The 60,948-nt window shown below is 32.2% G+C and overlaps 1 protein-coding gene across 1 annotated transcript; it reads right to left on the bottom strand.

The window, feature by feature from the left end:
- Window positions 1-3,536: 3,536 nt before the first annotated feature.
- On the bottom strand, window positions 3,537-45,204 carry LOC139089230 (zinc finger protein 37 homolog). Its single transcript, XM_070638702.1, has 3 exons — window positions 45,188-45,204; window positions 35,872-36,839; window positions 3,537-5,354 (listed from the first exon to the last, which is right to left on the bottom strand). Exons 2-3 carry the CDS (start codon window positions 36,074-36,076, stop codon window positions 3,949-3,951), a joined length of 1,611 nt encoding a protein of 536 aa, XP_070494803.1. The 5' UTR covers window positions 36,077-36,839; window positions 45,188-45,204; the 3' UTR covers window positions 3,537-3,948.
- Window positions 45,205-60,948: the final 15,744 nt, after the last annotated feature.

Genomic DNA, 60,948 nt, shown 5'->3' with positions numbered 1-60,948 from the left:
ATCATTCTCATGTAGCTATTATCGAGTGAATGAGAATGGCTTAAAAAGGTTTATGTTAAAAAAAAATTTTTTTGTTCATCTCATTCCTGTTCGAATAATTTGCGGAGCTAATTTTTATGTCATATAGCTATGGATTAAAATTTTAATTAATTTTGGATGTATGAGTATGTGTATCTTTATTTAAATACATTAAAAAAAGAAATCACATTAAAGCTCATCATTCCCGGATTGAAAATTAAGCTTCAGCACTAAATTGTTTTATAGATGACAATTTTGTGGTATTTAAGACAATCTTGAGGGGATTTGGATGTGAATTCTTGAAATTTGCATCTTTTGGTGCTGAGTTGTAAATTCAAGATTGATGTCATTTGCATTAGATTTGGGTAGTTTTTGGTGGAATCTGATTAATACCCAAGACGGACGTCGAGGACAGAAGGTAGCGATGGACAGCCGTTTTTCAACGCTGTCTCAATTTAAAGCCTAAAAAGCCTTATCTAATTCAACTTTAAGCTGTCCAGCCGCAAATGACAACTTAGAGCTACCATTCACTTCCATCCAAGTGCTGAAGTTCAAATCCCAATTTTACAAGCTGTCCATCCCCGACTGACAACTTAGAGCTACCATTCACTTCCATCCAAGTGCTGAAGTTCAAATCTACAGCCCCTTAATTCCAAAAATCCTTCCCAATATCCTATTTCACATTCAGCTAATGGTTATTGCCGTTATTATTAAATATTGGTAAAAGTCATTCGTTTAAAAATGTTTGGATGTTGCATTATCATTGCCTTTTAATCTCTTAGGACAATTATTTATTTAAAGAGTTTTTTGTTAAAAAAAATTGCATTGTAGTGAGTAGTTTTATAAAATTATCGATTCAATTAAAAATCCTCTAATAGCACAGGAATTTTATGATGTTAAAAATGGTCTTGTTGCAACTTTTTAGATATCAAATTGGATTTTAATAAGGTTATTTATTATGATGCTCTGGGTCATTAGCTTTAAAAATTATAATTTTTGGTAGTTTTGATTAAAAATTAATATTGCGTTTATTTGGTCTTCAGGATAGTGCTTAGCATTAAGAACTTTATGGTTGTTGCAAACTATTATCTTGATTAGAACAACAAGTGTTGCTTCTTTTCTAATCATTTTTGAGCACTTTGTAGGGCTAAAAGTTGACTCTAAAATTTATTGATTTCTATTGGAATCGAACTAAATAGAGTTTTATAGATGTTAGGTCTATTGCTAAACAACTTGGCCACATAGACCTTAATTTCGAATTGACAAAATCACCTATGAATTGCTCGAAATCCCGGTTTTAACTCTGCCCAGACACTACACGTATCTAAGTCCTAAATTGACTAAAAAAGCTGTTTAGTCGACTGAAATACGTTCAGTAAAACTACCGGCGTAGAAATAGGCGTAAATCCATTTAAACCTACTTAACTCTGGGCAGATGACGCTAAAATAGGCAGACTTGGCTCAGAGCTGATGTTGAATTTCAAAGAATCTTGCATGAGACCAGAGTCACGCTGGCCAGGTCCTAGAATTTCGGACATTTATACACCGTGTGCTGTCCGAGTCAAATTTAAGAATCAAACCAAATTGTCAATCCTCTTCAATATAAAGTTTTAACATCATAACCCTACTGTGCTATTTCAAGACTATATATTAAGTTAAAATCATTTGTAAAATTCCTATTCCTTTGTCATATCATAGAAGGAGATCTAATTTTTTTTCATATTAGTAAAAAACTATTTTTATTCATTTTTAAACTTTGATTCTCAATTTTTGAAACCGAGTGCTTAATTTAATTAAATTTATTAGCTTTTTTTGTATTCAATAAATTTCATCTACTTAATAATAATATTCATATAAAGTGTAAAGCCAATTAAATTTTCATTTTTCATTGCATTAAAAGCTACAAATCACTTTCTGGATAATTTCTACAAATTTATCATATATCCTCAAATAAAATATCCGTCAAAATCTTGTGTTTTTTTATTTCTGTTTTTCTATAAAAATATTCTTTTTTTGACATTATTATTCGTTGCAAATATAAATATATATATCATGTACTACGTGAATTAAAATTAATTCTCTAAGTCATTTCTAAAAATGTTTTGCGAATTAAATTAAAAAATTTGAATTTTTTTTACAATTTTTATTGATTTTTTTTTTAATTTTTTTACTTCCTTTAAATTTTTTTGTTCTTTATATATTGCTTAAAATGGTCAATTTTAATATAAAATTCTACTTACTACTTTTTCATAATTTTTTTTATAACTTCCATAATTACTAAATTTCAAATGGAAGTACTTTGAATTCTTTTCTGAAATACTTTCGTGTATTAATTTTTTTTTTTTGTTTTCTAGGAAATGGAACTAATTAGAATAATTTTTCATTGTTTTTGAAATAAGTAAATAGTCACAGGGTGCGAATATATCTATGCACACACTGGATTTTTAATTTGGAATCACAAGTTGGGAATGTGGATTGAAATATTGATTTTCTTAATGATTTTCTAGTGTGCGGCTTGCAATTCATGCAATTTAGATGCACAGGCCCGTAGTTTTGGGGTGAGTTTAGGCTGTATCTTAAAGTTCATCCAAGACTTCAAGCCAGCAATTTTGGATGAATCCTTTGATTTTATCTTAATTTTAAATTGTTAATTTTTAATCAAATCGACAATAAAAATTTGATTTTAGGCTCTATGCTATATCAAAGCTCAAATTGACTTGAATTGTGTATGGAGCCGAGTTTAGTCGAGTTGAGCCGAGCTAAGTCGAGTCGGTTCGAGTTGAGTCAAATTGTGTTGAATCGAAATTTCCATACAAAATACGAGTCGAATTTGAGCTCTGTTTTAAGGACCATCCCTTGCACTATTTTCAATATCCTAATTTTTCAAATTCAAATAATTCAATTCCAGTATATTGGTCACTAAACACCCTTATAAATGCATTCCTTTATCAGAAAATCAATCATTTCAATCCCAAATCCCCTTTGCAAAAATCTCAAATAATTTTCCGAAATTTTTAATTAATTTTGATTAAATTTTTTTGTTAATAAAGGTTTACTTTTATTGCTTTCTGTTTTCAAACGAATCATAATTCTTAAAATATTCAAAACTTATTAAATTTCAACCATTGTTTTCAAATCAATTAATTGTTTATGGTAGTGGAATTTACATTTCTTTATCCTGTGGGAACCAAGCTCAATCATCAATTGAATAGTTAACATTAGCCCGAGTAGCACAAGTCGGTTAATCAGTCCAAAATCTAGCACTAGGCTAGCGTGACTATGGTATCGGATTTAAGTCGAATCTGGCACCAAATTACTGTCAGCTCAGCCTGGGGCCAAATTTTTGATCGATTAACAGATTTGTTCCATCCGGGATAGTGGCATCTAAGTTCTTCAACTAGTACGTATAGCTATAGTGACTAGCATATGGAGTCAAATCGACTAGAGTCGAATTTTCCATACAAAATACTAGTCGAATTCAAGCTCTAAGTACCATAACTCTGCTGATTATAGCTTGTCATAAATATTCATACCACTTCCAACAATACCTTGGTTCCACAGGATTATCACGATGAATTTTAAATATATTACTTTTTTTTACATAAAACCTTCAAAATAAATCTCCGTAAGATGGATTTTAACTAAGATTATTGCTCAAATTACATCAAATGAGCGCATATGTAGGAACAAAAAAGAAAACTTTTTCCTGTTTCTGTTCTTTTTAAAAAATTGCTTTTGAATATTTTGTTGTTTCTTTGCTATTTCGTGAATATACAGTTCCGTATATTTTAGCATCATAATTTGTAAAAAAGAAGGTTTGAAGATTTACTTCTACAGGTTGACATACATAGAGACTCACATGTGTGATTAGATTCTCATCATTATCCGTTTTGGTGTTGTCATCTCATCCATCCACAAGTCAACATTTAATTACGTCACGATAATATCCTCATCCTCATCGTCACTACGATATTCAATATTTGCATCGTCCTTAAAGCATGCAGACTCTAAATGTTTATTTAAATACGATTTTAATGCGAATGTCTTGTGACATCTGCTACATTCATAGCTTTTATCAAGTGAGTGGGTTTGAATATGTGCTCGTAAATTACTTCGATCGGCAAATGCCTTTCCGCAATGACCACAACCGTAGGGCTTTTCGCCAGTATGTGATCTCAAATGACCCTGCAGTAGCCACGGTCTCGAAAACTTTTTACCACAAACACCACAAGAATGTGTGAGTTTATGTGTTAATAAATGCATCGCAAGTGCTGGCATTGAGACGTATGCCTTACCACATGTGTGACATTTTTTAGCTGACTGTGAATCGAGACTTCGATGTGTTTGCTTATGACGCGATAAATTGCTTGATGTTGCATATTGCTTACCACATTCTGTACATTTATATTTTGACTTTCCATTGCTCGTGACTATATGACTACTATGAATTGATTTTTTGTCACTTTCATCACTGTCTTCACATTCTGATTTTGAGGAACTTTTTCGTTTATTCTTTGATCTACCATCAGTTGATAGTAGATCATCATAAGTATATAATTCAGCAGCAGATGTGCTACTATTTGACGATACTCTGTGTATTACTGACGTTTTCTTACTACTCAATGCATTCATAAGTAGCGATGATGATGATGTTGAATGTTTGCGATTTTTTGTAGCATTTTTATCACCTTTTAATGATCCATCAATTGATGATGACGAAGAGGAGGAGGATGAAGAGGAGGATGAGGATGATAGGCCAATTGTCTCAGCATCGGAAGAATGTTCCGAGGTAGGAGGTGTTAGAGGTGATATATTTTGTGTCGTAACATCATAACCATTATTAATTGAGACATCAAATCTCGATGATGGTGACATTGTACGATGAATTCCATTTGATTTACCGATCAATTGATGCGATGCTGGTTTAATTTCTTGAACATTCGATTGATAATTCGATTCAGAATGAACGATTGTTACGGCTGTTATTTGATAGGCGGACAATGGTGGTAAACTTTGCGATAATGATAATAAATCGTGTGCTGCCTCTGTCTCCTCAGCACTACGGTCTCTAAATAATGGATGGTTACCATCACACGTGTTCTCTTTACGATTTTCATTCGTTTCACCATATTCCTTACACAATTGATCTGGCGCTAAATGCTGAGTATAAAATACCACCTGTTCAGTTTTTTTGCTATTCATGTTATTACTGTTTCTTAATGATTTATTAGTTTGATGCTGAGTTAATACAAATTGCTCTTTGAAATAGCTACTGGTGTTTTTGATACTGTTCGTATTATTATTATTATTATTATTAATATAGGATGAAGAAAAGTCTGTAAAGAGAAACGAGAAACGAGAGAAAAATTAATAAGGATAAAAATGGCAAGAGCAGCATAAGAGGAGAGTCAAGTTCGTATGAGAGAAATATGAAATATTGATTTAATTAATTTTTACTCGCATATTTAACGTGAGTGTAATTTTCAAGTATGTTAGCTCCTGTGGAGATTTTCTTTTTTTTTCTACTGATAGACTAAAAGGTCAGGATAGTCACGGGGAGTGCATCATAGTGAAATAACATGAACATATATAACTTTATTTACAATCTGAAATTCTCATTTTGAACATTAATTTCATGATTCACTTTTATCTTCATCTATAAATGATGAGATCCTGTTGCTCTAACATTATCTGGATGCATGAGTTTTTGGGATGTATGTTGTTTCGCTTTTGAAGGTTTACTATTAGTTTGTGCAGAGTTGGATCTTCTTAGAGGTTATTGACTAAGTGTTCTCTTGCAATGCGATGCTTTTGAGCAGTAAAGTGTCTGAGAAGGTGTCAGGGACATATTCAGAGCCAAATCCTCAATTTTGCTAAGGTTCAAAGTCAATCATCCATCTTCTTCCTCTAAAAGTCCTTTCAACTGTTCATTGGAATGTAGTGTCTAATTAGTTGAGGTATCAACAAGTGATTAAGTGCCTCTGTAGAGTAATTGGCAAAGCGCTCGGTTCACATTTGGAATGATAATTTGAAAGTCGTGGGTTCGAATCTTGCCATTTCCAACTTTGCACTTTTTCGATCGGTTTAGATGTTTTAAACATGCTTAATGCGTGAGATTAAGATGAACTTGAAAATTTGAAGGTAGCCTAAATTAAGGAACGGATTTAAGAACATGAGGTGTTAACGAGTAGATTAGGCACAAGTGCTCCTATTTCATATTGATCAATAGTAGCAAAGTGGATTAGTATCTAGAGTTTAGCTTCTGTAATGCGAATTTATGCAAGATGCAAGTTTGAATCCAAATTAAATTGTATAACAGAATCAGAATATACCCCCAAAATATGCTGGAGATACCTCACTTCCAGAAGAATCCTGAAAAATACTCCATCCTTATTTCCGGCTTATTACTAATATATCATTCCACCTCTGCCTTCAACACATGACAGACATGTACATATTATTCAACAAAACCAAAATATAGTTGAATTTTAATTAAGTGTTATAATAATATTGCGATAAACTTAAACTCAACAAATTCCTCTACCCTCAATTCCTTCCACAATACTTTTCCTTATTCCTAACATCGAACAAAACTTTTTTTTTCTCTGTCTATGTTGTTTGCACAGCTAAAAAAAAAGCTATTTGGAATATAAACGGAAATTAAATATTTTATTGCTAAAAGCATTTTGACTTTCAATTTTGGGAATTTCATTCATCCCCGCCACACATGAATAGAGCAAAAAAAAAAAAATTTTCACAAAAGTGCATATGAAGTGTTCAATATTTCATAAGTAGCATGGCAAAGTACACTCCATATAAAAAGTGCATTTTATCATATAACAAACTCGCGACTTTGCTTTTATTTGCTCGGTGTCGTTTGTGATGATGTTGTGTTATTGTGGCGAGGTGCAAAACTATATATTTTTTAGAGATGAAATCTTTTCAACAATGCATAATGCAATCATGAACCTTTTGCGATTTAACAGTTGCAGAATGAGAGCAAAAATTACACATTGAAATATCTGAATGACGGATTTAGATGAAAGATGCATGAATCGTGGATATGAAGAAAAATATATATATATATGCAGGATTCTGATGTGCGATATATCGATTTGAGGAATAAAATTCCAATGAAAAAACATAAATCGAATAAAAAATTTATTTATTTCAATTGCAAGCAAATCGTTTTATGATGTTTTTCAATATTTTACATATGTATGTGCAGACACACGCTTATAAAACTTTGACTTGTTGTGATTTTGTGAAGTTTGATATTTTAGGGATTTTTTTTAACTATTTGGCGTGGTGTCGAAGTAGCGTTGAATTTAAGGTATTGAGTCTTATGAGCCTTATGTTGGGAAATCTGTCAGTATTTGCCGTAGTGTTGAAGAAGAGTGGAATTCGGGATATCAAACATTATATAGACGAATCTGTAAGTACGAAGGTAAGGCTCTGTGACCGAGTGACAGTTTAGCACATCCTCCTTTTGTGAGAATGTGGGTTTGATTCCCACCACAAACAATTGTGAGATGAATGCTCTTTGGCCGAGAGATTAGGCTGTCTTTATCCCTTTTTTAAGGATATGGGTTCGATTACCATCACAGGCCAGTAAGGATTGGTTTAAAGGAGGGTTTAGTTAAGAAACACAGGCCTGCATTTCCTGCGTTTAAGATGTGTGAGCAGTTTTCGACTGTTCCTTATCTGTCCTAGTACTGTCCTAGGCAGCAGGCTTGCAGTTTTGGACGAACTCTAATTTATTGTTAGGAAAATACGATTTAATTTTAGGGTTCTTAGTAGTTTCTTAAACAATTCAGACAACATTAAGGAACAACTTAGTAAGAAACATGCTACTACCTTAGCTTTGCTTAAGATATTATTCCCCAACATTCCAGTGAGTATGCTTATTGGTATCGTAAGAAGCTAATTGAGCATATCCCTAACTGATAAAGGGCCGCTTTTAGGTACCGTAGTGGTCTTTCTGCACCATGAAAGCATGCTCTTCGACTATCAGAAATGATTATGTGTCAACGATTAATAAGCCCTGAAAAGCTTAATAAACTTCACCTTTTATTTGCCATGCCTTGACATTCTCACATAATTGTATTGACACAAATCAAATATTTACATTTCATGCAATTGCTTTATGCTACATAGGTACAAAAACTTTTTTATATTTTATATTCACTGGGAAAAAAGAAATAAATTTAAAATTTAAGCAATTTCCATGTTGCAGAACAAAAAAAAATATTTTTTGTATATCGCATTGAAATTAAATTTTTTATTGACACCAAAGAATTAAAAGCTGTATTTTCTGCATTTGTGAGTAGGAACGAAAATTGTATGCTCTCGATTTTCCATAATTGAAATGTTTTCTCAGAATGGCAGCGATTCACACTCAATAATTCGTAAAATACATGACTGTATTGTACATTCACTTATGTATTTTTCATGACTGCAATGAGTTGCAGCAGTAAGGCAACGACATTCTTAATTTATTTTGTTTCGTAGAGTGCAAAAAAAAAGAAAGTCCTTTTTTAACCATTCCAACACAGCACGCCATAAATGCCAAAAAAAAGTTGTTACTTTTAAGTAGTCTCTGCAGGTTTTATGTACACCACATAAATATATGAATGTATCGAAGTTGCTGCAGGCGACGACAAAATAAAAATAATTTGTAAAAAGAAACAACAACAGCTTTTTATTGCTGCTATGAATAGAATTAAGGTAATTTTGGAGGCATTTTTTGGCGGTGTGGCTGGTTGTTGAGGGGGGTTTTGGATGTAAATTAGTAAATTAAATGAAGGAACTATGTAGATTGTTTAAATAAGGCAATTTAGACTAGTAGGAGCAGGTTAAGATTAGTCTAAAGCCTGTCTAGTAGTTAGGAATTTGACTTTTGGGTAACTAGTTTAGCTATAAACTTGAAATTTTCTTAATAATGGCCAAATCGGACATAATAGAAGCAAAATTGTTGGTTTCCGTCATTTTTCTAATATTAGTCTAATTTGGCAAGAATTGTAAAGCTTCCCGAACAGAACAGCTTGCTTGCTAAGGATCCGGTTCCACGTCGTATCAACTGGAAGTTGCTAATTTGCCTTTGAGGAAATTTGATAGCTAATATCAACCTATTTCTATGACGAAAAATGAGTTTCTTGGTACTGTGCTGCTCGGGCTTAGGAATGAATGTCACAGACATCGAGCTACTGGCCCTTGCATGCTATGTGAGAGACAATGCTCAATATTCATTACAAAATGCAGTTCCAGCTGCACTCAACCTGAACTGCGCTTTCTAACCCTCAATACACTATGGGCCAGAAATGAATTTTTTTTCTAAAAATTATTTTCTTGGCTTTTTTGATAGTTCCTATTCGGCTCTATATAACTGTTGTCAAAAAACTTTTCAAGTCGATACCTTGTGGGAGATATGGCATTTTGAAGTTAGTAAGCCGACCATTTTCATGTATCATTAAAATTGATCTTACCGATTACTGTATTAATGAATCTTTTTGAAACTTTTTTTGTTTATTAGCTTAATATAGGTCCTTAATTTTGAGATATAAAAAATTTCCCAGGCATCGGAAAATTATGCGAAAAACTTGATTTTCCTTGAAAACCACGTGGTCACAATACTTCCGTTTGTCTAGCTCATTCCTGGTGGAATTTTATATTCTTAATTGTTTTTTATATTAAAGATATTATAATAATCTACAACTTTTGTGAACATATTGTATAGTTTTGTCCAAGTTCTGATAGTTAAAAATTAGCTTTTTCCCAAAAAAACTTCAATTTTTCGACAAAAATTGCTCTAGCGCTTCAGGAGTATAGATGGTAGTGGAATTTTATTTCAGATTTTAAAAGCTTCTGTTACTACTATCAAATAAAGCAATAAAATAAGAGTGCGTTCTCTTGGAAAAAGGCACTTTTTTGGCTCTGAAAGTCACATGTTGCGCACTCCTCATATAGAAAAAAATTCATAACAATTTTAGATCTTAATAAAATTTAATAATTTTAGTTTAGATTTATAGATCTATTCAATACGCATATTTTGAGTATAAATATGTCATGGTTTGGTCCAGTTTTGTGGGCAAAATTTTAAAATTTCGATTTTCACAAAAATTTTGAGAAAAAAATAACTTTTTTTCTCGAACTCAATGAAACTTGTTCAAATTTTTTTTAAAAGTTGTATTTTTATGTGTGTAATAACTTTTGTTCAGCAACTTCTCATAAATATTTGACTTTTGGCCTGAAATTTTGAAAAAACTTTAAAAAATCCCAATTTTTGGGTATTTTTTCAACAAATGTTACGATATATTATCAAATATCATATTTTAACATAAGTTTATTAATTAGCTTTATATTTTCGAGGATGATCTTTCATTTTCCGATGAGAAATTTATAGGTTTTCATATGAAAATATTCTAAAAAATGACTTTAAGTAGTTCAAGCATGGAGATCAAAAATTTCAAATTCACTTTTTCACACCTAAAACTATTCAGATGACTTTAAATCTTTCTGAATTCATTTATTATTGTAATATTGACTAATTTATTGCTAGTTTTGGTAGTAATAACAGCTATATGACATGATTTTAGTGACTGAACAAACGAAAATTTCCAAAAAATTTAGGAAAATGTAAATCACAACTAAATTTAGTTTCAATTATTATTTTGCTTATATTTAGTTACTATTATCTGTCTGGTCGGGCGGAGATTGTTGAAAAAGTTTAAATATTTGAACAAAGTCAAGATTTAGTAGTCATACAAAGCACAAGATGAACTAACAGTTAACCATGCTTTTTAATGTTTTTTGAAGCATTTTTGTGGCAACAATTTTATGCAACTGGGTCAAAATTTAGTCAGATATGATCTTTCAGTCAGAAAATCGAGAAATTCAGTGATCTTGAGTACATCTAAGATTGCAATATTTAAAATATTATTTGTTAAATTTTAATTGCGAAAATCACTAAAATCTGCTCGAATAGCTGTTATTACTACCAAAACTAGCAATAAATTAGTCAATATTACAATAATAAATGAATTCAGAAAGATTTAAAGTCATCTGAATAGTTTTAGGTGTGAAAAAGTGAATTTGAAATTTTTGATCTCCATGCTTGAACTACTTAAAGTCATTTTTTAGAATATTTTCATATGAAAACCTATAAATTTCTCATCGGAAAATGAAAGATCATCCTCGAAAATATAAAGCTAATTAATAAACTTATGTTAAAATATGATATTTGATAATATATCGTAACATTTGTTGAAAAAATACCCAAAAATTGGGATTTTTTAAAGTTTTTTCAAAATTTCAGGCCAAAAATCAAATATTTATGAGAAGTTGCTGAACAAAAGTTGTTACACACATAAAAATACAACTTTTAAAAAAAATTTGAACAAGTTTCATTGAGTTCGAGAAAAAAAGTTATTTTTTTCTCAAAATTTTAGTGAAAATCGAAATTTTAAAATTTTGCCCACAAAACTTGACCAAACCATGACATATTTATACTCAAAATATGCGTATTGAATAGATCTATAAATCTAAACTAAAATTATTAAATTTTATTAAGATCTAAAATTGTTATGAATTTTTTTCTATATGAGGAGTGCGCAACATGTGACTTTCAGAGCCAAAAAAGTGCCTTTTTCCAAGAGAACGCACTCTTATTTTATTGCTTTATTTGATAGTAGTAACAGAGAGCTTTTAAAATCTGAAATAAAATTCCACTACCATCTATACTCCTGAAGCGCTAGAGCAATTTTTGTCGAAAAATTGAAGTTTTTTTGGGAAAAAGCTAATTTTTAACTATCAGAACTTGGACAAAACTATACAATATGTTCACAAAAGTTGTAGATTATTATAATATCTTTAATATAAAAAACAATTAAGAATATAAAATTCCACCAGGAATGAGCTAGACAAACGGAAGTATTGTGACCACGTGGTTTTCAAGGAAAATCAAGTTTTTCGCATAATTTTCCGATGCCTGGGAAAATTTTTTATATCTCAAAATTAAGGACCTATATTAAGCTAATAAACAAAAAAAGTTTCAAAAAGATTCATCAATACAGTAATCGGTAAGATCAATTTTAATGATACATGAAAATGGTCGGCTTACTAACTTCAAAATGCCATATCTCCCACAAGGTATCGACTTGAAAAGTTTTTTGACAACAGTTATATAGAGCCGAATAGGAACTATCAAAAAAGCCAAGAAAATAATTTTTAGAAAAAAAATTCATTTCTGGCCCATAGTGCAATACCCATCCAACAATCAACAAACTTCATTTGTTTTCTACAAAATAAGAGCGGAAAAGGCTGTTCGGGTTGGGGGAAAACAAAAATTTTCACCATAAAAAATTAATTTATTGCAAAGTGCCACTTTTTTTTAGTGGATTGTGCACACATTTTTGGTGGTATTTAACTTTTTAGAAATGAAATTTATTTGTTCACGAAACTTGTTTTACTTAATTTATGTCACTTGACGTCTCTTAAATCTTAGAATAACTTAAAGTCAAAAAGGAAACACAAGAAACTTTTTGTTCCTTCTTCTTATTCTTGGTCGGTGGAGGGAAGCCCATCCAAAATGATCTATCAAAAAAGTTTTCGACTAAATAAAATCAATTTTATAATCCTGAGGAGGCCATAAGTGGCTATGCTGTTTCGATAATTTAATGGACATATTTTTTAAGGGTGCACTTCTCACACCACAGCAACAAATAAAGTGCCTTAAACTAGCAAAGTTTTTGGGAGACATATAAACATTTCGGGTAACAGCATAGATCATATTGAATTGAGTTAAAATTTTTATATTTTAAAATATATCTGTTGTGATTCTTTTATGTCGAAAATATTTAATGGACTATGGTTTGATATATTGTTATTTTTATGGATTGCTCAATTTTTGAGAGACATAAAAATAAAGTTTCTTTTTAGCTATTTAGAACTTTTTTTTTGTATGATATAAAAATATTCAAACAATTTCATGGGATTTAAATGGGGAAAAAGGGTGAAAAATTAAAGGAAATGGGATTTTATGCTTGATTTTTGGTGCAATTTTTAGTTGAGAATATTTTGGATTGAATGAGGATTTGATGGAATTTTGTGAATTCTTTAAATTGCTGTCAATTTGTGATAATTTATGTGGTATGGTTTGTGAATTTAAATGGAGCTATGAGGCTGGAATTTAGGGAATTGCAAATTCAATTTGAATTTTATAGAATTTTGTATCAGTTTTATCGAAACTCAAATTTGAATTTTAATTAGTTTTGAATTTTTTGAGCTTTTTGAACAAACTTTTTGAAATTTTGGAATTTTTCGATCATTTTTTGAACTTTTTGCCAAATTTTTAATAGGCATTTTGAGCTTTTTGACAGAATTTTTAGAAATAATTTGAAATTTATGATAATTTTTTGAGCTTTTTGACAAATTTGTTGAGATTTTTAAAGTTTTTGATTGAATTTTTTTGACATTTTGCAGCTTTTTGATACATTTATTGAAATTTTTAATAGTATATTGAAATTTTTGACAGAAATAGCAAGCTTTTTGACAGATATTTTAGGTTTTTTTGATAGAACTTTATGAGCATTTCTTTAGTGCTCAGTCAACATTTTGACTGTAACTGTTACTTTTCTACCATCTGATGTAAATTTTCGACCTTTTTAATAAAAAATCCGGGAAAAAATATTAAACCAAGTGAGTTTAAAAGTCACACGTGTGACTTGATCCTTTCTTCTCACTCCATAGTTTAAAGCCAAAAACATATTTATTCACAAAATTTTTATTGCACGTTTAAAAGCCATAAACTTTAAATTCTTTCTCCTCTCATACCCAAAAATAAAAACTCTCAAAAAAATCATTCGAATTATTTAAAAAATAAAAAGTTTAGCTGCTTTTAAGTACACAAAAAAATTGTTTAAAGTACACCAATAAATAAATTTACACACAGTACCATCAATATAATCAATATACGACAGTGCAATTTGGTAGAAGAATAACAGCAAGGAAGTAAACTTTATGCCATAAAAAAAGTTATTGTCAAATGAAAAAAAGAAAAAATGTTAAAGTAAAGTAAGGAAGTTAATAATTTATTACTGCGAAACTTACGTGAGCTGTTATGCATCACGTGTTGCTGTCACAATTTACCATCATCTCTCATAGTACACAGAGATATGTATAGTTCATGAGTATGAGTATGAGTGAGACACTTTCATTGTAACGTGCAAAAAGGAGGATGATGTAGGCGATGGAAGAAATAGTAGAGAAGTAAGTGTTCATGTTAATGCTTAACATCACATCACACATCGCACATATATATAAGGTAAAAGTGTATAAATTCATAATATGGCAAGAGGTGGTTGTTACTTTATATAAAATGTATTTTTATTTTCCATGATACCAACATTACATGTTCAGCTTAATTATGCAACCTGTTGTACAGCATTTTACTCAACTTTATGTATAAGGATATAAAGAGAAACTTTTGTATGTATGTTTGATGTTATGCTCTGAGTATACCTGATGTTGTGACACTTTTCTTTTATGTGAAATGTTTAAGAAGAATGCTCGGCAACAAAAAAAAACTAGGAAGTTCAAGTTGTTAGAAATTTATTAAAATATATTTTTTTTGTACTCACTCTCTCCATCTCACTCACTAGTAAGTGTGTGTAATATTTTTTTATTAACAAACTTTTTGATACTTAATGAAAAATTTTTCACATTTCTTTGCAAATAGTTTTCTTTTTACTTTGTTTACTTTTAAATATCTGCAGAGCATAGACAAGCATTTCGTTGGTTTAACATTGTAATTGAAGAAGAATGATGGAATTTTCTTGTTTAAATTAAGTTGATTTTTGTAGAGCAAAGCTGGGTTTTGTAAGATAATATTGAATTTTTGGAAAAGATCAAGGATTAAAATAGTTTGTTTTGTTGGAATCTAAGCAGTCTTGTCAATATAATTCCTCAAATTGTTCTAAATTTAAAGATTTTAGTAATTTTGTTTGAAATTTCCGCATCAAAAATTGTAACGTATTTTTAAAATTCAAATCTTTTTTGAAATTGAATTGAAATTCATAGTTTAAAGCCCTTTTTGTTGTTGCTGTGAATTTCATTTAAAATCCTCAAAATTATACTTTAATTTAATTATTAGACACAAATATCGCTCATAAACAGCTTTAAAGCATTCATAACAGACATTATCACAGCATCAAGTTCAATTTTCATCAAAAATTAAGTTTTCCAACCAAACCAAACAAAATTTTCATTAATTTCTCAGGATTATCGAAAACAAATTAATTCCAGGTATAATTCTCGAATTATTTCAAGTCCCAATAATGATTGTTCATGTATAAATGAATTAAAATATTCACAATTACAAATCAATCATTCATACATGAAATTGGCATTTTACTGGATGCAACTGTTCATGTATGTGTGTGTGTGAACAAAACAATAAGCATTAAAATTTTTAATTAAAAAAATCATAAAATTAAAATTAAATTTCATGTTTATATCGACATAATACAAATTTTATGAATCAAACATGTATGTAGCTACATGCAGTTTTTGGGTATATTGGAAAATTTTTAAATTGAGAAAATAACATCAAAATGCAATTGCCAATTGATTTCAATTGATTGAGTCTATATGTTCAATTTAAATAGATGTGGAATATACAGGTATGAGAGAATGAGAGATATAAAAGGTTTTGAGTAGAAGGATAATCAATAATGTATATTCTAATTTGAATTGCATCCATATTTAATGTTTTTTCAGTTGTTGAAAAAAAATCAGGTGCTGGAAAAAATGTTGAGATGATTTTTTTACCCAAAATTCATCTAAGCTTTAATTTCCATGAAAAACTAAAGCCTTTGAACTATAAAAGCGAAGAAAATCGACAAAAAAACTTGTTGTGACTTTCACGAGACGAATCAATTATTCATTCATGGCTGTCAAAAAAAGAGAGCTTCGTATTTAAATCAATCTCGGTCGATATTTATGATGTTTTCATTACATGTCTTTTGAGCTTTCATTTCCAATTCTATTCAAACTACTGTGAGCAAATGTGTCTTGTGAACACACACAGAAGTTACTTTTTATCGGATTATTTATGAAGTAATGTGGATTTACTTGCTTCATTTACTCTTTGGAAGTGTAGGTTGATGTAATTTTGGACAAGAGTTGAGTATTTGAGGAGATTTTGAATGTTCAACTAGTTGTTTTGCAATTTTAAAATTTGAATCTCAATTGGCTTTGAAAAATTTCAATTGACCGTTGAATTTGCTTTAACATATCAAATTCAAATCTCATTTGACCGTTAAAACTGACATTGTCCATTTATAACCGCAAACTCTTAAAATTCAAATTTAATGTGACCGTTAAATATTCAAATCAACAATAAATTCATATCATAACCATAAAATCCCAATTCCATTCATAAAGATTGCGCTCTAATCCACCACTTCATCATACATTAATCTGACCCTTTCAAACCATTTCCATTTCCATTCCTATCCACAAATTTATTGATATCAAAAAAAAGTAACAACAAACCATGAAGTGTATTAAATTCTCTTTTTTTTTTTACATTTTCATGATATGAAATGAAGCAAGCAAACAGGCACATGCAACTCACAGTGAATAATGGAAAAAATGGTAATAAAAGGTAGATATAGACTGTTTTGTTGTGTGTAGACTGTTGATTGAGCTGAGGTATAGAATGAAAATATGGTTTAGTCATGTCATGGATAGATGAAGAGGAGAGAAAGAATCATTTAACATGAAATATTGTGATTTTGGTAGTTTTTTTTGTTGCTGTTTGATGTGGTGAATATCGAGTAATGGAAATAGTTTCTTTTGTTTGTTTTTGAATTGTGAAGATATGGGTTTTGGTAGGATTGCGGGGAGATTATGTGGTGAAGTGGTATTATTAGTTTGAAGGTTGAGCTTTTGGTTTTGGCATTATTATGATCTGGGTTTGATTTTTGGGATTATTAGGATTGGGTTGAGATTTAGGTCTGAGAATTAAATTTTGAATTACTAAATTAAAAACCAGCTGATCATATACTTGATGTACAATTTACTGGCTTAATCCAAAAATTAGTCATATCCAAACTGAACATAAATCATATCTTAAACTGAACCATAACCCTACACTTGAACATATCCTTTAAATATCATAACCCTGAAACTGATCCATCCTTAAACTGATTATATCCTTTATTTTCATACTGAACATATCCCTTGACTGATCATATCCTTAAACTAATCATATCCCAAAATTGATCATATTTCTGAACAGAACATATTAGTGTTTAAATAAACATTAATTGATCATATCCCTAAACAGAACATATCCTTAAACTGAGATATCCTTGAATCATATCCTCTTATCCCTTTAACTGATCATATCCTTAAATTGATTATATCATTGTTCTAGTGTTTAAATACCTCATACTAGTCACATGCCTAAATAAATCACATCCCGAAACTAGCCGTGTCTATGAACTAATCATATCCTTAGCAGAATAATCAGCAAAATCCCGAATCAGCTATTAATTTATCAACCAATCAAACTTTCAAAAACTTAAATTTCTGCAAAGTTTACATCAAAGGAGCTTAATAACGAATCCACTTCAAAGTTCTGAGCAACAAAACTTTTTAAATGCTAATTCCCCATGGTGGAGTTCTCAATTTAATATCCTGATATAATGCCATTATTTATAGCATATTTAGTATGTTTGCATTATGATCTCAAATACATAAATTAATGTTTATGAGGCATTACATTCATGCACATATCACGACTATGATGATGATGTATAGAACATATATCTAGTGTTTAAATAAACATTATGCATTTGATTGATGAAGTATTGAGGTGAAATTAAATTGCCTTCAAAAAAAAGTTCAAAGCAGCACAAAAATAAAAACTTTTTCTTCATATTTTGATTACATGACATGGTAAATGTTTGATCAATATAGCAGCCAGTCAGTCAACAGCGAGAATGTGTAGGCGAGTGTAGAAAGGAAAAAGTTTCACATGATTTCCATCTCTCTTCCTACCACTCATTTCAATTTGTTTATTTATTATGAAAATGTTGTTTTTATTCGATTTTATTCGATTTATGTAACACAAATCGAGCATTTTCTTGCTATGTGGCATGAAGGAAGGATGAAAAAGTTTTTATTTTTCATAACAACTCATTTGTTATGAGCAGGTGAGAGGTTGGGTAGAATTTGATGCATTTTACATGCAATGATTTAGTTGAAAAGTTGTTGCTTGGGATTGTGGATTGAAGGCGCTTTTGGATATAGTTGGAATGACTCCAATCGGATTTCAAAGCCCGGCTCAAATCAAATTCAAAGTCCGCACATCAAGAAACTCGGAAACTTGAATTTTGAATCGCGATTAAAGTCCATTGTAGTCTTTTCATCAAAGTAGGCTTTGATATCAAATAACCAAAAAAATTGAAAATTCTTTAAAATTCACCATTTTATTTACTTCCAAAATTCTGACTTTTATACAAACTTCCAGCCTGTTTATTCATAAAGTTACACAATTCCTCCCATGTTGGATCACTGCCACGATAAACATGAAGATCCCAAGCACGATTTGTCTGCTCATTCAAACGATCTCTCACAAATTGTTCAAAAAGTAAGTCTGCCAATTCTTCACTTGATACATTTAATTCATCAAATTTACGTCTGATTACATTATAGTGGACCATAATTCGTTGGATCTCCATAGCGCTGTCGTTTTCAACTTTTTGGATTTGAAATAGTAGAGATGCATATCGCAAGAGAAGCAATCGTCTTTCGCCGCGAGATAGTCTTGTTATTCTGGATTCAGCTTGTTCAGCTAGCTTGCTGTCCATGTTTTTTGATCAAATTTAATTATTTTAAGTTTTAATGATTTTTGATCAATTTTTGGATTAAAAGTGATTGGAAAAATTTGGAACAAAATTCAAAGGTTGCTGTGATTTGAATTTTGATAGTAATTTGCTAATTTTTATCACAGATCTGAGGGGTTGTTCACTTATTAGGCTAGGTGAGGTTCTGTATTGAAATGATGAATTAGCTAATTCAAAGGCAAAGGCAAGTTATACCTCGATATGCCAAGATGCAAGACACTATTCTAACTATTCAGCACTAGGTCTACATACAGCAACTATCAACCCCACCTTCATTAAAACCTCATCAAACATAAATTAAATTATAGCACTCCAATTTAAACATCTTCCAATTAATTACACTAAATGGCAACAAGTAACAGACATCCGTCCAAACTGTTCAATCCATTCCATCACATCAGGATATAAAATGTACAAGAAAAGCACGTGAGGAAGAGAGACGGAAAAACAATTTAAAAGTTGTAATGAAAAGGAATTAAAAAAGCACACGTAAAATAATAATCCACACTCATGCAGCCACACATATCGATGAATGGAATGCATGAATGAAATAAATGAAGGTAAAAAAGTAAAGTTAATTACAATGTATGTAACCTAACGTACACTGATATCCTGATATTATTTTCGTGTTATTATTATACATATTTTTTTTTATTATATTTATACATGTGGAGTTGACGCCTGTTGCTGTAACCTGATTGTATATGTACATATATGAGTGATATGGAGGGAAAAAAATATATAAAGAGGAACTGAGTTGATATGGTAAAGTCAAGAGAAAGTGAGTATTGTGCGGTTATATGATTTTATGCGAAAAACAAATAAACATGAACAGCGGATGACATGCCATGAATTATGACTTTATTATATGTCATGATACGCAAAAATTTTATTACACATTCTTCTTTCCGTGTGTGTCATTGACTGTATGGAGCATTTTGTGTTAAAAATAATATCATAACGGATATAAATGTTGATAATGTTACTGTGAGCCACTTGAATCCCTTTTTTTCCATTTCCATTTGTTTAAGGGTCTCCTTTTTTATTATATTTAACCTTTAAAGCTTCGTTTGCACACACTATGTACACATGTTAGCTAGCTGTTGCTGCTCACACCCCCACACCCACTTTTTACACATTGAAATAATAAAAATATTATTATCAATTCGCGCCATTGTGTGCCATTAATAGAAGGAAAAGTGAGGCATAATCATGAAAATGTCTCTTTGGGGTTGTTAATTAATTGATATGGGGTTCATTGATAGGATTTTGGGGAGTTTGGGAAGTCGAAAAGCTGACGAAAGTTCAAGAGTACATCTTCTTCCTGTAACCACTATATTCAGCTCCAATATTGCCGAAATATGTTGCTAAAAGAATATATTTAAATCTTATCCAGACCCTTCCTGGACGAGATAGCAGTAGCTATAAACGCCCTTTAAAAACAATATGGCGCCTGTTCTAGATCTCAGCAGTTCCACAATCAGGTTAGGAATGATAAGGTTTACAACCTATCATCTTCGAACCCAAAATGAACAAAGAAAGCAACAGAATGGTTGGTTAGGACTTGAAGACAAGCCTCCATAAATCATTTGAACTTTTACGAAATGTCACTTAGTGTTTAAAATATTAAAACCATAGTTTTGCAGGATTTTAGGAATCCGGTCAAAATAAAAAACACCTCTACTGGAGTCTGCATACTGAAATGTATGTAGAGGAATACTTTTGAATCGCGAACTTAAATATTAAATACGTCCTTGCAAAGTTCAGCAAAAAATGTAGAGATTTATATTTTGTAGATCACCATATTTTTCCTAACTTTGGTGGGAATCGAACCCTCTTTATGATTTTGAATGTTTTCTTCTGCTATTTATTCTCTGAATTATTTAAAGGGTCATAGGAAAATGCTCAATTTAAAACAATCAACTCATTAGCTCAATTATTCAAGAGTCGTTCATTTATGTTATCCAGTTCCAGTGACTCTCGCAGTTCACAAACTGTATCTACTTCAAACTCAAACAGCAATAACTCCCTTTGACTAGTCGATATATGCTACATTCCCCACAAATTCCTCACTGGTTCTCAGCAATCTCTCCTAGCTCATGTGACTATACTCAAAAAATGCCAACCCTCATCCACATTCTCACACTCATTTCCATCTCCTCCAAAAATACTTTTTAACCAACAAAAAAAGAATTTCTTAAAATAATCTTGATGCTTAAAATACTCAGACAGGTTTCTATTACCTTTTGTGTGTGATGAAAATGCAAAGCACCTTTTTCGGTTCTATTTTTGCCTCAAAGCTCATTCTCCTTCTCCCAAAAAGTTGTATGGATGTCTCGACAAAAATAATCAGAAGTGAGCATTCAAAAAAATTATTCCATCAAATTTTCTCCTTATCATTTAATTACCCTTTGGCAATATTTTATCAGAAGGTATAAAGAAAGTGAGAATAATAGAGTAAGGTGGATAAGGATGAAGAAAGCTCCTTACTTACATTGTCACTTGACGCTTTTGTTTGACTTTATAAGCTTTTGTTTGCACTAAGAAATCACAAAAATTTTTCTTGTATTTGAATAAGATTTGGTTCGAGTGATATCCCTTTTTATTATATTAATAAGGATTACTTTTTTTTTGGGGGGGATATTTAATGGTATAAGAAGATAATGTGATGGTTTTTGAAATGTGATTAAAGGGAGCGTGGATGAGATTTTTATGCTTATTTGTTTTTAATTTTTTGTTGGAATATTGAGATGAATTTTGGTGCTATAGCTGTCTTTTTTGACATTATTCTTACTAGCTGTGCTAATTGAATGCCTATATGGCAGTCTTCTATGCGATCTAAGTAGTCTTGAAGGAGACAGGCTGTTGATAGACAGCAGAGTATTGTGAACAAAAGGTAGTCAACTATAGAGCCAGTTTTAGTCGCCAATTGAGAGGTGCCATTTGATCACAGATGTACTGTACTTCCAGCGAAGTAAGTCACGACAACTTATAAAACCCCTAGTAAGTTGAAGAACATTGACCATAAAGTTGGAAAGTGGGAATTGTCTTCAAATTGAAGGAATTGACTCCAAAATGTATAAAACGGAAAATGACACAGTAATAGCCAAATATTTGGCTCCAGGCCAGCGAGATTCAAATTTTAGGACAGTTTAGATGCAAAGTGAGACCGGACTTCAGAATCAAGCAGGTCTTGTGTGGGATTTTCGATCATTTCCTTACCGTGTGACCTCCGAGACAGTTCAGAGTACAATAATCTCATTCCATTTATACGAATTTTAGTCAAATGTGTAAAAGTAAAATTCATTCACATTTGGTCTAATTGTTAGCATCATAGTACAAAGTTAAGATTTATTTGGTGGGTATATGTTCGAATCCCTTATCCAGAATTTTTAATTATGTAATTCAAACACATATTTTTTTGCACATTGCTCACGACGATTACATCAATCATAAGAACTATTGGAATTCATGCTCATACTCATACATATAAGCATCAACAGAACTCCTTTTAACCCTTTCTCCACAATCATGAAAATCACTGCATTTTCATTATCATAAAAATCACAAAACCCGTACTTTTTCCTTCAATTTTCTTTTTGACACAATTATGCCCCATTTAGTCAGCCCTTAAGTATTACAGAATACTTAAAGGAACTGGATTACACAATGAAAAAAGTTTGTACAAAACTACTTTAATTTTTAAAATAAACTTAATACTTAAAATGAAAAAGTTAAAGGCAAGCATGAAGGGTGACTTCATCATGCAAATCGTCAAATAGTGTGGCCCACTCCATCCATAAAACATTCTTTTATAGCCTTAACTTTCAACATAAACTTTTTATGATATCCGATGGCGTGAGCAAAAATTAAAAGGCTTTTGACATTCAAAAAAATTGTAAGCTGTAAGATTTGAAGGTATAAAAGTTATGAGAGGCATAAGAAAAAAAAGTAGTTGAATTTGTTCCCATTAGCACCTTAAGCGTCATCAACAGAACAAGAAATTATAATTTTTAATGCTATCAAAATAATCTCATGGCAAATAAACTTTCTCCAAATATCATATTTTAAATCTTTTACTGCTTATTGTTGCTGTTGTTGCTGTTCTTGTTATTTAGTCACGACAAGAAATTATAATTTAAAACAGACATTTTGCTGTCTGACTGCTTTTCCTTACTTAGTCAGGCGGAAGACGAGAATGGCAGAAAAAAGGGGTGAAAAAATTATGTCACAACAACATTACATTGACCGTAATAATTATGAGAATGAGTATTAAAAAATCTTAGCATCCTTTATCAAAAAAGAGATGTTGCTCTTGTTTGTCTGTCTGTCAACTTGACATTCACCTCATTTTAGCCGGCTAAAAAATCGGCTTAGCTAAGCCGTTTGAATTTGATTTTTTACCGTTATTTTTGAGAATGAGTATTAAAAAAATTCTTAGCAATCAGAAATTTTTGACCGTTAATTTTTGAATATTCTTAGCATTTTTATCAGAAAAGGGAAATTGCTCTTCTTGGTCTGTCTGTCATTTACTTCTTCAGTTTTATATTCAAAATCAATTTTACAGTTATTTTTCAAATATTTTTTGACCGTTAATTGTTGAGAATTGTTTTAAATCTTTATGCCATAAATGCACTTCCTGCAATCACGAATGACCATTACTACGTGTCTTCAACTGTACGTCTCACTTGCTCCCAACTTCCCCCAAAACAGTAAAAAAATGTTCGTTCCTTTTTGTGCTCCTCAACTTCATTTTTCTATGCTTTTTTTTATCAAAATACGTCAAACGTGTCAGTTCTGACATAAAAATAAGGAGAATGAATATAATGGGGAGAGATTTATTATCAAAGCTTTGTCTGTAGTTTGAAATGTATTAATTAACATGATTAATTGTTTTGTTGAGAATTTAAAGTGAATGTAATTTATTATGTAGAGGGAGAGAGGAGAATCAGAGAATAGAAAAAAATGGACTTGTGACTTGTGTGAATAAATATTTTTTTTTTTCAACATGAAATATATGATGAAGAGAAAGAGGCGATAGGAGCTGTTTAATGAGTCCAGTGGGATACTTTTGTTGTGTAATTTTTTAGAAATTGAATTTTCGTGATTTTTTTGTGACTTTGTAAATTTGCTTTTGGATTGGATGAAGAGTGCTGAATATTCTATATTTATGCTGAATTCAGCTAAATATGCTGTATTGACATGGAAAATCCGAAATTAGTTCAACATCATGAATTGAGTTCTATTTGCTGAATTTAGCTGAATATGCTGAATTAGGCTAAATAAGCTGAATTAAGTTGAATTAGCTGAATTAGGCTGAATAAACTAAAATGAGCTGAATCTTTGAGTATACTTTATTACGCTGATCATTCGACATTAAGCTGTGTATGCTGAATTCAGCTGAATACTCCGAAATGAACTGAATGTACTGAATTAGGCTAAACACGTTGAATAGGGTGAATTAGAATGAATATTCAAAATTGAGCTGACTTTGCTGAATTGAACTGAATAATGGGAATTGAGCTAAATGCACTGAATTAAGTTGAATGCTGAACTAGGTTGAAAGCGCTGAATTAAGCTAAATATACTGAATTAGACTGAATATTCTGAATGAGTTGAATAAACTGAATATGCTGAATGTGCTGAATAAGCTGAATTGAATTGCGCTGAAAACGTTGAATTGAGCTAAATAATGTGAATTTTGCTGGATATGCTGAATTGAGATAAATAATCTGAATTTTATTGAACAAGTTAAAGCTGAATTACACGAAGTACATTAAGTTGATAGGTAAACTTGTAAAAAATCTCAATTCTCAAATCACAAAATGTACTTGACATATTTCAAAACTTCCTCCCATCCAGCAATTAATCCAATATTTGCAGACATTATTAAGCAAATTTTTCCTTTTGATTTCACTCAACATTATCCGATTATTTAGGTAAATTTTAACTATGCTAGACATAAAAAATAATTTTTCGATACTTTAATCCCACAACATACATGCGTTGCTTATTTACTTTATAGTAACTTCCTCTTTCGTCTTCTTTGCCAGTAGGTATGTTTTCCGTTTACGCAATCAACTTGTTGGACCTTTTTTTTGTGTGTTTCTGGTCCTTATCTCACCCCAAATTTTTCACTTCCCCCCTTCACATAATCTACATATCCTCATCATTTTGAAAAGTTCATGGTCCCTTTTTGTGTATGTGCATGGCCTTTTTTTTTGTTGAAGATTTCTTTCTCTATTTTCAATCCTGCCACTCAATGTCTACTGATTTTCAATATTTATCAAGTTTATGTGTCTTAGTGTATGCTATGCGTGTGCTTGATGACTTTTCAGTCACATATATGGGTACGGAAATTTTTCTTCACATCCACAATTGCTTTTTGTTCTCCTTACAGCAATAAAAAAAGCAAAATTTCCATTTACGACATTTAATTGAAGTTGAGTATAGTCGTAAAAAAAAGTTTCATGCTTTCCTTCAAACTCATCAAATTCAAAACAGAACAGCACGACGACAAAAAGAAAAAAAAAATTTCCATTCTAAAATGCTTGTTTTTTTTTTTTTTTATTTCCATTTGACTCATTTAAATGCAAGGCATGTTAATTAGGATTGTTTGACGGAAGTACGTCGAGAGAATTTTAATTTTTCATTATACGAGTGGGAACGTTAAAGAATTTACTGTAATCTTACGATTTGTTTTGTTTCTTATGGACCATTGAGAATGCTCATCCATTTATCTTCTTCCTCTTTTTGCTCATTACACGCATTGTACAATGATTTTTCATTACTGATGCTGACAAAAAAATATCATACGGAGAGTTCTTTAATGTGTGCTGAGGGTGGGGGTTCAGTTTGTCATGGTGGATGGTCAAATTACTGGATGGACGCTTTATTTAGATTTATTAATTAAAATGCTTAATTTCTGCATAATAAATGGAAGAAAATTTAAATTTCCTGTCTGTTTTGATCATGATTGACGTTGGATTAATCATTCAATTTGAAATCGTAAAGATCCGTTGAAAATTTTATTTCAAATCTTATGAAACCTTAAAAAAATATTTAAATTTCAAAAAGTCGTTAAAATTCTTCCTTTAAAATCTCATAAAATTGTTCAAAAATTCAAATTTAAATGTTAGAAAACCGTTGTAACACTTTTACAAAATTCAAATATTAAAAATCCGTTAAAAGACAAAATTTAAAGAATCACTTAAATTCTAAACTTTCTTAAAAAAATATAATTTCTTGCAATTTTCCATCACTACTCCCCATTGTTCCAATGATTCTTTGTCTAAATCTCATTGTATTCCTATCCATTTACTCAAATTCGCTTTTTTAACACCCTTATCGTAAATACATAAAAGAGTAAATACATAACATACATACACACAATTAATTATTTCATGAATATAACAGCTTGAAAATTATATTAGAATAAAAAGCTATATTGAAGTATAGTGAGGTCTTTATGTAATGTAATATGGATGTATGGAGGTGTAGACTTAATGGACTTTTTGTTAATTAACAATAAATGTAGATATAGATACATTTAAAATGCCTATTTTTTGGCTCACTTAAAACTTCCTTTCTTTTAGTGTAATTTAATGATGTAATTGAATTTTATTGTATGGTTTTTCTTACAGCATGTACAATTTTTGTGGGGATGATAGGAGATGGAGGGATTGCTGGTGAATGTTGGATATTTTGGGATGTCTTAAGTTTAAATTGAATTTTTGCTGGAAAACTTTAAAGGCGATTTTTGAATTTGGGTTGAAATTTAACGGAAAATTTTAATTTGAATCGATATTTGAATTTTTCTTAATTTTCAACGTAAATTTTTGAATGATAAGATGGAAATTTAACGACTTAACTTTATTGAACTTGATTTTTAACGACAAGTTTGGATTTGAACTAAAATTTAACGACAATTTATAAATTTGAATCAAATTTTAACGACAATTTTTAAACTTGACTCAGATTTTAACGACAAATTTGAATTTGAATCAAAATTTAACGGCATTTTTTGGAACTTGATTCAAAATGTGAAGGTCAATTATGAATTTGGGTCAAAGTTCAACGGCAATTTCCGACATTGAAGATTGATATCAAGGAGATAGTTAATATAAAATTCCATCCCATTCTGTAATAAACATTGTCTTTTTCTATAGAGCTCCACAGCAACGACTACTAACACAACAAAGATTATTTTGGGGAGAACTTGTTGATTTTATCACTCGGCTTTGTTTTTGGAACTGCTTTCACTTCTATTATTGTATTATGTTCCATAATCAAATTGTTATTAAGCTAATATTGAATCAATCTTATTTAAAATTTTAATTAATTAATTTTCTCCTTTATAAAGGCAAAGGCACTAAAAATCAAAAGTGGAACTAACTTTTTTGTTAATACTTCCGTTCTATTGTTTGCTCAGTGAAATACCCAAATAGTGCTACACACACACAAAAAATTATGAAGAAAGTTTTCTTTTTACAAAATATTTAATTTAAATCATCCATTATTTCCATCTCCATGAGCATAATCAAAAGGTATTCAGCAGGAGATTTCTTTTCTATTATTTTGAGGTTTCTTTATACCAAAAAAAAAAATAAAAATAAATATTTGTAGAAATTGTGGGTGGGATGGAAAAATATTTTCAATTGCGTGCAGCACGTCACAAATATGCTGCTACGATTATATTCCCATTCTACCTTCAATATTAAATATTACTTTTTTTTTGGTTAGGTTAACGAAATATACATCAGAGGGATTTTTGATGAAATACATGAGTTACAACAACCTTTCAAGTCTGGTATGTAGTTTTTTTATTTTTTATTCGTGCTTAAGAAGAAGTAATGGAAGTAGAATATGCTCTGTAGTAGTTTTCAACATAGAGTCACGTCGAATATCGAGTGTGAAAAAACTAGGAAATGTGACTTTTTGACAGATTTTTATATGGAAATGAAAGTTTTGCTTTTATGTGTTTGAGAAGAAGTTTATTTGGGATATGCTGAGATTTTTATAAAGTCACTTGTCAAGGGGTTGATGTTTGAAGGGTATATGATGGCTGTGGATGTTTATGGAATGGGTTTTGTTAGGAATGACTGAGTTATATGCACTTATTTATGGGGTTTGGTCATGAACTCTGCAGGCCTGTATTTCCTGCATTTTAGATGCATAAGCTTGCAGTGTGTGGCTGTAGCTTATAGTTTATCCGAGGCTGCAGGCCACGAAGTGATATCAAGTCACGAAACTTGGTTCTTGTATTGGATTTAGTACTCAAGATTGGGGAACTGAGTGAGTCTCCTTTGCTAAGCATACGAGCATATACTAGCATCTAGATAATGCATACTAATTGTGACCAAGGATGTACAATCTGTATAGCTTGCCAGAGCTTCAGATACCACTCTAAATCCTTGTAGCAATTCAAGGACATCTACTTTTGAGGCCGACCTTAAAAAACTTGAGCTTCTCAAGCTTCTTCTGCTTATTTGAGTATAAATGTGGATTCTAATGACATGCCTGAATATGAAGACAATTAGTAGACCTCAAGTTCCAATTACTATAAATTATGTATCACAGATATGACAAGTATTTTCACTTCATTACAATATTCATCAACATCCTTATTAAAATATCCAACAATTAAACAACAATGGCTATGATAAATGGACACCAATGAGTAAATTCTAATGCATGTAAATGCTCAACATACGCAAAAAATATACAAAATTCACAAATTTAATTCATTATGCCGATTCCAACCACGCAATTATTTCATTTCATTATTTGCATTGAAAAGAAGCTTGAATAAAGCCAAGAACATTTCCATAAGTTTTGTAAATGAAAAGTTTTTCATTAACCACTCCAAAATACGGTCAAGTTTCTCATTTTCGGCATTCACGAAAATAAAATTTGCAATTTTGCTTCTGTTTTTTTGTTTTTCGATGATTCAGCCTTTCTTTTGCGGTTTTCATTTCTGATTTTTGTTGTTCATGCTATTCGTTCAACTTTACCCTACAATCATTTGTTTCTATTTTGGACTGAATATTACAAAATATTTTGAGAACATTAGTAAAAGAGTTTTTTTGTGTAGGTTCGTTCTTTTGTTGCAAAATTAATCATTTTTCATTGCTTTTTGAGGAAGATTCTAAGGGATTGTTCGGCTATTAGGTAATGCTTTTAGGGGAAGGGATGACTGGGCAAGGGTAGGAAGCATGGAGGGTGAGATTGAGGTTGTGTTACCCCTCAAACAATGAAAGATCGATGGGGATTTCGGTACAGAGAGTTGAATGGTCCCTAAGAAAATCAGACTCATTTCAAGGGTTAAGGAAGTAAGATTCTCAATTGTCGAGATGGAATTTAGACTCACAGTCAGCGTAGGAATGTTCAAAATCGAGCAAATTTTACATCTAATTTATTTTACGTAGACTTAAATATGAATTCAATTTTCATGTCCCCATCACATCGACATTCCAAGTTCAACATTAGGGGTTTGATCACATACTACGTTCCCTTTTTTGGGAAGACGGGGAGGGAGTTGATCCTGATTTTGTAACAGCCAGAGCCCAAGCTTGAATTTCATATGAAGTCGAGTCGAGTTTTTGTTCCATACAAAATCTGAGTCAGTTTCAATCTCTAGTAATGAAAGACCGAATGGGGATGAGGGTCGTTCAAGTTGATACATAACGTAATAAGCAATAGACCCCATACTTCCACCAGCCCAAAAAAAAAATTCAATCAGAATTGTCGAGGCAACATTTACACAGTAATTACTTTTGGTATTTTTACCATTGAGGTATCAGATACGCTTGAACGATATATCCGATAAGAAACGCAACATGTTCATTCACATTCCTGTTGCTACATGTACACTTACGTGTGGATACACGCACAAATTTTTTCTGCCTTCAATAATCTTTACATTCTCGTTATTGATCAAAAAGAAAGAGAGACGGTCCGCAAGTGCTTTCTGCAGGGGGTGCAAAATTATTACTGCTGTTATCGTTTGGATATTCATTTAATTTAATAAAATACAACCAGGAGCTGTAATGTTCCTTAAGTGCTTACTGCAGGACTTTTTTAAAAGCAATGATTAATTATGTGCGCCTAAGATTTATGCAACTCATAAGACTTATCGCGGTGATTGCATAAGTCCAAAGGGGTTAGGTCGGAAGTATTTATTTATAAGGAACAAAAAGTAATTTTTCATAGCGATAAAATTTAATTGTTGAATTTCTATTAAATTTTTTTCTCTATTTTAATAGCACTGAGCGACAACAAATAATAATCATAATGGGACTTTATGAATATCATGAAATAATTGCCGCACGAATGAATTTTTCATATTCGGACTCAACTTTTTTTATCGGCATCCACGTGCGTATGCTTGTCAATAGATTTTATGGGGTGAGATGTTAGGTAGGGGGTCAGATTCTGATACGATTGTCTAATTATTTTTCAATTCAATTTTAATTGATGACGCTCGGCACTTCACAAATTATTATTTTTGACTCACTCACTCGATTCCTTTTTTTTTAATGAATTTCAATCAAAAGTCATGAAAAATTGATGTGATGACTGTGAGGACACTTGTCGGTGTAAAGCGGCTGCTTTGTTGTTTGAATTGGGAATTTGGAATTGTTTGTTCTTTGAATTTGTTTTGTGTTAAAGTAGATTGAGATTTTACATGCAATTATATTTGATTTAAATTCATCATTTTTGATAATTTTTGAACGATTTTAATCAGTTTTGAATATTTTGAACTGTTTTGAGCTAATTTGAACTATTTATGATCAATACTCCAACAATTTTGATCAGTTTTGAACTCTTTTGAACCTTTTTGATCAATTTTTGAACATTTTTGATCAGTTTTGAACATTATTGAACCTTTTTGATCAATTTTTGAACATTTTTGATCAATTTTTGAACTATTTTGAACTGTTATGAGCTAATTTGAACTATTTTTGATCAATTTTGAACTCTTTTGAACCTTGTTGATCAATTTTGATCATTTTTGATTAAATTTTAAACAATTTTTGATAACTGTTGATCAATTCTAGTGATCTAACAATTGAAGTGATGCAGCAGCAGCACCCATTCCTGCAAAATCCCAAAAATTTCACAAAAATCAATACCAAACCCTTGAAAAAATCAAAATAATTATTTTTATTCCTCAAAAATTCCAGAAAAAGAAGTCCTCGAAAAAATATTAATAGTAAAAATATGAATTTTAATATCATTAAAATAAACAGCATAGAAGAAGCCACACAAGGAACGTGAAAGGGAGAGGAAAAAAAAGAATAACGAAGAGGAAAAACAAACATAATTTTGGGCGGTCTCTTAATAGCATTGCGTAATTTAACATCATATTTTAGCTGTCGCTTATTATGATTTAGTGCTTTTAAGCATGTTATAATTTTGTACTTTTTTTCTCTCTCTTCCTCAATTCTTTTTTTTTGGTGCTGTTTCAGCGACAACGGTGTTGTTAATGGTTATATGGCTCGATGAAAACAAAAAATAGTTGAGTTACTTAATTTTTTTTTTCAGCAATAAATTCTAGATTGAAGTGGAGGACATGTTGAAATTAAATTTATTATATTATATGCAATGCTTGCTTAAAATGAATTATTTTTTTGAAGTACTGAGGTGAGAATTTATTGTCTTTGTTAGTCTCTTATAGGTGGCACTCGAGTGATTCTAGTGATTGTAGCTAGTTAGTGTCTTTAGGGAGCGGAAAGCTCTGCTTGGTAGCAATTTGAATGCCTCATATGGAATGTATAAAGCCAGCTTCAAGCGTCATCTGAGGGAGGCCATGGATCACAGTTGATCTGTACGGACAGCGAAGTAAGTAAGTAAATACTCGGAGTACATGGTTCACCAAGATATCGATTAAAAATCAAGATCAGACTGCTTGATTCATCCCAAAATTCAAATTTAGATCAACTTATACTGCAGACTGCATACCCAAATAGCACATGGCGTAGAAATGCCTGAAAATCCGCCCTCAGGCCAACATGACTGTGACCTCAGACGATATTTAATGAAATCCAGCTTCTTGACATAGTTAAGTTGGACTCAAGCTGGATTTTCAGTCATTTCTATATCGTGTGCCTTCCGTGACATACAAGAATCCAATTAAAATATTAGTTCCTAATCGATACATAATCTGTCACACTATAAGCATGATGTACTCATCAGTCATATTTGATACTGAACAATGCGCTATCCCAAGCTAAAGTTATAGTAAATCCTCTCAATTATTTTCAAAAATTCATCACAAAATCGACTATAGAACCCTCGAAAAATCCACAATTTTTCACGAAAAACTCTTCAAAAAAAGTCAAACTCAACAACAGACAGAAGAGAAATTCCTTTGATGTTACACTAAGCACATACTTCCTCCGTATCAAGAAGAGGAACATACTACAAAAATCAATATCACTCGTCGTCTGTTGACGAACATAACAAACATGAATTTTTTTAAGGCAAGTGAAATGCAAAGCCGCAAATCAGATTGTTATTGTATGACAGATATATATAAAAAAATCAATATTTTTTGAACTCATTCCTTTGCCTCCTTCATTTGTGTGGTAACGAAAAAGTTCGTGGAAATATTACCGCGAGAGGAAGGATAATTTTTGTATTGAATACATCAGTAAACATAACAAGCAACATATTCTTTGAGAGTTGATATATATTTTTGTGACAATATCGGTGTTGTTGCTGCCTTTCAAGCTGTTGGAAATTGCTATGCAGATTCTCTTTTTTTTGCGGATGGGTGGGAATTGTTGTCGTGAGATTTGTGTTTTGTATAGGATAGAAGCCTATTTTTGGACATTTAGGTTGAGATTTTGCTTTAATGCTAAATATTTGAAACTTTTAACGTATTTTTAAAATTCAAATTTTTAACGGTTTCTAAAAATTTGAATTTCAATTCCACATTCATTTTAAAGTATTGCAACCTAAATTCTCCAAAACCAACAGTCATGAATTGATAAAGCACAAACAAAATACAGCAGCAGCAGCAACAGTCTGTCGCTCGACATATCAAAACATTGAAAGGTAAACAAGATTCGAGGCTTACAAATACTCTCGCATTGTCTCGTACAACAAAAAAGTATTGCGAAATTCTTTCTTGAACAGGCAAATGATGATGATGATGACGATGACGACTATTCTGTTGAATAAACACTTGTTAGATACAAATACTTGAATCCTATAAAACAAAAGGAAATGAATGTAGATAGTGAAATAATGACGATATTTGTATATATACTGCAGTGTAATTTTATATCATAGAAATAATAGTTTTTCAGGAATTTCATTATTTCACTATTACATCCTGTAACTGCATAGGTTGATTCTCTTTTTTTGTTGCGAAAATAATTGTTATGTTGCTTTACTTTGTGGATGTTTTGTAATAACTTCCGTTAATGTATGGTAAATGTAAAGTGTTGCCAATTGTTGTAGGCAAATTGCTACATGCTTGTAGTGTCTGTTTATGGGAAAATGGAGATTTAATTTAGACTTTTTTTGTGATGAGATATTTTTGATGATTTTTTGATGTGTTGGAAGTTTAGCAAAATTTTATTTGAATTATTTTAATAGAAAATGACATTGGTAAAGAGACGATGTATCATTTTAGCGGTCGTGGGTTCGAAACTCATTGAATACAGAATTTTGAATTTTTCATTTTTCGATATTTTTTTTTAAATTTTTTAACTAAAACTTGATTATTTTTTATTGGAACTCAAGTCCTTTATAAACACCCTAGCACCATGCATCCCCACCTCCTTACAACAAACATTAAAGTCAATTTAAAATCATATCCATGTTTATACCTCTCTTCTTTCCTTTTTCATTTCTTTTACAACCAACCCAAAAACAAAATATATATCTCTGAATTGGGAAATTGCATGCTGCAAACTGTTGAAGCACTTGTGGCAGAGATTTATGATTGTCAAAATTAAAAAAAAATAGAGAAGGAAAAAAAATTTTTTTTTTACAACAATCTGTACAGTAAAATAACTGCATAGCAATTTATAATGATGAAAAAAGCATTTTGCAACTAACAGGCAGGAACGGCAACAACAGTTGCAGAGGACAAAAACAGAAAAATATTTTTTTTTTCATATTTCTAATTCCCTTCTTGGATTGTGCTTCATGTTTTGTGCATATACAGTTTATTGAGGGAAATTTTGTGAAGGAAGATGGTGGAGGGTTGGCAGTTTGGGTGGCTGAGTCATGAGTCCATGGACTTATTGCTCAACGGTCAAAACTAATTTGAATTTTTAACGTTTATGAAAAATTTGAATTTTTAACGGTCATGCAAAATTTGAATTTTCAACGGTCAAAAATAGTTTGAATTATCAACGAAAATGAAAATTTTGAATTCTCAACGGTTAAATAATTTAAATTTCGTACCAAATTCAAATTCTCAAAAGCCAGTAACAGTTAAAGCCACTAGAAATCAACAAATGCTTCTCATACTACCCCATACATCCCCGGATTATCCTACTAATTCAGTTTTATTTATGTATGTGTATGTTTACCATGATATGAAATGTTAGAAAATCACATCAGCTGTGACGAATGTTGTTTCATCTGTGCATTGTAGGAGAACAAAGCAGCGCGAGAGACATTATGTGCAAAACGAGAAAGCGATCACTAACAGGTTGCGGATGGATGAATGAAAAAAAAAGAAAAATATGAAAACTCATTTTTCCTTGCTCTCTTAATGCTGCTCTTGTTTCACGTCTCTATGTGTATATGAATGAATGAATGTAGGTTGTATATGGATATACATATATACAGTGGCAAAAAATCATAAATCTTAGGTATGGAAGGCAGAATAGGGAGATTCGATATGGAGTATATACACCATTAAGAGCATCAGGAGTAGTCGCATTAATAGAGGTGAAAGGTGATAGTTGAAAAATTATATATATGGAGTCATACTGCTGAACATTTAAGGTACATTGAATATTTTTTTTTCCTTAGAAAATATGCCAGTCATTGCGCTTTCCTATACAACAGTTGCCTGCTTCTTCATATTTTTTCTACATCACATCTATCCAGTGACAATGATGGCACTGCCGCATCTAAACTTATGCAAATTTATTCCTATAACCCTTATGCTTATGCTTCTTATTTTAATACATAATTCTATTAAGTTTTTGCACTCGTGTTGGTAAGTTTGTGGATGCATTTCATAAGCATGGATACAGTAAATTCAGCTTTAATGATTATAAATGAACTTGTGATTGCAAAATCATTAATTATATTTATTATTTTTACATTCTGAGTTTGTAGATTGGGAAAGATTACGTGGATGATCAGGAAACGTACAGAAGCAGGCTGTTGACAATAGGAATTTCAATAGGGAAAAGATAGCCAGCGATAGAGCAAGGTAAAGGTGCCACCGGAGAGAGGCTGTGGATTACAAAGGATCTATGCAATCGGCGAAGGAAAAAAGAAGTATTTATGACAGACTATCGCCATTTCAGGTATACGAATTTTCGAATTTCGAATTTTTGAATTTCGAATTTCGAATTTCGAATTTCGAATTTCGAATTTCAAATTTTCAGACTTTTAGTCCAAAGCTAAGTCGGTCACTTAGTGTATAAGTCTTAACTGAATTCTTTGTTAACCGAGATAAGGTCCCAATAGCTAAAATTGACTCTTCTCTTATAACTTAATCTCAAAATGACTAAGATTGTGTACGAGACTTTCCTGCAAGGTACATGGCACAAAAAGACAAATATGGCTACATGGCAGGCATGAATATAGTATGCAGACGGGTTTCAGCGAGTCAGACCTAACTCTAGAGTCACACCGACATGCCTATACCATGTACCATTCAGGTTTAAATCAAACTCTAATCAACCTTGAGCTCTCCATCTAGGACATTAATTAATACTTATTAAAGCTGCTTTATACTCACCACTTTGATTCTGGAGCGTATTATTATTATTATTACAAATTGAAGATTCTGTCGATTTGATTGGAGTATCGTATCGTTTCAAGGCAACATTCGCATTTGATTTGAAAGTTTTTTGTTGCCAATATGCACCGTTATTGCCATCACTATCCTTCACTGTCGATTTGAATTGATTGACATGTTTTTTCAATATATGGCAACGAGGCATAGCGTTTTACGCTCGTCAGTGTTCTATATCCTTGTCTATATTTTATTATACACCACTCAAATACGCAATAGAACTAGGAGCATTCGCGGATCAAAGGCGATAATGACTATTCCTTAAAATAATAGTAATAAAATCACTTGCATGTACAGGAAAAAGGCCAAATGTCTCCTCAAATATAATTATGATATAATTACACAGTAATAATTTACTTCCACTGCCATTAGCTGTATGTGTGTTGCTGACAATTGAAAAAATATTGGCAATTAAAAGTTAATCATTTTCACACTCGAAATGTGTCACATAAAATCATTTGTTTGCTCTTCAAATATTATTTATGGAAATATGAAAAAAAAGTTTCAATTCTCGTGTGGGAAGTGGATAATGTTATGTACTTAGTAAGGGTTGAAATAGAGTCGGTTCCTACTTTTTACTTTATATTGATAAAATAACACTTGTTGTTATTTATAAATAATAAATATTTGCTTACTGATATTTTTATCAATGTCCACTTTCAATCCCTTCTGACTGTTTATTTATATACTTTTTTTTTTTTTTGGAAAGGAATTAACTTTCGTTCCTTTAAAAATCAATATTTAATATTATTTTTTTAAATATTTTTGTTTTTTTTTTCTCCTTTTTTTTTACATGCACACAGGTTTGAATTTTCACAGGATGGGAAATATATTGCTTTCGTTGTCCATTAATGGGTTCTGCTTATTTTTGTTGAAAAAAAAAAAATTACATGAAATTTCGTTTTTAGAAACTGAAAATAAACGAGAGAAATGGAAAGGGGTTAAAATTATTATTTTTTTTTTGAGTAATATGTAATTAGTCATTATGCTTAATTAAAAGATTTATTAATGAGTACTTGGGATAGGGAGGAGAATAATAGGAAGTGGAGGTTGACTTATTGGGGTTTTGAATTTCATAGATGATAATTTTGTATGGAAATGTCTTTAAAATTTGAACAATTCTGCTGAGTATCACACTTTAGAGATAAGTTTCAATCGAGGAGCACAACCAGTGAATGTTCTGACCTTCTTGGATTTGCTTTATACGCCCCTGAACCCAACAATAGTTAACTATATAGTAGAAGTTATAGTTAAATTCTTGGATCTACTTGACAAGTGGTTTGGATTCCACTATTAGCTGTAGATATAAAGAGTGTCGTACACAAAGTAGATCATTAATTGTAGCGCCTTCACCTCATAAGACTTGGCCATTTCCAAAAAATTATGTAGTCTCTACATAGCACCTTGTCTCCAATAACGTCTGGTGACAAAAATACGCGTGCAGCTGAGTTGACGCATGTTTAATCCAATTTAGACTTTACAATCGAACAACAAGAGGCGGCAAATCTTTTTATTGCTGTCAAAATTGGTCGAAAACAGCAATTCAAGGTGCTGACAGAGCACATCTTCCTAATTTTGAAGTTTTGCAATCAACACAGCGTCGTAGCAATTTCCAAAATTACCGACCATTTCCGAAATCAACTTGTTTAAAGAAACCAACAAAAGGTGGAAACAGGAATGGATTAACAACTCAAATGATAGTATTCTAGCAATGCTGCTCCACCCAGGACATTGCTTTGATACTAGTCTGCTTACTACTTTTAATTTTTATTTGGATTTTCCAGGAAAGTAATTGAAATTTTTGGAACTTGTGTTAAAAATTCAATAATTTAATAAGTTTGACATAACATGTTTGGAAGCTTCAATTACTCTAGGTAATACTTAGCAAATACATTAAATTATTCTTTTCCAACTTCAGCTCCAACACTAGACTCAAAAACAATAATCAAACTTTCACCAAGATTTACAACAGTTTATTAATACTTCCCTTCTATACTCACTAATTCACCTTCTACAAGTCATAGATTTTCCCCAGATTTATGACGCTAATGATATCCTTAATAGAAAAATTTCATATGCACCCCACAAAAAAAATATAGTTTGTTTCCTGAAAACAGGTCACGAAAATTAGCTTTTCCCGTCTTTGATTACCTTTATCAACGAAAATATATCATTGACAATAAATCGACAGTAAATGTCTGAAAATTTTCACATACGTAACGAATGTGGCAATTAGATTTAGTTTTGGGAAAAGTTAGTTTAGCTGTTTTGTGTGACTTGATTTGAGTCTCTATATGGGGGGCGTGGTTGGTAGTTTTTTGAGGAAGTGGTTCTAGTTTCTAGAGGGGATAGGGGTGAAGGGGGTTGGCTTTTTGAAGTTTTTGAACAACATCACATGAATTGTTTAAGGAGCCAGACTAAGAATTGATCTTGTCTTTGGCGGATGACACCTTTAATGGCAGTCGATCGGCCTGTCGCTGTGCCACCTGGGATCGCCAGTGACCAGCTGAAGTTGGCTGTCCATGGTAAAAGACACCCGATTGCCAACTCTGATCGGTACCCTGATTTTAAATAATCATATTTGGCTTCAAAAAAAGCAGCAACCCAGCATTCCCGCCATAAAAAAAGCCTCCAAAACACTCCATACTCCCTAACCTCAATATCAAGAACCATCAATTACAAATGTTTTTCCAATTCATTAAATCGATTTCAATATCATAAAATTAAAGTGGCAATTTGGAAAGCCATGAAGAGGTGGATTTAAGGGCTTAATGGTTTTGATGGCTTATAATTAGTGGCAAAAAAAAGCATCAAAAGTTAAACAAATAAAGCAACAGAATATCTCCGGATGTATTTGTATAATTAACATTTGGTTTCACTAAACTAATTATAAAGTTGTGGCTGTTGAATTATAAATGGAGAGAAAAGCTTCCTTTTACGTTATCATCACATGAAAGGTGTTGCTTGTGATTATAAATTTACATTATCATGAGTCGTATGTGCTTCATCTTCTTCATACACATTTTTAAAGGCTTTTAATAAATTAAAATGAAAAAAAGTTGATAAATCCCACATCTAGGCACAACTTACTGTGTATCACCCTCAAAATCCACTTTACATTCAGATATAATTTATTGAAAATTCATGTATTGTCTTGATCTTGATAGATCATGAAAGGTTATCCTCATCTGATTTATTTATTTACGGTAAATTGCCTCGCACAATGTTATAGTCGATTAACATGAAAATGAGGATTAGGCAAGTGACATGTATTTGATGACAATATATATAAATACACTCATAGACACATCGAGAGTGAATGAATGGAATGGATGGGAAAAAGAATGGCTTGTAAAATGTGTGTTGGATTTTCAGTTTGTCCTCCCTCTTGTTGTAAATCCATATCCATCTTTTTCATACAAACAAACAAAAATTTTCCTTTAAAATGTGTACACAAATATGTGTGGGCAGGTTGAATGGATTGAAAGAAGATTATGATGGAGTTTTATGGATGTGCTCGACTTATAGGAGATGTGGGAACTGAACATTCTTTCAACTGTTCTGGCTTAAACTTGGATTGGTATATTAATGACTTTTTCCAAAAATTGGCTTAAAATGAGATGAAGCTTGATAGTGCAGTGTTCCAGTGCTTTGGATGCTAGACCTGAGTTCAAAACTCACTATGCCAAATTTTCACTTTTTGAGTTCTTAAAATGAGATATTAAGCCTCTAATATTAAACTTCAGCTAGAAAAGTCATTAATGGATTAAATTGCATCCAATTGGAAGATTTAAGGAACTGTAAAAGAGTCGGGACTTCCACACCCATCCTTCACATAATAGGGCCGCTCCACAAGTCGACAATAAGGGTTTTGGGTCAGTTCTCGATTCCATTGTGATAAGCATTCCAAAAAACAAACAGCTTGCCTCAATTCCCTCAGTCAAGTCCGTCCACCCATATCCCTTCCATTGTATTATTTACTTCTATCCAACTTACATAACATAAAATTCCCTTCCAAATAAACAACCACAAAAAATTCAAATATTTACTTCAAATCTGTCACTCCAGGACATACTGTGCATATACACACTATATTGTGTACATTATGTAAATCTAAAAATAGCCTATCCATTGAATATGTTTTTTTGGGTGCTTCATAGCGGTTTACATAAGGGGAGGACAAAAAAAAATCCCATCCATCTATCTTAATATCGATCCATTGAGTCGTATTATTATGACATTCGACATTCAACACAATTTTTCGCTTTAATTGAACATCGAATAAATATCATGTTAAATAGAAAGCAAAAGAAAGAAAAAGTTGGGCATAAAAGAAGCTTTATCGATATCGTAAAAGGAACGAGGAGAGAGAAAAAAAAGAAAGAGAATTGTGAATGGGTAAAGTGTATATACACAGGTAGGTTACAGGTGGATATGAATGTTTACATTTTCATTCACATCAACATTGATATCATAAGATGTGTGTTAAGGAAGCCGAAAAGCTAAAGTGTAAGAAAAAGAAAGGGAAAGGCAAATAGAACGTAGAATAATGTCGAGAGCACTTATATTATGATATATATTATTTACGCATGGAAGGACTTGAAGACTATTCATTTAGAAAAAAATAGAGAACAAGAGGAGAATGGCACAAGTTGAGTCGGATTTAGAAGCGCAGTTTTCATAGTTTTAGGCCCTTCAAGTTTCTGGACACCTGATGTCATGTTCCTAGTTTCCCATAGTTTCATGCCCCTCCAATTTAAATGAAGCTGTTTAATCTCTGAATTGGGTAGTGTCATACCCCTCGAACTCAAATACAGCTGCACAATCTATGAATTTCGTAGCTTCATGCCCCTTCAATTTAAATGAAGCTGTTTAATTTCTGAATTTCGTAGTTACATGCCCCTTGAATTCAAATGCAGCAGTTTAATATCTAATTGTTATAGTTTAATGCCCCTCAAATTCAATTGCAGCTGTATAATCACTAAATGCCATAGTGCCATGCCCCTCGAAATCAAATTCGTAATGCCAACGTCCCTAAATAGCCAAACAGACACCAAATACTCAAACAATACCAATTTCCAGCTTTTCATGCTCCAGTAAAACGTGCAAAAAGAGAAAGAAAGTAGAAAACACCATAAAGAGCTGTGACTATATGCAATGCAATCTTTGATATGATATGCTTAATGTTATACATACAATGATATTGAAAGTCTCAAAAGTTACACAAATGTCACACAAGAAAAAAGTCTCCATGCTTATTTCCCTTTCATAACATTTTCCTTTGTAATCTAGGCGAAAATGCTGAAAGGTGGATTGAGTTGCTTAAAGTACTAGTCATGCCTAGTGGGAATTTCCTTTTCATTTTCTTTCATGACATACCCTTGTCTCTCGTTTTATGTGAATCTTATACAATACACATTTCATTCAATTTTTTTGTTCTATGCCTTCTTTTTCATTTTTGACCTAGAAACGCTTTACGTGTTCATAAATAAAAAGAAGGCAAAAGTCTCAGTAGGCTTGAACAAAGTACAAAGCAGAACAAGGTTGCAAGGCTGATGAAAAAATCACGCCTGATTTGAGCGTTTTACACTTCACAGCCCTTCCATCATCATCGCACTTCATATGTGTGGGTTGCGCTTAAGGGATGGCTTTTTGTCCACACGAGTGCTCTGAAATTATTACAGTCCCGTCGGAGCTTACAATCAACGACTTTAATTCCGAGAAAGAATTTTTCGTGTACAGATAATCAAGTTCTGTACATGAACGATTGATTCTGAACTGGGAAATGCTTTTCCATGGAATTTTGTGGTGCTGCTGGAAGGATAATCAAGCTGAATTTTTTTTCGTGTGGTTTGGTGAATATGGAAGTGGATTAGAGGCGAAATTGGAGTAAATTTTTGTAATCTACTCATGAATAGAGGATGCAAATGAATAAAATTGAATTAAGTTTGGGTATGAGTGGAATTGGATGCTAATTTGTGGATGCTGTATGCATTTAATTGCTACTGAATATATTTTGTTACAGTCCACAACTTTAAAAATTGATAAAAGTTCAAATATCCATCAAAATAACATTTTTCATGTCTCTTACATCCACTGTACTTAATCATCATAATCAACATCCAGTAAGCTCTACAATAATAAATTTATCTCCCATCCACAAGATATTTTGTTAATAATGATGATTTGTGGCAATAAAGGAAGCTCTATATCTCGAGTACACACTCGTCAATGAATGCATCTATGCTGCTGCATATCATACAATATGTAAGAAGATGTTTCATTAAATCAGCTTCCACAGAAGTAATAGAAGTATTTATGTGAGAGCCGGAACGAGTGCATAAAATAATGTTGAGTTATTCACTTTCCACTGCTGCTTTTACCTTCTCTCATTCTCTTAGTAAAGTACCAAAAACTCTCATTCCACTTCTTATGCTTTTACGTTTTATATAAAAAGCACAAGTTTGTATTTTTTGGTATAGTTATTAATGATGGCACATACAAAAATATACAGCAGCAACAGTAATATTTGTTATGGTAAGCAACAAGTAGCTGTAACATCAAATGTGTTTATGCTATTCTCGTACTGTAGTGATGATGATGATGAGGATAAAAAGGAAGAACGAAAAAAAAAAAATTGGAGGTAGGAAAATCCACTCGGTGTAAATCTAAAACCCCCCACAATCCGCATTTTTCGCATCATCCACTCACACCTTACCTCTCGATACCTTTTTACTGTGTGTATACACACATTTGCACATAAATTTCCTCTGTTCCATGCCTTCTCATTCACGGCTAAAACACCATCATCATCATCATACCCATCAAGGTCCGGATGAGAATGTGGATATAAAAATGGAATAAAGGAAGGAACGGTACAGTGAGAAAGGAGTAGAAAGTATGAAAATAATGATGATGGTGAAAAGCCACAGGTATTTTTCTTCCTCTTCTCTCAATGTACATAATAATATCAACATTTTTTTCCTCTATGTAGCGTAATGAATGGCGTTGCGGTATGAATAAACATAATAATAATTGAAGGAACTGGGAAAAATGAAAATTGTGAAAATTCATCAAATGTGCAAATCATGATGTAGAAATATTTTTTTGTTGTACTAAATTGTGCATTTGTTAATGTGTATATTATAAAATTGACTTTTCTCCGTAATGGATGGTAGGATAATGAGCATCAGAGTTGGTGGATGAAGCAACTGGTGGAATGGATTTTTAATAAAGAATTGATGCTTTTGCAACTTTAGGTTGTTATTTTAATTCTTTTAAAGTCTAACTTTTGAGCCTTCTTTTGAGTTAACTGGTTCTGTTCCAATGTACAGACTGTCCAGTTGTCAGAATTGAATCGGAAGCTCAAGTGCCTTGAAGGCTTAGTTTGCGGATTGCGAATGTTTGTAATGAACTTGAGCTTAAGGGTTCAAATCCCACCACCAACACTTAGTGCTCTAATAAGCGGAATATATTATGAGCTGAGTAATTGGAGTCGCAAGCTGATTTGTGTAGTGACAGTTCCTAAGGCAATCTAGGAGCTTCATCATAGCTTCGTTGCTCAATTTTAAAATTTTGGATCTAATGACTATCAATTTTGTGAATTTGGGTAAGTCATTATTTGTAGAAAATACCAATGTCACCTAGTTTTCCTTTTCCAACCTATCCATCTTCCTTAATACTTTAGTATCCCACTACTTCCAAACACAACAAACCTTATTTCCTCACAAGTTCAACAGTATCTAGCTCAACAGTATCGATGCCTGTTGCTGATATTATTAAAAAGACGTAAGCAAATCAATATCGAGCATACCTGTTGGTATTTTGTTTAGTATCATTTTTCTAGTAATAGAAAAAATGCCAATGATTTTTTAAGCGGCTTACAGCATAAGTATTTTTTGCATTTAATAGGAAATTGACGTAGTTTGGTCATTGAAATGGACAGAATAAAGGAAAAACAGTTTAAAAATTATATGAGGAGGTTAGTGCTTCAGTGATGTATCATGTGAGGTGAGGAATAGAGAGAGTTGTGAGGTTTAAGGAACAGACAAGTAGAAACTATCAGGATATTTTAAGGACTCATTGCAATGGATCCGTTATGCTTAATAGTTGCACAACTTAAGTTATTTGAGAAAGTAAGGGTTCGAGTCTCAATTCCTGTAATCTGAATCAGGACATTGAGCCAGATTTAGGATACTAGTCAAGTGTAAGAGACTTGTTGACAACATACAAGCCTTATGACATGAATACTCAATTCCAGGATATACAAAATACTATAAATAGGAACTCATATTATTCCAAGCCTGTTGCCCATTTATGACAGAATGTATATTCTGCCATAATGTCTTTCCTATTTACTTTCAGTAACAAGTTGTAAATGTCGATCATCACCTGTTGCTGGTGTGTCACTAGTTGCTATTACTAGTGCAATTATTACAAAACATTACCAGTAATGACAAACGTTGCCAACTATTACAATATACTGCAGACTCGGAGATGAGTCCTTGCCATCATCAATGCCAGCAACATTTTTAACCTTAATTATACCTCTGAGCGAGATCTCATATTCCCACAACCCTGATAACATAAAAAGGATGACTTTATGTCCCCAGCTCGTATCATAATGAGATTCAGTTTGGGGACAAAAGATGGAAAACTTTTTTCCACCGTGTTTTTTGTGATGAAAATGCTGACAGTTATTACGAATGGCACTTAAATGACTTCACTTACTACTTATGATTCTCATTCGTACATTGCCGTATGTGTAATTGCTTTATATAACTCACAATTATAAGCGGATTTTTTTGTTACACTTTTATGGAATTTTCCATCTGACCTTTTTTTATGTTGTTGCCTTAATGCACACACATACACACACACACATATTGGAACTAAATAATTTATTTATATTAATAATTTCATTATTTTAAATAAACGGGGATGAATTTCCTACAACCACACAACACCGATATGATGCAAGTTATGTTGCTATCGCCGCATTGTGTATCACATGATTGTATGTGTGCACAGGCACGTAATTCGCACTAATACAAATGAACAATGAAATTTTACTTCCTTCTTTTGGAAAATTGACAATCTGAATGAGGAAAATTCTCATATTTTTAAATAATAAACACCGATGATGACGATGCAAGAGGAGGAAGAAGTGGAAATTTTGGAAAATTAATATTTTGGATGCGGGGAGGAATGGGAAGTTTTGTGAATGAAAAATTATATAAATAAGAAGACTTATACGTACACACACATAAAAACTTGCTGTCTTGAACTTAAAAATTCACTTTTTTATTTTTGCTGGATTTTATAGACGGTGAAATAATATGGTCTAACAAGGTTCCTGGTTAGTGAAACGAATTACACAAAATTTTTAGTCATTTCCACCAAAATCACTGCTTAATAATTTAACATAAAAAAAAAGTTTTTTTTTTTACTTCACCACGGTAACACAGATAAACTTTTTCGATATTTTTATTTGAAAAACTATATATTCACATGTATTATTGTAAGGTAGAATAGTTCTTATCAAAAAATGAAGTGTTTATTGAGTAAAAAACGGAAGCACAAAGCACAGAATTTTTAATTGGAATTTTTTTTAGTTGAGAGTAGAAAAATATCATGTCAACTATGTTGTGAAAATGGAAACAGTGGTTGTGTATTCAGCGTTGCGTCAGGATATTGCCTGCTTCCAATTCCTTATGTCATATGCTGAAATAAATTTTTTTTTCGTTACGTCTGCGCAACTCACGAATGGAATGGATGTTTACTTGGAAACTTGTTTCTTGTGCCAAGCATGTCGTTGTGATTTCCTATATAAAGGAACACATGTATAGAAAGGAAAAAAAAGGAGCAAGGGGTGAGTTTTATGTGCGCAAACTCAGGAAATTACCGCCGATATTGGGAATAGAAAAAATGCTTGTGGATTTCTTTTTTCCTTTGGAACTTCACCACTTGATGGATTTTGCTGTTGTTTTTTTTTTTGTTGCTGCATTTTTTGAATTTTTCTTCTGCTGGAAATGTGATGAGGATAATTTTTAACGGACAAATTGTTTAGATGCTGAATTTTGTTGCATTTTTTGATGAATCTTGATGAAAATTCGGCAAAATTTGGTAAAATTTGAAACTTAATTCCAGTTTTTGAAGGTTTTGATAGTAAATTCTATAAATTACCTCAACTCATGAGCTAATCTTCCTGAAATGAGCTTGTAAAATTCCAATTACTTGACCGAAAGGACAATAACGTTAGAACTAGTCATCAATTGGGGATTAACTTGCCATAAACTAGAGTTGCCTCCATTATTAGATGAAGATTGATGGAGTGGCATCAAAGAACTGATTTGAACGACTCAATCTTCTGAGTGGACAAATTGACATAATTTCTAGTCATCAACTAAATGCCAAGCAAATGCAGTCTACAAATGAAGTGTCTTTCAGTAATTCAGGCCAGCAAAAGAGGCACCATACAGCTTCAAGCGAGTACTGATGGAGGCCATGGATCACACTTGCTCTGTAAAGCCAGCGAAGTAAGTAAGTAAGTAGGTTTAGTTAGTAATTTAACATTCTCGACTCGTGTGTAGTTGATATGACGTTTCTACCTGGTCGTGTTGACGACAAGACGTGTAGAAGACCTGATTGCAACGCGACGGCTATTATCGGTCCAACACGGTTCGAGGAAGCAATTGCTAATCTTAAGATCAAATTTAAACTTTATTGAACCATTTGACCTTCTATAGATCAAACACAGCCAATTAAAATACCAACATTCAATTTGCTCTTTGAACTAAGATCTCATTCATAAATATCCAATACTCACCTCACACAATCATCATTTCCTTTTCGTAATGCAAATTAAATTTAATCAATCTTAAGTAGTTTTAATTTTAACAATAAACATTTCACATTTACTCATTGAATTTAATTCATTATAAATATAGTGAACTAAAAATCATTTACACAGACAAAATTTGTGAGCTAGCATCAGTAATAATGAACATCTAGTTGTACCTTTTAAGATTTAATGAAAGTTCATTATCCGCATCAGCTATTAATTAGCACTTCTGCAAGCTTTTTATGCAAATTATGAGCATATATATTCTGATTAAATTTCATGTTCAAATTTATGCAAATTCTTGAGTAGAACCAGTAATGAAAATGTTTTGGTGATGGGATTTGTTTCGATGTTATGTAGCATGTATTGTGGTCTGTCACACATAATGTCTTTATTGAATTACAGAGCTCAATATACTCGGATTTTGAATCAAAAAGTTGACTTGTATCAACTTTGACTCTACATGAATTCCGAATGTGGTGAAGTCTAGAGTGTACGAGGGTTCATCTCAAGATGCTTCTGAAGCGTGAATACGCCCCTGGTCAACTGAGTACTGCTATGTTTCATAATACCATACATACACTCCATCAATTGAGATTCATACGATAGCACCTGAAACTATTGCTAGCCTTAAGACTACTATTGCTGTCTACGCTTGTCACTTCCGAAATACTAGAATACAGTCAAACGGCCTCTAATTGAAAAATGCTACACAGACAAGATACATACGGATACATACAGTCCCTATGCAAAAATGGACATCAAAATTTTTGCAAATGAATTACATTATCCTTTTATATAGCTTGTATGAATTGAATAAAATCTCATAAAAATGATTGTAGCTCTGTGGCTGAACAACAACATAGTGAAAAGTGAAATGGCCTTGTAAATTACTTAAGAAGTTCAGCAGAAGCAATACTTATAACAGCAAGAAAGCAATAATAGTTTTAGAAAAAAAAATTATGGTAAAAAGTTCAGTGGTAGCAAGAAAAAATAGAAAATATCATAAAAGCTATAGTAAAATCACGATTTTCATTCAACATCATTAACGTCACTTCCAGTAATTGCACAGTGGAGAAAGAAAAACACTTTTGTTAAAAAAATTGTAAAGCTTTAGCTTTTTTTTCTATTCATTGCTCATATTCGCACATTGCAGAGTTGTCACGTGCTTGAGGATGCTGATGTCTTTAGATTAGATCAGTAAACCGTAATTGCCGACCGTATAGATCAGCAGTGACCGATGGGCTCTCTCAGTTGACCGTCCAAAACTGGCTATATCGCTGGCTGCCCTTTGTCAATTGCCAATACCACAATCCAGCATAAATCTCCAACAGAACTACTTCAAACAGTAACAAACATAGTTCAAGATCCAAAGCCAACATAACTTTGCAAGAATATCACACCAAAATGTATTCTTCACATGCCAACCCTGATTCCACCTTCTTTTTCCCGTTCATTAACGACATCAAAGACGAGAATAGCTGGAATCGAAAATAACTTTAACTGTTGAATATTTCTACAAGTATAATTTTCATTCAATTTCATATTTTATTGCCACTAATGCCACTCATACTTTCTCATTAATTTTCAGGCACACAGGGGACTTCCAAAGGCACTTACATAAAACACAAATTAATAATGTCAAATTTTTATTAATTTTGCTAGTTATATTTGTGGATGGGTGGGCGGTTAAAGTGGCATTCAGGCACGCAATCTCCTCCTTAAGAAAAAATTCATTCAATTCCTTTTATTGTTGCTGTTGCTGTATATGTGCTTCAAGAGTTAGTGCTTGTCGGCGTAAATCTCTCTCGCTTTGCGCCCTTTTTGGTAAAAGCCAACATTTATGGCATTTCCATAATTACGGTGATTTATTTTAAAATTATTATTTTTTTTGTCGACTACCTTTACTTCCATTCGCCAAGTGCCTCCATCATTCATTTAATGCTTTTTCGATAAAGCTATTCCGATAAGAGCAAATTAAATGGGCGCATGTTATTTCATATTTTTTGTGCCTTTTTTTCCTAACTTGATTGCAGAATAGAGTCGCTTAATTAACAGTTTTTTTGCCCCTCGATTCTTTTGCTTCTTATTGCTCCATTTTTCGTACTGCGATTGTTTTTTTTCTTCTTTCGCCTTCATTCACTCTCGTTCACTAAAGAATGAAGATAAAGAGGAAGGTTCTCATAAAATAAAAGAACTTATTATGACACCATGATAGTAAAAAGCAACACTATATCTTGTAAATTTAGAGTCTTCTTTTGAAGTACATTGGCTTTGTTTCATGTAAAAGCGCTGCCAGTGGGTGTAATTTATGCTCTCATTATAGTTTGGCTTTTGTAGCTGCAGATGATGACATATTATGTGAATTCTTGTAGTTTGCTTCTTGTTTGACCTGAGGAAGTATGCTATATGCCTGTATCCCTGTATGCCTGTATGCCTGTATCCCTGTATCCCTGTATCCCTGTATCCCTGTATCCCTGTATCCCTGTATCCCTGTATCCCTGTATCCCTGTATGCCTGTATCCCTGTATCCCTGTATCTCCCTGTATCCCTGTATCTCTGTATCCATGTATTCCTGTATCCCTGTATCCCTGTATCCCTGTATCCCTGTATCCCTGTATCCCTGTATCCCTGTATCCCTGTATCCCTGTATCCCTGTATCTTCCTGTATCTCCCTGTATCTCCCTGTATCTCCCTGTATCCCTGTATCCCTGTATCTCTGTATCCATGTATCCATGTATCCCTGTATCCCTGTATACCTCTGTATCCCTGTATCCCTGTATCTTCCTGTATCTCCCTGTATCTGCATCATCCCTGTATCTTATCCATGTATCCATGTATCCCTGTATCCCTGTATACCTCTGTAATGTATCCCTGTAATCCCTGTAATTCCCACTTGGAAAATTCCCACTTGGACTTCTTTTTTTTCTCAACTAACTCATTTGCCATTAAATCTCATATCGTAGAACAACGCCAGCATAAAAGAATTGCAATTTATGCAAAAAATAACAAGAAGAAGATGCAAAATGAAGAGCTGCATTGTATGATAAAAATGTGTAGTACAAATAAAAGCCATCCAAATACTTTGCATATTCAACTTTCATATACCATACACTTGAGAAATCAAAGGATTTAACACTTTGTTAGATGAATTTGTTTCTTTTCCATTCACATTATAAGTAAGTGAATGAGGATAAAAGAAATTGCAGTAAAATTACAAGTGTCAATGTACAAAATATTGAATAGAATGGCGAAAAAAAAAAATCTTCAGACATGAAGTTCTACTTTGTCACATGCTTTTGCTGTTAATCATTTTTTTATATTCACACCGTGTAAAAAAGATGTAACGAAATGCATGTGCGAGATTGTGCCACTTTATAAGGAGGAAATGAGACAATTTTCAAACAATTCATACAAAAAAGAGGAAGAACATAGGAATTGACAATGAGTACTTCCTATTGTTGCACATTGAAAGTGAAATATTATTTTAAAAATTATAGGATAGCTGATCAATAGACGCATTTTTTTGGGAATGAGATATGTTCAGGCCAAGTCAAGTCGAGAAGTAATAATTCAGATTAGTTGATCAAATCAAGTTGAGAATGAGTTTGGCAGTCCAAGTCAAGTTGAGAAGAATGAGCTCAGTTCAAGTCAAGTTGAGAATAATGAGTCCAAGTCAAGTTGAGAAGAATGAGTTCAGTCCAAGTCAAGTTGAGAAGGATGAGTTCAGTTCAAGTCAAGTTGAGAAGAATGAGTTCAGTCCAAGTCAAGTTGAGAAGAATGAGTTCAGTCCAAGTCAAGTTGAGAAGAATGAGTTCAGTCTAAGTCAAGTTAAGAAAGATAAGTTCAGTCCAAGTCAAGTTGAGAAGAATGAGATCAGTTCAAGTCAAGTTGATAAGAATGAGTTCAGTTCAAGTCAAGTTGAGAAGAACAAGTTCAATTCAAGTTAAGTTGAGAAGAATGAATTCAGTTCAAGTCAAGTTGAGAAGGATAAGTTCAGTTCAAGTCAAGTTGAGAAGATCTAGTTCAGTCCAATTCCCAAACTGTTGAGATAAACCAGTTCAGTTCAAGTCAAGTTAAAAATTTAATTTTTTCAAAGTTAAGTTCAATTCAATTGTTAAATGAATGACAAATTTAGCTTCCGGCTCAAGTTTAGAAAATGGCAGAAACTCCGATTCATAGTCATTCCCAACAACAACATGTGATATAGGGGTCCGAATAAGTACCGTCCGTTACCGGTAATTACCAATTCCATTTTACCGTTCATTTCCGAAAAGCGGTCAGATTTTTAACTTTTTAAAAATTCAAATTAAGACCGCAGTTTAGTTTTTTTCAAGGGTAAAAAAGTTTTTCCACAAGTGTTGCACTGTTATTATTTAACAATTGATAACATGAGACATATCACAAAGTGTACTTTTTCGCTATTTAGTTGATTGCTGGCTGAACATAATTTATTTTTTTACTTCAAAGCAATAAGAGAGGAAGTGGCAGATGCGAACGTGAGATATTGTATAATTCGTAATTAAACAGTAGTAATAGCAACAACAACAACATCAAAATGGTCACATATGTGAGAGAGTGTAACTGAAGAAGGAAGAAAAAATTATGCATGTGAGAGATTCGACAGGCACTTCATGCATGTTTTTAAAGTAAAGTATTTTCAAGGGTAGAATATTTTCGATTCTTTAGCATGTTTTTAATTGAACAGAAGCCATTTGAGTGTACTTGCATTACACACATCATCAATTATAATTTAGGCATTCCTACTTAATGTTGTATCTTAATTTAGTCCTGAATAAATGCGTATCGCCTCAAAAACAAAAATTGAATTTGTAATCATGAAATTTGACAATCGTGACGATACTTGTGCATGTCTCAGTCATCGATAGTTGTTTTTTTTTTATTGAGGTATATCCACATTAATTATTGAGCGATTCGTCATCAATTGTTTACTCAAAAAATTTTGTTTTGTGTCCTTTTTTGACTTTTGTGGTTATTTTTCAGGGTTGTTTGATGGATGTTTGGTTGGATATGGTGAACAGGTTGGACTGCTTAAGCTCTAAAATTGTATTGCTAATTCAGGTTCGAAAGCCAAATATTAAGAACTCAAATTAATGATTTTAGGTCAGTTTGTGCACTTGGTTCTGGATTATCCTTGATTTTAATTAAAGTCTGAGCCGAGTCGATGTATTGACTACAACAAGGATGTGGAGCTGATCGAGAATATTAAACTATTGATCAAGTACTGCACACCCTTTTTATTCAAAACCATATCAATTCTAAGGTTCTAGAGAAAAGGTTCCACAATATAGTCCAAGTAGGCTCGAACCCACGACCTACGATTTCCGGTCGCATGCTCCTACCACTGAGCTACCGGGGGTTGTAAGGGAAGTGTTGCAAAAAGCATTCTTGAACCTTCTTTCTCTATTCAGTGCTCATTACACAGCTCTTATCGTTGTATAGGTCCACATCACAAATGCAACACCCTAGTCAGCAGCTTGTTGTATTCTAGTCATCTCAAGAGACTTTCTAGATATACCCAATTACATAGTCAACCTTAAAACCACCCAAACGAACAACACTGTAACTTTTTCCAACTTTTGAATGGGTAGAGACACAAAAACCCCATATTTATTTGAGGCACAACATTAAATGCTAACAAAAAAAGGAACCAAAAAATAAAGTGAACAGCCAAGTAAGTAAAAGAAAATTGATGGAAAAACTATCAACGACATTAAATATTCATTGAAGAATAAAATAATTCTGGCGAGGCAATCAATGGCAAATTAAGTGGGTAATTTAGACAGAATTGTTGTTTAACTTGATGGCAACTGTAACTACAAGTCTTATTTATTTATTCTGTTTACGTTAGAAACAGAAGTAAGTTACAATGTAAAGTCTTGTTGGTAATTTTCAATTTTCTCAAAAAAATCAACTTTTCTTGCCACTGTTCTTGGTTGGAAGTCACCCCTTTCATTTTTATGGCTTCATATACAATTTTTTTCGTTTTATATTTCAACAGACTACGTGGCTTATAATTATCAGTCAGTTATAATATCAATTGAAAATACCATTTGTAAACAATATAATTATCAATAAATACTGCGTTTGCAGTCATGAATTTCTCAATTGTGGGAAAAATAAACAAATACAGAACAAAAAAAAATTCAATATAAATTGATGGATTTGCTATTGCGTTTGATGATATATATAAAAAATATGTTTCATGTCCAAATGTCAATATTAGTTTTTTTTTTTAAATTTTAAAATAAATATGGTGAACTGTATGGGAAAATAGAACTGACCAAAATATGTACATATATGAAATTAAATAGTTTTGTTATGAAAGGTTCTCATGTGTGCTGTCATATTATTTAACCATTTGAAATTTATAATTATAATCATATAGTTTGCTATCCATCAACTAAGTATCAAATTTTGGTCGATTACAGGTTGGTCACGACAGGATCGCTATTGAAAATAATGCAAGGTTCCATAAAAGGATATCAAATTTATAGGGTTTGTCCATCACTGCAGGCCTTACATTCTTGGAGGAACTATAAGCCCGAGCGACACAAATGAAGAAGGCTCCTACACGATGATTTTAAGGCTTCACTAAACCTCTTTTACTAATACTAAATGGCTGCTTATTTTAGGCGGCTTCCATTTAGTGTTAATAAAAGAGGTTTAACAGAGCCTTTAAAGCTCCGTGACGGAGCCTTCTTCATTTGTGTCGCTTGGGAAGGTACAGTTAAAATATGCATATTTGAGGTTATTGGCCGAATATTACAAATCTATTATATTACACCCTAGGTACCATGAACCTTGGCTAATTCTGAGATTTTACACAATCATCCAATATTACAATGCAGTAATGGTCAACCTGCCAGCCGTAGCACGCTCATTTGTCGTTAAGAATCTCAGTTGTGCAGCAATACTTCTTCAAAGTATCCAAATATCGACGATTTAGTACTCAAATATACAGCACAAAAGGGTTTTGAGGGGTCTTAGCACAAAATGTATGGCAATTTATTAAAGCTTTGTGAGGTGTTCAGGCAATAGAGTCACATGGAAAGCCTTTTGTTAGGAGGAAACTAGGCTGCTTCAAGCTAGAGGTTTGCTCCAGTATGTAATTAAGTAAGGACGTATGCTAATCAATACAATATTGAACAGATTGACTATATTTGTGTGTCATACCAAAATTTTCTAAGTCTTAGGTAAACCATGACTCAAAAATGGTTGTCCACCACTGTAATTACATAACCTCTTCAACAAAGACCTGCCACATTATGACAAATTCCCAAATTCCTCATAAATAGAAACAAAAGAATCGTTACTAATAATTACTATCAAAAAAACTTCTTGCATGTGTATTATGGGATTGGTGGACAGCAGCAGCAGAAAAAAAGAGAATTAATATCAACACAAATATGTTTCCGTACACATTGCACATTAAAAACGGTTATTTGTTTTCATTATTATATCATTATGAGAACAATAAGGCATTTGTTGATTCAAACAAACAAACATTTGCTGAAAATTTGTTGCTATTATTGCTGTTGTTCGTACAATATGTATGGATCTATGTCTTTGGTATTTTTCATTATTTCTATAACTATTAATTTATTTTTTTCAACATATAGCTATAGCTATAGACGAAAATAACAAGAAATTGAGGAAAAACTAATCAAAAAGTGCACAATTTCTCGTTTTTTTTCTGCAATATTTTATCATTTATCCTTGTGAATTGCTTTATGAGAAATAAGCAGCAAATAGATGAATAAGAGGAACAACATATTGTATATGGTGTGTTTGTACCGCGCACTCAACAGTGAAAAAAGTTTTATTTGAAAAGTTTATTTTTTACGAGAATCTTTCTTTCTTTTGCACCATTCACCGCATATATCGCTTCCTTTCGTTCGCTTATGTTCAATGTGATTTAAATCCCATATTTGTTGAATGTGTTTGAAAATTAAATAAATTTCTTCACTTAAATGCATATATACATACTTTTTTTTAGCGGAGTTCTTGGATTGAAATTGCACTATTGAGTTCTTTATTGCTGTCTGGATTGGGGGTTGAGTTGTTAGGTAGCGAATTTCTGTGGATTTAGATGCGATTTATTGCTTAAATGTCGTGCTTTAGTTTTTGAAATATTGTAGCTTGTTCTAAAAGTTTGGAGGTTGTTCTAATAATTCTAGTTGTGTTCTAAAAGCTCAAATCTAGTTCTAATAATTCTAGTTGTGTTCTAAAAGCTCGAATTTAGTTCTAATAATTCTAGTTGTGTTCTAAAAGCTCGAATCTAGTTCTAATAATTCTAGTTTTGTTCTAAAAGCACAAATCTAGTTCTAACAATTCTAGTTGTGTTCTAAAAGCTCGAATCTAGTTCTAATAATTCTAGTTGTGTTCTAAAAGCTCGAATCTAGTTCTAATAATTCTAGTTCTGTTCTAAAAGCTCGAATCTAGTTCTGTTCTAAAAGCTTGAATCTAGTTCTAATAATTCTAGTTTATGTTCTAAAAGGTCGAATCTAGTTCTTCTAGTTCTAAATCAAATCTAGTTCTAATAATTCTAATGTTTGTCGAATCTAGTTCTAAAAGCTAGTTCTGTTCTTAAAGTTCCAAAAAGGGAGATCTTGTTCTAAAATTCAAATATTGTTCTAAAATTTTCTTGTTCTAAAATTCTTGAAAAACTGTCAAACTACTTAAATAATCCACAAAACTTCGCTCAATCCACTCGCTAACATTCAAATTTCCTCCTCGTTAACTCAAACTTTTACGCTCCCATTCACATTTCTACTTATTGCAAAATTTTCATGAAAATATCATTCATGTATGAGAAAGTCGCAGTCATGGTGAAAGGAAATTGCATAATACAATGATAGCGTGAAAAGGAATGAAACAAAAGAAACAAAAAAAAACTTTTTATTGCGAAAAATGTGAAAGGAAAAAATACGATAATAAATTGACGATAAGCATCTGTTGTGCTTTTTTTTGTTCCTGGCTGTACACAAAAAAATGTATCATTCTGTACGAAAATATATGGATTTTAACTGTAACATTAGCGTGCATAATTGATGTTATTTATTTTTTCAAAAATTGATAAAAAAAAATTATTTCAATTGCATCACATGCAATTTTTATTATTGGATATACATTGGTTTGACTATTAAAAACAATTTTTTTTTTTGTTGGTGAGGTGTGATTTAATTGAAAATTAATTCACAAAATGAATTATTACTGTTTCATGAACAACAAGGTACAAGGTCATGAAGTTTTCGATTTTATATAATAAAAATCATGATTTTGAGGCTATATATGTGGAAGTGAGACTGTTGTTGGGATTTTTGGGTGGGAAATTTATTGGGATTATGCTGGGTTTTGTGAGTTTGAGTACGATTTATGTGCCAGAGCTCAAAGTCGACTCCAGATTTCACGTAGAGTCGACTTTGAACTCTGTTATCAAATGAGCTGATCCCAGGTCCTGACTTTTGCTGATTAAACCTAATTTGTCACAAAATTCTTGAACATTATGGTCAGAAATCAGGTATATGCCACTCTAGAGATGACAATCTAGCATATTACCCAACTTACAGCAACTTACAGCCTCTTGATTGCAATATTTCACCTGTTAATCCATAGACACCCCAATGAACCCCCCTTCAAGCCATAAAATCACATTTCATGCCCCATGCCTCCCTTACATCCATAATTGATTAATTGCACTGCACCAAACTCACAACTCCTGCAAAGTGTATCATCAATAGCCAATAAAAACAGGAATGCATGAAAAAAAAAGTCCAAAAATATTCTTTAATGAAAAAATAAAAAAATAATTTTCATAACCCCATTTCTGCTTCATTCTGCTTCCCTTTTGTGTCTCTTTTATGCAAAAAAAAAAATATTTTTCAGAATCTGTTGGACTTTTAATTAAATTAAAATCATTCTACCTTTTGCCTCTGCTTGATTATATCCAACATAAAGGAGACAGAGACAGATAGAGTGAGATGGAGATAGAGATACTACCCCATTCGGTAGTATTAGGAGGAATAAGAACTGAGTATTATAATAAGGAATGTAGATGAGACAGAGAGAAGAATATAATTTATTGCATGAAAATTCACATATATGCATTGCAATGAGAGAAAAGAACCATTTAGCATAAAAATTCCCACACCAGCTAGCCAACCAGTAGAATTCTCTAATACTTTTGGGGATATATATGTTTATACATATCTGAAGGGGGATGAAGCTTTCATCTTAGGTCATCAGACAGACATCTTGTTGCTGTTGAATGAATGGATTGACGATTATTTGGGGATGTTTGAATTGATAGTGACTGGAATTGATTCATTTGAAATCAAGTCAATTCAAATGTGCAGCAATTTAAAGTTCAATAATCCAAATCAAGGTCAGTCCTGCTTCCATACTGTTGCTTTCTTTGTGGATGTTGGGTTCGGGTATGATAGATTGTAACTCTAATTATTCATAACTTGATTGAGGCTGCCACCCTTCAAGTACACATTCCAGCAACATTGCTCGATTTCTAGTGCATTCTCTAGCATTTAGTGGTAACAGGGTTATTCCCCAAAAGAACTCCTGGAAGAAAGCTGTCGATAGAGACTGTATTGCATTTGGTATTGGCAATTGGCAGACGGAAGCCAGCGATTAGGTCAGCTTTAGGCGTCATCTGAGGGATGCCATAGATCTGTCCGACCAACGAATTAAGTAAAGTAAGGGGTGTTTCCTGATAAGGTATGCACTTAACATTTGGTCGTCTTCAAAGTCAGATTACGCCTTTATCTATCGATTTGTAGCAACCTAAGTTCCACATCGGAGCATGGTTACAGAGTAGCAATCTAAATCAAGTAACTTTCAATCAAAATCAGGACTTCCAAAATCAAAAGTTCAAAACTTCCGACCCCTTAGCTAATCCACAAATCTAAAATACAACACAACACAGGTTGTACAGTAAAAAAAGAATATAATTTTTTATATTTCCTTCTCATTTTGAAACAGATGAAGATTTTCTCCCATAATAAAATGATATGCAACATAAAAGGTTTAAGTCTACAGTATGAAGAAGAGTATGAGGTCATAAAAGGTGAATATAACGATATGTAAATCTGTATGGATCGTTTTCATCTTTATGTCCCGTTGAGATTTAAAGGACATAACATAACATAAACATCAAATTGACGCATAAACATTACACATTCATTTTTCACCTATAACCAAACATATTTATATGCATGTGCATTTTGTATACATACAAATTTTACCGCAATCTACACACAGTTTTTAGCATGGATATAAATATTTCGTCTTTTTTCTGTTTTTATCCCCACAATGGAATAGAATAGATGGAACAAAATGCAATGATTTAAAATGAATTTATATGTATACACACATCCCCATATATAGATGCATTTAGATGTAGATAAATTTGGGATAATGAAGGATATCGTATGTGATGTACACATTGCACACAAATAACATGAGTAAAAACAATCTCGTGATCATAATTGAATGTGCTAATAAATGAATGTCAAAAGTATTAGGTAATATTGTTGAAGTTTCTCCTCTCACTGAGCTCTATGCCGATACTTTTTGAGTTCAGTTGAGTCGAGTGGGTTAGAATTTATTTGATGGATAAAAATTTTGCAGTAAGGAATTGATGGATTAGTGGGATTTGATGTTTTTATTGCGCATTTATTGGTGCATTTCTGATTTTTATGTCATTTTGTGAGAATTTTTATTGGAAGTTGGAAAAAGGGGATCCAGCAAAAAAGGCAGGTTTTTGCGTCATCTGAAGAAAACTATGGCTCATAATTGACCCATACAGACTGCAAGGTAAGTCAGTAGAATGTCTCTCGTTCTGGTGGACAAGTTTCTTCCATCTGTAGAGCCATTAGCCTTATGAGGTCCAGTACAAACTCTATCGAAGTGGTTTAATCTTAAAATAATCCAATATAATGGTCTACTAACTTTGTAAGCAGCAAATAAAGCTCTTTGTAGGTTGGGATATGATGTATCGTTGGGCCAAACCTTGTGGGGTACCAAACAATTAGACATTCATTGAACCCTTGATTGGTCCAAAGGTATATTCAGTAAAGGGGAGGGGGAAGATGATATGGAAGTCAACCCAACTTTTTGGATCTAAATTGATAAAACTGATCATTTTTCCTAACAGGCAAAGAAACTGCCTGTTTTGGTTTACATCTTGGGTTTTTAACTGATGATTGTTGCCTTCTGGTTTTGATTCCTAGTCCACTAAATCACAAAGTTTGGTGGCCCAACTAAGTATGATAAGTAAATCAGACAAATCATAGTCAAATTGTCTCAAACTATTTCCAGCTGCGCCCCAGCACAGACAAACTGTCCACATAAATAACCGAAATTAAATGACGATAAGGAACAATTTTTATTTGTGAATCCTCCCAACACAAGCTCTATGTGGTAATGTTTTTAAGCAATTTATGTGAACAGCACTAGAAGTATGAGCTACAATATAATGCAAAATGTTAATGGCATTCTACAAGTATTATGCACACAATGCACAATAACATATGACATTCTTATGGGAATTGAAATGCATAAATTTCGAAATGGTCTCATTTTTTTTTGTTTCTCCATATGAGGCGGAATCTCAACCACAAAAATCCATTTATGTCCCCTTATTTCAACTCTCTCTCGAATGAATGAATGAATGGTACTTGCTGAAATTTTTATTATATGAATAATTTTCGCTATGCAATAATGTCACGGATATACGTTTTTTTTTGAAAAAAATTATAATAATAATTTATTGTATTAAAATTTATTAACGAGGTCGTATTTTGTGCTCTGTTGATAATGTAATGCATTAATGAGCATTATCCACGCCGAGGCCTTTATTGCCTTTAATTAAAAATCGATTAACGGAATACTCTCATCCTCATCCTCTACTCGCTTCTTCCACTTGTTATCATTCACATCATACATTTTATATAATACACAAAATGACTGTAATAACAACGATGACTACGTTAAGTTTCATTTTATATTTTTGCTATTGCCCATAATAAACAGATTAAGCGGAATCTGATTCGATATGAACGAAAATCCATAAAGCACGACAGAAACTTTATCCAATGATTTTTTTTTTCTTCACTCTACCCCCCATGCAAGTACCATTTGGTTTTTACGACTTTTTGTTCTTCTCGCTTCAAGTAAAAAAAAAAAATGAAAGTTTTCATACGTTAACAACAAGTTTCACATTTTCATGGGTAATGCGGAAGAAAGTAAACGTGCCCAAAGTGATGCTGGGAGGTTTTTTTGGTTGAAGGGTGTTAGATGGAATTTTGGATAGTGCTTTTTTAGGGATTTCTCTAAGCGTGGCCCAAAAAACCAAAACTAGAGCTGATTTTGAGTCATATAATTGATTATGTCATTTAATGTCATAGTGCTGTTACAAGGAAATCTGGCATGTTTTCTTGGATTGAGGTCTGCTGCCAGGGTGTTATTCAGGGGAGTGAGATGGAGATTAGGAGTTTGTTTGTCCAATTCTCCATCATTTTTGGAAGCAATTCTTCAATTTGCTAGGATTATTCGTGAAAAAAAAATCCCAAATTCCTCCCTAAATTTAGTTGGATCCCTCCTATTTCTAGCTAGGCCCCTGATTGCTGCGATAGTTAAGATTCTCATTGTGCTCTTGTAAGACCTAAACCTAGCTTCAACGCTTTTAGTGGAACTTGTATCAAATCTACTCTCCATCATTGCTGCCAATAATCGACAAAATAGTGTTATTAGCTACGTTTCAAGTACATATGACTCAAAATAGAGAAGGGTTACCCTACCAACTCTTTGTGGCTTCCTTTGTGCATGCCAAGAAATCATCTTAATCTTGGTATCATCTTGATCTTTGGGATCTTTTGCATCACTAGGTGTACGCAAAAATTACTCTCTATTCAAGGAACTGAGTAAGAAAATCATCAACTTCCAACAATTGCCAGATCATCCACGGTCGTCCCTTCCAAAAAATCTTGTGTCACTCGGTCAGACTTCTACACTTTTCTTGATATATAAAAAAAATATTTGCTATATATTACATTATAACAAAAATAGTTTAGCCACCACTACCGGAATATAATATTACATGATATATATATAAAAAAAAGTAACAAGAATGAAAAGTTTTC

This window comes from Chironomus tepperi, unplaced genomic scaffold, assembly GCF_022539635.2.
Source record: "Chironomus tepperi strain 1889 unplaced genomic scaffold, CSIRO-AGI_Ctep_v1 contig_176, whole genome shotgun sequence".
NCBI classification, from domain to species: Eukaryota; Metazoa; Arthropoda; class Insecta; order Diptera; family Chironomidae; genus Chironomus; species Chironomus tepperi.
The sequence above is the reverse complement of the archived record's forward strand: the minus strand, read 5'-3'. Positions and strand labels throughout refer to the sequence as shown.

What these genes read in the sequence shown, in the direction of transcription:
- LOC139089230 (XM_070638702.1), bottom strand. Translation starts at nt 36,076, where the DNA reads ATGCCTCGTTGCCATATATTGAAAAAACATGTCAATCAATTCAAATCG. An exon ending in TACGCTCCAGAATCAAAGTG is followed by an intron (nt 5,355 to 35,871) that starts GTGAGTATAAAG and finishes TTCTCTTTACAG; the next exon opens with ACTTTTCTTCATCCTATATT.